General features: G+C 39.4%; 1 pseudogene; it reads left to right on the top strand.

The window, feature by feature from the left end:
- The first annotated feature begins 32,310 nt into the window (after positions 1-32,310).
- LOC122043916 lies at positions 32,311-69,555 on the top strand (annotated as a pseudogene).
- The last annotated feature ends 2,534 nt before the right edge of the window (positions 69,556-72,089 follow it).

Below are 72,089 nucleotides of genomic sequence, written 5' to 3'. Positions count from 1 at the left end.
ATTCTAACCATATTTCTTATATTTATTATTTTCAAGATATGATTTCAAAATTATAATATTACTTTATTTCTTGTCATGCATAAATGGACTTAGCCTAGGTTCTATTGTAGATAACATATTCCTATAGATCTAGGCAGTCAGCATCTCACACAACACATAAAGGGATAACTTCCTTGAATTTGTGAAACATAGAATGGTGTGAGATGCATAGGGTACCAACCTCAAAATTTTAAATACTTATATCAATGTATCAATATAAATTGGGGATAAAAGCTTCTAAATTGATCAAGTTAGAAAATTTCTACATGTTAACTGCTTTATTTGCATAAAATTGAGTTGGATTCTCTTATCTAGCTTGACCAACTGATTGATAGCTCCTATCCTATAGATAGTCAAGCTGAAAATCAAGTTGAACATTTTGAAAGGTCAACCACTAATATCTAGGTTGATGTATGAGAGATACTGGGCATGTTGCATGTCTAGTTTATGAGCCAGCCTCCTCCTCTTCCCTCTTCTTCTAATTAAGGTTATATTAGCATATCTTCTTGGTGGACTAATTTGAACTTATTTTGCTATGTTTGACTCATGCTTGTTTTGTACTTGTTATATCTAACTTCTGTAGTATTTTGGATATTGACTTATTTGCTCTATTATGCTTAACTTGTGCTTGACTTTTATTACTTAGCATATCTTCCTTAAGACATTTAGTTTGACTTGATTATTGGTTTGCATCTTATAAGATTATTGACCATTTTGTTTATACTATGATTAACGACCATTTTGTTTCATCGGTAAATCCAAATTTTCCCTTAGTGTTACTTTTTGTTTATGACTTAACTTTCCTTGATTTTTTTTTCTGATCTAATATGTCATTCTATGTTATTATTGCTTATTTGAATTTTTAACTCATTTTGATATATGAAAAAGGGGGAGAAAAAATAAAAGATAAAAACTAAGTGTTTATTTTTAACTTCCAATTTAATCCCTTATTTGATTAGGGGTAATAATTAAGGGGAGTTATTTATTCAATTATTTTATTCATATATTATTGCACTAACTCTATCTTCTTTCATACATTGAATATTCAAAATTATTGTTATTATTTATTACTAACTTTAACTTAGTTTTTATATTATTAAAAAGTGAGAGATTGTTGGTACTAGGTGCATAACATGTAACTTAGGGTTTTGATATATGACTAAGAATAAAGTTAAGTTAGTTTTGATCTAACCAGTAGTGTCGAATTTGCAGGTGCAAGATACTTGATAAGAGTTAAAGTCTTGATGTGAACCAGGTAATGACTAAGTCCTTGTAAATCTAGCATCTAAAGTCCTGTTTGTGAATCAAGCATGAGATAAGTCTTGGTTGGGGCCAAACAACAAATTCCTAGCTAGAAGTTAGGTGAATTAAGTCCAAAAGATTAAGGCTTGGCAGATAAATTCCTAGCTGGATAATAGGTGCATCAAGTCCAAGTGATTAAGGCTTGACAGATAAATTTCTAACTGGGTGCTAGGTGACTCAAATCCAAGTGTGTGGAATCAGTTGGAGGTTGATTGTTTGGCACAAGTCCAAGTGTGTGGAATCAGTTGGAGGTTGATTGCTTGGTACAAGTCTAAGTGTGTGGGATCAGTTGGAGGTTGATTGCTTGGTAAAAGCAAACTAGATAGATCAAATCTAGTCAAGTACAAGTAACTTTACACTTTATATCATACTCATTATGTGTAACAATTGTAGGGAAGCATGTTTAACGATTCTAGGCAACAGGGTGGAGTCCAAGGGCGATTGGTTGGTGTTAACTTTTGATAAAGGAATTTCAGAGGGTCTAGGCGACCATACAAGGTCCAGGCAATCAGAGCATGCAGGTAACTAGAGCAGCTTTCAAGCGACCGTGAGACAACGTTATCAACAATCGAGCAAGGCAGTCAAGATGAAGTGTGACCTCTATCTAGGCAACCGGAGGGTGTACGAGTGACTGGAGAACTTTGTTAATATTATGTTATGAATAGAAGTTATAGCCACATCAACACCTACATAGGCGACTAGAAATGCCCTAGGCGGCCAGTGGAGTTCTATATAAGGAGTTTTGAAGCAAAGCTTGAAAGTGTCTTATCTATAAACAATTCACTCTATTCTTGTGCTCTTAGTGCTCTTTCGACTTTTGTGTTGTGACACATTGTGACTAATGCTTCATTTCCTTTCAGTAATACCTAGAGTAACATCTACATTTATTTTAATGTTATCTTATTTATTTTATTGCGCTTAAACTTTTTAAATTCTTTTTCTATAAGGTTTCTTTACCTAAGAGAAATTAAAAATATGAATCATATTTTATCACTGCTACATCTATTTTTGGTTTGATTGATCAACTTGCATGCTTAAACTATTAGTTAAATATGTTGTATGCTATTATTGTCTTTATCTTACTTTATTGAATTAGTCTAAGTTTATTTCTTTTCCGTCGTGCTTACTCTAATTAATTCAACTGCTTTTAATTGTTATCTGCTCATTTTTAAATTCATAATGTTATTCACCCCCTCTAGCGTTGATTTAGATCCTATATTTAACTGTTACCCAAATCCTTTGTATGCTTATGTTGCCTTGTCTTACTTGATTGAATTAGTCTAATTAATTTTTATTTTCGTCGTGCTACTACTTGATTCAATTGTTTTATTATCAACTCATTTTAAAATTCATAATGATATTGACCCTACCCCCCTCTATCATTGAGTTCGATCCTACAATTTGGTATTAGAGCAGGTTGAACTGATAGTATGCTAGGAAAGTCTGGTTAGGTGCATGTCTAGGCTGGTAAAGAGTACTCTACCTGGTGCAACTAGTCAAGTGGAATTCAAAAAAGCTAACTCACCTCACTCTACACCAATTAAACCAAGGCATTGTATTAAAGTTAATTTAACTCCAGATTCTTAAGTTAACTTTATCTTAGGAAGTAGTCATTGTTCCAATACTCAAGAAGACTTTTGATTCTCTCCACGACCTGGAAACTAATTTTGAAAACTCTTGCTCAATTAGCCCAAAGCAAAACCTGAATCTAACATAGGGCAAACTTTGTGCTTTGATAAAGGAATAACAATTAAATTGATTAATAATTCAAGCCTAGCACGAACCCAAATCCAAACCCTAATTACAATAATACTAAACCCAAACCAAACTCATATCCTTTCCTAGACCTTAATACAACTTGAACAAATTCATTTGCTTTAGAAATATCTTTACAGGAAGGATTTAGTACAACCTACCCTCCTCTCTTCAATGATGACAATTTCACTTATTGGAAGGGGAGAATGGAATACTATCTCATGAACGACATTGAAAACTATTTTACAATCAAGATAGGCTTTGAGCTACCTATAAATCAAAATGGCACCATAGTTGGCTATTACAACTGGACAAATGAAAATAAAAGAAAGGCTCAATGCTAGAATCACAACTACATTACAATGCGTGCTAACTTTGGATCAACTTAGTAAAGTAGGTTCATTCAACAATGCTAAGAAGCTCTGAGAAAAATTAATTGAACTGCTCAAAGGTTCAACTGACTCATGAATTGCTAAGAAAGATTTACTGTTAAGTCAGCTCCAAAGCATTCAAATGAAAGAAAATGAATCAGTAAGTCGGCTACATAGCCTCTTTAAAGAAATATTGAATGGCATCCATTCAATCAAAGAACAAGTAAAAAATTATGACTTGATCAGGTATCACTTAATGCATTCCTAATGACCACCTTATGGGCATCAATAGTTGATGCTTATAAAATATCTAAGGATCTGTCTAATATTAAATTAGATGAATTATTTTTTAATTTTAAACTTCATAAATAGACTAATCTTGATAAAAAAAAAAGGATAGGTATAGCTTTAATTGAAGGAAAATCCAAGGCAAAATCCAAGCCTAAAGAAGAAATCGAGTCTGAATCAACATTTGAAAAAGACAATTTCTCTTCAAAAGTTGTACACCTAGTTAAAAGGATGACCCGATGAAAAAAGTTCACCTGGTGATTTATGAAAAAGGAAATTTCTAAACTGACTACCCTTTACTAGAAGAAAAGGAGAATGAACCTGAGAAGAAGAAGAAGAAGAAGAAGAATAAAAACTCTAAAGGTGACTTGGGACAAAGCATCATCAGAATCAGAATTAGCCTCAAACCAAGTCAACCTGTTAGTATTGATGGCAATTAAAGAAGATCAAGTTCAGAGTCTGAGTCAGAATATAACTTAACATCAAACTCAAGTCAGGTCAACAACTCAGAAAAGTCAACTGATGAGGTAATAGACCCTTTAACTAAAAAATTATATGCTACTATCTCTTATTTGACTAAGACTCTAGCTAAATACAAGTCTAAGGTTAAGACTTTACTTAAAGAGGTTAATGGCATTAAGGAAAGGACTAACTTCGACTCACTAACTCAGGTTAGTCAAGTTAGAATCTCAACTCGAGTTTCAAACCTTCAGGAAGAGAACTCTAACTTGAAAAACTAATTTAGTGAATTAAGATCTATGTCGAGCAAGTTCACATTTAAGTCTAGATATTTGAATATGATAATTGAGACTAGACGAACTACATACAACAGGACTGGACTTGGGTTCAACTCTAGTCAAAATCGTGTTTCTTATATTACCTTAGTCAAAAGACATGCTAAAGTTAAGTTGGCTTGGGTTCGTAAATCATGCTTAGTTATTCGAGTTAAAAAATAATTGTTATTGGGTACCCAAACAATATATTCATGTGATTAATGCTAATGTTTGTTGATCCGGCAGTAAGGATGGGGGACCCCCTTTGAGGGAAGTCAACGCCACGTGGAGGTCAAAGATTAAAAGGTCGACCGGAAAAGGGGGGGTTGACCGGCCGAACGGGGACTAAGCGGAAGCAAAGAACCCGACAGGGAGTCAGGTCTCCGACGCTCATGGTGAACAGGGTCGCCGGCCGAGCGGGTAGCCCGCTTGGCCGAGGCATAAAGCGGTAATGCTGTGAACAGTTTCATCCGAGCACACGACCTGGAATCTCCCGAGCGGATCAGTATCTACGTCCGGTCGGATGTGATGGGACTGCCGAGCGGCCGGACGCTCGGCGCGGGAACAGAAGGGACAAAAAGCCAAGGGAGACATCGGGAAACATCTTCTGACAACAGGCGTGTCTAACGACCAAGTCACAAGTCATACACTGACTTGAACCTTACGATAGAAGGTTCTGCAGTCCCATCAGAGAGGTGCTCGAACTGTAATAGTATGGTGTCAGACAAGCTCCTCTGACAAGCCCATACTGAGGTATGGTTAGAGGACACGTATTCACCTCGGTATGTGTGCATGAGCCTCTTCACAGCTCTATATAAGGGTCCTCACACTTCGCCGGAGGTACGCATTCTCTGATATTCGAAGCCTCTTCATAGTTTCCTCTTGCCTGACTTGAGCGTCGGAGGGTCGTCGTCGGGAACCCCTTCCCGGCCCGACTTCCTTGCAGGTTCGCCGGAGAACCCTACGACCGGCCGGAGATCCACGTCATCAGTTCGGAGAGCGCCACGTGCCCAGCGTCCGTTGATTCATTGTTCGGACAGGATCAAATTGGTGCCGTCTGTGGGAACGCACCTGCATCAGAGCGGAAGCAATGGACGAAGCTGGACGACCGCACACGGTGATGCTCTCCACGAAGGAGCTCGATGCTCTGATCGAGGCAAGAGCAGCTAAGCTTGTGGAACAACAAAAACAGAAGGCGCAAGCCGAGCGGATCGAGCAACAAGTGACGTCCACGTCGGGAGGCCGAGCGGAAGCACCACAAGCCACGGTTCCATTTCATCGGGCCCTATTTCGTACGCCTCCTGAAGCTGCAACAGTTAATCATGACCGAGGATCTTCATCCGATGAGGCGCCTATGCGAGACAACAGAAAAGGCAAGGCCCCCCGAACGGACGCCTCTCCCGAGCGGATCAACCGGCAATTTTCAGAGGTCATCCTGCGGGACCCTCTACCAAAGCACTATGTGCCCTCGGCGATCGGTGAGTACAACGGAACCACCGACCCGGACGATCACCTGGGTAAGTTCGACAACACAGCTACCCTACATCAATACACAGATGGAGTAAAGTGCCAGGTGTTCCTTACCACCCTCTCGGGATCGGCGCAACGGTGGTTTCAGAGACTGTCGAACGGATCCATTACAAGTTTCAAGGAGTTCCAGACGGCCTTCCTCCACCATTTCGCAAGCAGTCGACGTTATCAGAAGACCAGTGTCAGTTTGTTTGCCATCAAGCAAGAGCCCAGGGAGTCGCTCAGAGCATACATCCAACGATTCAACCGAGTGGCCATGGATATTCCAACGGCCACCTCAGAAACGATGATGAATGCGTTCACGCAAGGCCTTGTGGACGGTGATTTCTTCCGGTCACTCATTCAGAAGCCACCCCGAGACTACGATCATATGTTACACCGGGCCAACGAGTACATTAATGTGGAGGAAGCCCAGGCGGCCCGAAGAAAAGAAGTTCCAACTGAGCGGCTAGCCCCTGCCGAGCGGAAGCCTGTCAATCGCCAGGAGCCGCCCAGAGGACAAAGGGCCGAAGCAGTCCGCCCTCACCACGCGAGGTCCCAAGCAGTCCAAGAGGTAGTTGCCGAGCGGCCCAAACCAAAGAAGAAGGTATGAACCCCTATGTTTTGCTCGTTCCACCGGACTGACACGCATAACACAAGAGATTGCCAAAGCCTTCCCCTGATCGCCCACCCCGCTCCTCGGAGTAGCCGTTGTCGCTCACCATCATCCGACAGGCGACAGCAAGACCATGAAGCCGATCGGCATATATCCGACAGGCGACAGCGACAGTCTCCCGAGCGGCATCATCCTCAGAGGCACGAGGACTATCCCCGAGTGTCTAGGGAGCGGCCTAGGCCGTCCGCTCGGGAAGAAGAAAATAGAAGCAACACGTCCCGCGGTGAAATCAGCATCATCGCTAACGGGCCGACCGGAGGTGACTCCAACAGAGCACGGAAGGCAAGTGTCAGGCAGCTCCAGATCCATGCGGTCGGCTGCAGCCAAGAACGGGCGAACGGGCCCGAAATCAGTTTCGGGCCCAGGGACTTGGAGGGAGTCGAAGTGCCACATGACGACGCTCTCCTCATCAAAGCGGTAATATCTAACTATACTATTCGCCGTGTTTTCATCGATATAGGAAGCTCGGTCAATATTATATTCAAAAAGGCCTTCGACCAACTGTAAATTGATCGAGCCGAGCTGCTGCCCATGACAACCCCCCTCTACGGGTTTACGGGCAATGAAGTTTTGCCGGTCGGACAGGTCCGACTGGCTATTTCGCTGGGAGAGGAGCCGCTCAGAAGGACGCGGACTGCCAACTTCGTCGTGGTCGACTCTCCCTCTGCATACAATGTCATCTTGGGGCGACCGGCGCTCAGCGAGTTCCGAGCGGCCGTCTCCACCTTCCACTAGAAAATCAAGTTCCCGGTGGAAGATAAAGTGGGAGAAGTACGAGGAGACCAGCTGGCGGCTCGGCGATGCTACGTCGAGATGGTCCGAGCTGAAGCTAATTCCGCTCGAAAGACGCCACAGATCGAGGTGAACGCCATAATCGAAAAACCACCCTCCTTGATTTATGAAGAAAAAGAGGAAGTGCAGATTCACCCGACCCGATCGGAGGCCACCACATTCATTGCAGTCGATCTGGAGGCAAGCCAGAAAAAGGAAGTGATCAAATGTCTCCAGAGAAATTGTGATGTCTTTGTTTGGTCGACGCATGAGCTGCCCAGAATTTCGCCAAGTATAGCGCAGCACGAGCTCCACGTCCGACCGGATGCTCGGCCGGTGAAGAAAAGGAAGAGGGACTTCAGCGCCGAACAAAATGCCATAATCCGAGCGGAGGTCGAGAAGCTCCTGGAGGCCGGCTACATACGCGAGGTCCAGTTCCCGAGCTAGCTGGCAAACGTGGTACTAGTCTCCAAGCCGGGCAACAAGTGGAGGGTTTGCATCGATTTCTAGGATCTCAACAAAGCATGCCCGAAGGATTTTTATCCTCTGCCCCGGATCGATCAACTGGTGGACTCCACAGCCGGCTGCAAGTTGATATGCATGCTCGACGCCTATCAGGGCTACCATCAAGTGCCACTCGCCCGAGAAGATCAAGAGAAGGTCAGCTTCGTTACAGCTAACGTCACTTACTGCTACAATGTGATGCCATTCGGACTGAAGAATGCGGGAGCAACTTACCAGCGCTTGATGAACAAAGTATTCAAAGAGCAGATCGGACGCAATCTAGAAGTGTACGTGGATGATATTCTCATTAAGTCCGTCCGAGCGGCTGATCTTTTTAAAGACATGGAGGAGACCTTCCGAACGCTGAGAAAGTATGGAGTTAAGCTGAACCCTCAGAAGTGTTTGTTCGGAGCAAAAGGCGGGCGTTTCTTGGGCTATATAGTGACCGAGCGGGGCATCGAGGCAAATCCCAGCAAGGTGAAAGAGTTGCAAGATATGCCGTCCCCAAGAAATCTAAGGGAAGTACAGCGCCTGACCGGTCGGATAACTGCGTTGTCAAGATTCATCTCGAAGACAACTGATCGGAGTCTCCCTTTTTTCAAGATTCTACGCAAAGCTACTAAGTTCCATTGGGACGAGGAGTGCGATCGGGCGTTTGAAGAGCTGAAGACATACCTGAACTCTTTGCCCGTGCTAGCCAAGCCAGCTGTGGGTGAGCCGCTCTGTATTTACTTATCTTCAACCGAGCAGGCAGTAGGCTCGGCATTAGTGAGGACGAGCGGAGAAGAACAACCCGTGTACTTCTTGAGCCATATTTTAAAAGACGCTGAATCTCGCTACGCTGGGCTCGAGAAGCTTACATTTTGGGCTCCTTCTTATTATGAGTGTGTTAGTCTCCCTGTGTTTAAGATAACAAATGTCCACTAATTAAGTAAGTTACTGACAACTCACTTAATTAATATCTAGCTCCAAGAGTAGTACCACTCAACTTCATCGTCATGTCGGACTATGTCCACCTGCAGGGTTTAACATGACAATCCTTATGAGCTCCTCTTGGGGACATTCTCAACCTAGATCACTAGGACACAGTTTCCTTCTATAATCAACAACACACACTATAAGTGATATCATTTCCCAACTTATCGGGCTTATTGATTCATCGAACTAAATCTCACCCATTGATAAATTAAAGAAATAAATATCAAATATATGTGCTTGTTATTATATTAGGATTAAGAGCACACACTTCCATAATAACTGAGGTCTTTGTTTCTTTATAAAGTCAGTATAAAAGAAACGACCTCTAATGGTCTTACTCATTACACTCTAAGTGTACTAGTGTAATTATATAGTTAAGATAAACTAATACCTAATTACACTACGACCTTCCAATGGTTTGTTCCTTTCCATTATGGTCGTGAGCTACTGTTTATAATTTATAAGGTACTGATAACATGATCCTCTGTGTGTGACACCACACACCATGTTATCTACAATATAAATTAATTGAACAACTTCATTTATCATAAATGTAGACATTTGACCAATGTGATTCTTATTTCTAGATAAATGTTTATACCAAAAGCTAGGCTTTTAGTATACACTCTAACAATCTCCCACTTATACTAAAAGACTAAGCTGCTATATCTGCTGCCATACATCTGATTCCCATCCCTTCAACATGCCCATCAAAAGCTCTTGCCTTAAGGACCTTAGTGAAAGGATCTATAGGTCATCACCTGATGCAATCTAGGCGGCAACAACTTCTCCTTGTTTATACGATTCCTCGTATTGGGTGGTACTTGCGCTCTATTGTGTTTACTTGCCTTATAGACTTATGGTTTCTTCGAGTTTGCTACTGCACCAACATTATTACAATAAATTGTAATAATTTTTGGACAAACCAGAAATCATATCTAAGTCTATCTTGAGGTTATTGAGTCATTCAGCTTTTATGGCTACCTCAGAGGCTTGCCATATACTAAGCTTCTATGGTGGAGTCCAGAAAAACACCTATGCTTATCACTCTTCCATAGTTATGACTTTACCTCCTAAAGTAAACACAAAACCCCGTGGTGACTTATTATTGTCCCTATCCGATTGGAAGTCAAAATCCTTGCAACCCACAAGGACTAAATTAACTGCCTTGTAAGCTAGCATATAATCTCTAGTGCCTCTAAGGTACTACAATATATGCTTTACTGCAGTCCACTGTCCTTGTCCAGGGTTACTTTGATATCTGCTAACTATGCCCTTGGCAAAACAGATTTCTGATCTCGTGCATAGCATACATTAGGCTTCCAACAGCCGTAGCATAAAGAACTGCCTTTATCTCCTTTGATGTCTACAGAGCCATATCTTTAGATAAAGTTACTCCATCCTGAAAAGGTAAGAAACCTTTCTTGGAGTTTTGTATGCTTAAAACGAGCAAGGATTTTTCCGATGTATGAAGCTTGGGATAAGTAAAATATTCTTTTCTTGCAATCCCTTATTACTTTGATCTCAAGAATATATACATTCTCCCAAGTCCTTTATATCGAATTGTTTGGACAACCATACCCTTACTTCTGACAACATTTTGATATTGTTTCCAACTACCAAAAATGTTATCTGAGTATAGTACAAGAAATACCACCACGTTTCCATCACATCTTTTGTATACACAAGACTTATCCGGTTACTAAATCCATAGATCTGGATTACTTTGATAAACCGGATGTTCCAAGACCTTGAAGCTTTGCCTCAGTCCATAGACTGATTGAGCTTACACACAAGATGCTCTTAGCCCTTTGCAATGAACCCTTCTGGTTGCTTTATATGAATGTTTTCTTCAAGACTTCCATTAAGGAATGCTGTCTTGACATCCACTTGCCAAATAGATAAAAGAATGTGGATAGACTTAAGCATGGCTACCAGTGAAAAAGTTTCCTTTTTCATCTAGCCTTGCTTTGAAAGTTTCTACCTTCCTGTCTATCCCTCTTTTCCTACTATAGACCTTTTTACACCAAACGGCTTTTACACCATTTGGTGATTCTACAAGCTTCCAGATTTTATTAGAATACATATATTCTAATTCTATTATTCTTTACTTTTTGCCAAGATGCTGCATCTTTATCTTGGAGTGCTTCATCATATGACCGGAGATTAGGTTCATGTCCTCCAGGGATCGAGTCCAAAAACTCTCCCAAAACATGAATCTTTTTAGGTTGCCTGACAACCCTCCCACTACGACAAGACACTTACTGCAATTGTGTATCATTTGTGATACGTGTTGCAGTTTTCTTGTGGTATCTCATCTTGTACAGTTGGTACTCGGTTAGACATGTCCTTTACAAATTTAGTTATGAGCACGTGGTTCATTATATAGTCCTTTTCTAAAAAATCAGTCATTGATGCTAACAATGACCTTCTGATTTTTAAGACTATAAACCTACTTTTGTTTATCTAGGATAACTTACAAACAAGTGAACTCCTATCCAACTTATCATTGTCTCTCTTTAACATATGTGCTGGATTACCCGAATCCGAATATGCTTCAAAATAGGTTTTCACCTATTCAGCAATTCTATATGAGTAGAGAGTTCTAACTTGGAAGGTACTATGTTCACTTTCGTTTTCAGAGTTTATCCTTAAAACTAATTTGGTAATTTTCTGAATAACTCATCATCTATCTAATTATTCCATAAGAGTCTTTTACCTTCTTTCTACTACACCGTCCTGTTGGGGTGTACCAGATGCAGTTAGTTGGGATTGAAATCCAACTTCTGATAAGTGATTCCTAAAATCTCTCAAGAGGTACTTGCCACTACGATCTTCCATAGTGACTTTTTACTTTAACATTTCTCCGCATCAACCTTGTACTCTTTGAACTAATCAAAGTACTCAATCTTGCGGTACATTAAGTAAATTTATTTGTATCTTGAATAGTTGTCTATAAAATAGACAAAATATTCAATACTACCTCTTGTCTGGATAGTCATAGGATCACACAAATCAGAATGAACCGTTTTCAACATATCTTTGACTCCATACCCCTTGGACTTAAAAGCTTCTTGGTTATTTTCCTTCCAAGTAAGACTCGTAGGTTGGAAAGATTCCCACTACTAATGAACCCAAAAGTTCATCAGCTACCAATGAATCCTACTCAAGTATAACCTAGCTTTAGATGCCAAAGATATAATTAGTTCATTTCCGAAGGTTGCTTTCTCTTAAAATTAGAAGATGTGTTACTAATTTTCATTTGTTGCATCGTGAGAGTTATTGGATTATAAATTGTCAACCATCATACCAGAATAGATAATTTCCCTATTTTTCTTGATAACAACCTTGTTATCAAAATAGACACAATATCTATAATAGTTTAGAAACTGAAATCAGGTTCTTTCTAAACTTGGTACGTAAAGACAATTACATAAAATCCATATTTTATTCTTATCAAAAGATAAACATCTCCCACTGCAACAGCTACCACTTTTACAGTAGTGCCCATGTTGACGGTGATTTACCTTTCATTTAGTTGTCGGGTTTCCTGGAACCCTGCAATGTATTGCAGACATGATTAATGGCATCTTGTATCTACACTCCAGGTTCTGGTAGATAACACCACTAGACATGTTTCAACTAATGAATTAAATACACCTAAATTGTTCTTAGTTCTTAGAAGACAGTCTACCTTAATGTCCAAGTCCTATTTCCAATCATTACAATTGGGACTACTAAGTCTTTTCTATAGTATGACTACTAGGGAATTGATAAATATTTAAATCCTAAGAATCACAAAAAAAATATTTGGTCAAGATCAACTCCTTAAAAATCCCATGAATTTTGTATGCCACGTTAGTGTGGACGTATACAAAATCAAAGAGGAGATTTTATCCATTAATTTTATTATCTTGTCAACTTTACTTTATGACGAATAAAATTAATAGTTGATCTGTCTTTGATCAAATATTTGGTCAAAAACTTTTGAATTTTAAAAAATATTGATTCCTCAAACAATATTATTTAAATTCACCAACACCTCAAACACCGTGAATTTTGCATGCCACGTTAGTGTGGACGTATACAAATTCAACATTTGTAAAAGGAGGGTTTTAACCCATTAATTTTATTATCCTGTCAACCTAATTTTTTGACAAATAAAATTAATAGTTGGTATCATTTGGTCACACAAATAATAGCAGTGACTCCGATGGGGAGGATACTATTAAATGTGTTTAAGTGTATACCATTACTTGACACTAAGTCCATTAATAAGATTATGCCCCTTCCGTTGGGGAAGATCACACGCTCTTAATTAACTTCCTATAGTCATCCAAAAATGGAAGTCTGTTCTAGTGATCCACAAACAAGCTCATCCGTTATGGAGGAAGGCACTCAGAGCCAACGCGCAAGCTTGTTTGCATCACTTACAAACCAGTAATGGAGACCATGGGATTTACTTAAAAATCCCTCTCCCACTTAGTTATTTATAAATGAGGAATTTTAACTATACTAGCCTACTAAATATGTAAACTAACATGCACACACAGCATAATATAAAAGCAATAAATAGAAAATCTAATTTTCAACTATTATGGCTTTTATCTCTAGTTGTCCTCCGTGTGTTGTCATCCCAAGCTGCTGCCATATTTGGCCACCGCCACCGGGTCTAGCTGTCGCATCCATCTTGCTCCTAGTTCCGCTGCGCCTCTGGTCCTCAGAAGGTTCCACGCTTTGCAAGATTCGATCCGCGACATAAATAGAATTTTACATTTTGATCCTATATTCCATAAAAGGAATGTACATGTATCTAGATCAAAAATAAAATCCTAATAAAACTAAATACAGCTCCTGCTGTATTTTATAATACAATCATGCACATACAATAAAATGCCCTTGACATGTCCAAGGGTCCAATCACACACATAATAACTATAAGCCATAATAGTTGGATCCTGCATCCATAAAGTTAGCACATGCATCCTACTATTATCCTGCCTAAATTATGTATGACATGTGCATGATTAAACTAATACCAAATACACAGAGGCAAAACCCTAGCTCTGATACCAATTGTTGGTTGCTACTCGGAAAGCCTAGAGGTTCCACTGTACAAAAATTTTGTACAAAGGTCTGAACCTTTTCCTAGCTACCATGTGTTCTTTTAAATTAAATTTTGGATCGCCTGCGGAACTTAACACGTTTGATCCAAAACTTAATCTATTTGTTCTTTTAGGTTTTGACTTGGGTCTTCTGCGGAACTTAACACGTTCGACCCAAATCACCTTAAGTTATTAATTCCATTAAATATTAATTTCCATAATCGGTTCCCAGTACTGACATGGCGAGGCACATGGCCTTCTTGGATATGGGAGCAACCACCACCGACTAGACAAAACCTTTTATAGAAAGCTAATATTTAATTTCCTAAAATAACTTTAGGTTAACCGAAAAGAACAATCAAATCACAAGGAAAAGAAAAACAAAATAACACAACATCGAAAAAATATATTCGAAATTCTAGAATCGTAAGCCTCTTGTATTTGGTATTATTTCCATAAATAACTAGTATGATGCGGAAAGAAAAATTACTAGTTATACCTTGTAGAAAAACCTCTTGATCGTCTACCGTATTCCTCTTCTAATCTCGGACGTTGTGTGGGCAACGATCTTCCAAGATGAGAAACCACCAACCACCTTCTTCTCCTCCTAGCTAGGTTCGGCCACAAAAAATAAAGCTTCACCAAGGAAGAAGAAAAAACACCAACCAAGCTCCAAGAGATGCAAGCTTTCTCTCCTTCTTCTTCTTCTTCTCCAAGTAGTATCCGGCCTCCACAAGAGCTCCAAGCAATAGAGAATTTCGGCCACCACAAAGAGGAAGAAAGGGAGAAGATGTTGGCCGGCCACACCAAAGAATAGGAGAGGGAGAATAATAGAGATTGTTCACCATGAAGCCTTCTCTACCCCCTCTTTTATAATCTTTGGTCTTGGCAAATAAGGAAATTTAATTAAAAACTTCCTTAATTCTTTTGTCATGAAAAGGAAAATTTTATTTAATTAAAACAATTTTCCTTTTCTCAATTTACATGGCCGACCACCCCAAAGCTACAAACAAGGAGAGTTTTAATTAATTAAAACTTCCTAATTTGTCTCCAGAAATTTATAAAATTTCTTCAATAATTTAATCCCTTTATGATTGGTTTATAAAAAGGAAATTTAATAAATTAAAATCTTTCTTTTAAACATGTGGATAAAAAGAAAGTTATCTCTAAAAATTAAAATCTCTTTTAATCTACAAATAAGGAAAGATATCAAATCTTTTCTCAATCTTTTGTAGAAACTAATAAAAGAGAATTATTAATTTTTAAACTTTCTTTTAAATCATGAACATGGTTAAAAAGGAAAGTTTTCTTAAAATTTAAAATCCTCCTTTAATCAACAAATAAGGAAAGATTTCAAATTTTAAACTCTCTTTTAAACATGTAGATGATTTACAAATAAGGAAAGTTTTTACCAAAAATTAAAATCATACTTTTAATCTACAAATAAGGAAAGAGATTAATCTCTTCTCTTAATCTTTTGTAGAAAGTTATCAAAGGAAATTTTTAATTTTTAAACTCTCTTTTAAAATCATGATATCCACATAAGAAATAATTTTAATAAAAATCGTTTTAATATTCTAGTGGCCGGCCACCTTCTTGACTCATCCACTTGGTCTTGGCCGGCCCTAACTTGGGTTCCAAGCTAGCTTGGCCGGCCCCATTGGATGGGTAAGAAGGTGGGTAAGCGGTGGGTATAAATCTCTATATACTAGAGGCTACGATAGGGACCGAGAGGAGGAATTGGTTTTGGTCTCCCGATGAAATTAAGCATCCCGTGTTCGCCCCGAACACACAACTTAATTTCATCAATAATAATTCATTCCACTAAAGAACTATTATTGAACTACCGCACCAATCCCAAATTACATTTTGGGCTCCTTCTTATTATGAGTGTGTTAGTCTCCCTGTGTTTAAGATAACAAATCTCCACTAATTAAGTAAGTTACTGACAACTCACTTAATTAATATCTAGCTCCAAGAGTAGTACCACTCAACTTCATCGTCATGTCGGACTATGTCCACCTGCAAGGTTTAACATGACAATCCTTATGAGCTCCTCTTGGGGACATTCTCAACCTAGATCACTAGGACACAGTTTCCTTCTATAATCAACAACACACACTATAAGTGATATCATTTCCCAACTTATCGGGCTTATTGATTCATCGAACTAAATCTCACCCATTGATAAATTAAAGAAATAAATATCAAATATATGTGCTTGTTATTATATTAGGATTAAGAGCACACACTTCCATAATAACTGAGGTCTTTGTTTCTTTATAAAGTCAGTATAAAAGAAACGACCTCTAATGGTCTTACTCAATACACTCTAAGTGTACTAGTGTAATTATATAGTTAAGATAAACTAATACTTAATTACACTACGACCTTCCAATGGTTTGTTCCTTTCCATTATGGTCGTGAGCTACTGTTTATAATTTATAAGGTACTGATAACATGATCCTCTGTGTGTGACACCACACACCATGTTATCTACAATATAAATTAATTGAACAACTTCATTTATCATAAATGTAGACATTTGACCAATGTGATTCTTATTTCTAGATAAATGTTTATACCAAAAGCTAGGCTTTTAGTATACACTCTAACAATCTCCCACTTATACTAAAAGACTAAGCTGTCATATCTGCTGCCATACATCTGATTCCCATCCCTTCAACATGCCCATCAAAAGCTTTTGCCTTAAGGACCTTAGTGAAAGGATCTATAGGTCATCACCTGATGCAATCTAGGCGGCAACAACTTCTCCTTGTTTATACGATTCCTCGTATTGGGTGGTACTTGCGCTCTATTGTGTTTACTTGCCTTATAGACTTATGGTTTTTTCGAGTTTGCTACTGCACCAACATTATTACAATAAATTGTAATAATTTTTGGACAAACCAGAAATCATATCTAAGTCTATCTTGAGGTTATTGAGTCATTCAGCTTTTATGGCTACCTCAGAGGCTTGCCATATACTAAGCTTCTATGGTGGAGTCCAGAAAAACACCTATGCTTATCACTCTTCCATAGTTATGACTTTACCTCCTAAAGTAAACACAAAACCCCGAGGTTGACTTATTATTGTCCCTATCCGATTGGAAGTCAAAATCCATGCAACCCACAAGGACTAAATTAACTGCCTTGTAAGCTAGCATATAATCTCTAGTGCATCTAAGGTACTACAATATATGCTTTACTGCAGTCCACTGTCCTTGTCCAGGGTTACTTTGATATCTGCTAACTATGCCCTTGGCAAAACAGATTTCTGATCTCATGCATAGCATACATTAGGCTTCCAACAGCCGTAGCATAAAGAACTGCCTTTATTTCCTTTATCTCCTTTGATGTCTACAGAGACATATCTTTAGATAAAGTTACTCCATCCTGAAAAGGTAAGAAACCTTTCTTGGAGTTTTGTATGCTTAAAACGAGCAAGGATTTTTCCGATGTATGAAGCTTAGGATAAGTAAAATATTCTTTTCTTGCAATCCCATATTACTTTGATCTCAAGAATATATACATTCTCCCAAGTCCTTTATATCGAATTGTTTGGACAACCATACCCTTACTTCTGACAACATTTTGATATTGTTTCCAACTACCAAAAATGTTATCTGAGTATAGTACAAGAAATACCACTATGTTTCCATCACATCTTTTGTATACACAAGACTTATCCGGTTACTAAATCCATAGATCTGGATTACTTTGATAAACCGGATGTTCCAAGACCTTGAAGCTTTGCCTCAGTCCATAGACTGATTGAGCTTACACACAAGATGCTCTTAGCCCTTTGCAATGAACCCTTCTGGTTGCTTTATATGAATGTTTTCTTCAAGACTTCCATTAAGGAATGCTGTCTTGACATCCACTTGCCAAATAGATAAAAGAATGCGGATAGACTTAAGCATGGCTACCAGTGAAAAAGTTTCCTTTTTCATCTAGCCTTGCTTTGAAAGTTTCTACCTTCCTGTCTATCCCTCTTTTCCTAATATAGACCTTTTTACACCAAACGGCTTTTACACCATTTGGTGATTCTACAAGCTTCCAGATTTTATTAGAATACATATATTCTAATTCTATTATTCTTTACTTTTTGCCAAGATGCTGCATCTTTATCTTGGAGTGCTTCATCATATGACCGGAGATTAGGTTCATGTCCTCCAGGGATCGAGTCCAAAAACTCTCCCAAAACATGAATCTTTTTAGGTTTCCTGATAACCCTCCCACTACGACAAGACACTTACTGCAATTGTGTATCATTTGTGATACGTGTTGCAGTTTTCTTGTGGTATCTCATCTTGTACAGTTGGTACTAGGTTAGACATGTCCTTTACAAATTTAGTTATGAGCACGTGGTTCATTATATAGTCCTTTTCTAAAAAATCAGTCATTGATGCTAACAATGACCTTCTGATTTTTAAGACCATAATCTTATCATTGTCCTGCCAGAAGTACCACAACTTCTCCCACCGACCGACAGAGGAGATGAAAGCGTTTGTGGTATCCTGTCCGTTCGATCAGTGGGGAATGAATATCGTGGGTCCATTCCCTATGGCGACCGGTCAGCGGAAGTTTCTACTGGTGGCGGTCGACTACTTTTTCAAATGGGTGGAGGCCGAGCCACTGGCCAAGATCACCGAGCAGATGGTCAAAAAGTTTATCTGGCAACATATAATCTGTCGGTTCAGTGTTCCTCGCCGACTCATATCTGATAACGGGCGACAGTTCGTCGGGAAGCAGCTCGAAGAATGGTGCAAAAGTTATGGCATTGAACAGCACTTTACTTTCGTGGCGTATCCCCAAAGCAACGGCCAAGCAGAAGTAACCAACAAAGAAATACTCAGAATTCTTCGGGCTCAACTTGACCACATAGGAGGAAGTTGGGTGGACGAGCTGCCAGGCGTCTTATGGGCTATCCGCACGACTCCAAAGGAAGGAACGGGCGTCACGCCGTTCCATTTAGTGTACGGCGGTGAAGTGGCTATCCCGATTGAAGTTGGCGTAGAGTCCGTCCGGATCCAGAACTATGATGACGACAATGCCGAGCGGAGGAACATGGAGCTGGACTTAATCGACGAAGAACGAGCCAAGGAGTCCGTCCGGCTAATGGCGTACCGGCAGAGGATGAAGCAGAATTACAACCGGCGCGTGATCCCTAGAGCGTTCCAGGTCGGCGATCTAGTGTGGAAGAAAGTAAAGCCGGTCAGGGACGTTGGCAAGCTGGAGGCTCCTTGGGCAGGTCCCTTCAAGGTCATCGAAAAGCTCCGCTCGGGTGCTTATTATTTGGAGGATGAAGACGGACGGCGGCTGGAACGATCATGGAGCGCAAATCATCTCCAGCCGTACCGAGCTGGGTGAGAGGTGCGCTGATGTAATTCATTTTGTGTATCTCTTGGTCGCCTGTGTTCTTTTAATGCAGGAAGCAAAATGATAAAAAACGCATTTGGCAATCTTCGCCGAATGGTAGTGTTGAAATTAACCTTAAAAAGACCGTCGAGCTCCGATGTTAAATATCGAGAGTCGCGCAGGCGACTATAAACCCTCCGGCCGGATGACCGTCGAGCTCCGACGTTAAATATCGAGAGTCACACCGGTGACTATAAACCCTCCGGCCGGAAGACCGTCGAGCTCCGACGTTAAATATCGAGAGTCGAACCCGCAACTATAAACCTTCCGGCCGGAAGACCGTCGAGCTTCGACATTAAACCCGAGAGTCGAACTGGCGACTATAAACCCCCCGGCCGGAAGACCGTCGAGCTCCGACGTTAAACCCGAGAGTCGGACCGGCGACTATAAACCCTCCATTTGGATGACCGTCGAGCTCCGACGTTAAATATCGAGAGTCACACCGGTGACTATAAACCCTCCGGCCGGAAGACCGTCGAGCTCCGACGTTAAATATCGAGAGTCGAACCGGCGACTATAAACCCTCCGGCCTGAAGACCGTCGAACTCCGACGTTAAATATCGAGAGTCGCGCCGGCGACTATAAACCCTCCGGCCGGAAGACCGTCGAGCTCCGACGTTAAATATCACGAGTCGCGCCGACGATTATAAACCCTCCGGCCGGAAGAAGACAATAAAGAGGTCGACTCTTAAGTCGTTTGGCCGATCGTCCAAGTAACCAAAAGTACTTCGTGAACATCTGGAAAAAATCCCATTTACGAAACAGGATATATTCCGCCGAGCGGACCAGCTACGCAAAATACTTCGTAAAAACCCCTTTCGAACACAAGAAAGGTGGGATGAGAGGCGAATAACGAGGAGAAGCAGAGGAACATGAACAACGGTAGTTGGCGAGCCGAGCAGACAACACTCATATTGATTAGCAAAAGAAAAAGAAAAAGCAAATAAAATGATAGCATTAAAGAAAGTAAGGCCGAGCGGCCGAATTACAAAAATAGATAAGTGTTTGGCCGAGCGGCCGAGTTACATAAAAATTTCTACTCAAGAAAATCATAAATGTCCTGGGGGATGGTGCCGAGAAGCGCCGCTTGGTCTTGGGCCGGGATGAGGACAGAGTCGGCAAGATGACCCTTGGACTTCAAATAAGTTGTGGTGACAGTCATAGCGAGCTCGAAGGCAGTGTACATCCGTTTGCAGACTTTCTCTGAGAACACTTCCGAACGGATGTAATTCAGCCTCAGGGCTGCGACTCGGCCAGGCTCAGCTTCTTGATACTCCTTGAAGGTTGCTTGGGAGGCTGCGAGGGACTCCTGCAGAGTTTTCAGCTCCTCTTTATGCTTATTTGCCTCCGCCGAGCGGGCCACCTTCTCGCCGGCCAGCTGGTCCATCAGCTCTTTAACTTTTTGCTCCAGACCCCGAGCTTCGACATTCTTCTTCTCCAGATCGGAGATAGTCGTCTTCTTCCGCTCGGTCGCCAGGCTTATTTTGCGATCCAGTGATTTGTTCTGACGATCAAGTTCGGCCAGAGTGTGAGCCTGGTCGGTCGTCTTCTTCCGTTCGGCCTCCAACAGATTTTGGGTCTTTTTGAGCTCCTTTTGCAGCTCAGCATATGATGGGCCTTGGGAAGGAGCGTCGCCCGAACTCCGTAACCTCTTGAGCTCCTCGTCCACCATCGCCAGACGATTGGAGACAACAATCTCCTCCACCCATATCTGACAAAAGAAAGATTCTTAATAGCCGATCGGAAAGAATGCGTAAAGGACTTGAGAAAATAAACTTACCCCCGTGGCCTGCTGCATGTGGTTGTTGGCCAGATTGCTGAGGGGGATCATTGCGACACGCGCCCGAGCGTCGGCCCACATCTCGGCTAAGGGCCCCTTCATTGTGATCATGTGCTCGGGCGCGGTTGGCCGATCGGCCTCGGGCATTAATTCCTCGGTGGGGAGATGCAAAGAGACCCGGATGGTACGGTGCCGACCGGGGGTCATCTGGGCAGAAGCCGGGGAAGGATCGGAGGCCGGCGCAGACATCTGGGACAAAATTGTTGAACGTTGAACTCGGCGGGCAGCGGGCGGAAGGACGCTGACTGGAACGACCTAGAGGGGGTCCGCGGGCACATCCAATTGTGGCGGGGTCCGATCGGACGAGATGACCTCCACCGCTGGGGCTTTGCCGCGGGAATCAGCGGTGGTCTGCTCGGAAGGCTGGACCGCGGAAGTCGCCGATCGAAGGGGTGTCTCCACTCGGCACCTCTTTTGTCGAAGAGGGCGCTCTTCCTCCTGAGCCGAGCCTTCCTCCCGGACGGAAGGCTCTCGACTAGCAGTTGCGCCAGCCGCCTGTTCCGGGAGAGAAGCCTGAGCGGCCGACTCCCCCGCGTTCGTGTCGCTCTCCCCTTCATTAGAGCCGACCGGCTGAATGCCAAGCGTCTCCATCTCTTTGGCCGCCGTGGCCTCGAGCGCCGCCGCCTTCCTCTTCAAAATTCCAGCCATCACCGACTCCATGACAATGTTCGCTGCAAAGGAAAAAGGAGAAAATCAGTTAGCAATCAAGGCAAATGCACAAGTAAAATTCTTACCGAAGCCGCTCGGAAGGGGGGGTCCTGATCGGACTCAAGCCAAATATGTACATGACCCCTTCAGGCAGGAACTTGTTGATATCAAACTTCAGATCGACTAACATGTTGGCGGCATGCAGATAATCCGGTCGGATCTTGAATCTTCTTAGTTCAGGGGAGGTTGGTGGCCCGATCTGCCACTGCGTTCGGAAGGGGGCCCGCTCGGGCATCCGAAGGTAGAAGTAGAATTCTTTCCAATGCTTATTGGAAGAGGGCAGTTTATTGAAGAAAACTAAACCGGGCCGAGCCTGGGATATATATGTGCCCAGCTCGGACTGTTTAGGGTAATAAAAAAAAGTAGAAAACCTCCGGTCGGAGGGGGATATTGTGGATTTTAAACAGGACAACAACGTCGCATAAAAGGCGGAAAGTGTTGGGGACTAGGCTTCCGAGCGGAATTCAGAAAAAGTTGCAAACTTCAACGATGAAGGGATGAATGGGAAATCACAGACTGGCTATGAACTGGTCGCGGAAAACAGAAAAAGCCCCGCGCGGCGGTTTGTGTGGCCGAGCGGAGGGAGAGGGTAAGATAATTTCGAAGTCGGATGGGATGCCAAAATTATCCATCAAAATATCGGCGTCGCGCCGATCGAAGCGCGACTCCATGGTGGTATACCATGGGCCGAGAGTTTGGTCTTGAGGCTGAGAGGAACTAGCCATTGTCCAAGCGGACGAAACCAAAAAAGGGCGAAGAAAGGCAGAGGATAGAAGAAAGAAGATGGCAAACAAAATAGTGTCCCGAGGACCAAAACTCGGGAAAAGAAAGGCAAAGAAAACACAAGAACCAAAGATAGAACAGAAAAAGAACCTTACAAAGAAGAAGGAGGATCGACGAAGAACGAGGGATCGCCGGAAAAAGAGAACCGAAGCTGCCGGAGCAATGAAACGCCGAAGGAAACTTCTGGGCACGCGAGAGCAGAAATGCGGCGAAGGCAGAGAAGGCGAAGGATTTATAGGGTTGAGCCCGAGCGGCCTCCACCGTCGGATTCAGGTCGCGAGAACCGGAGCACGCATCGCGCCGTCCATTTCAAACTAAGTTGGTCCCATCGAAGGTAATGCCGCCGTCGTACACTGACAACATCAGGGGTGCCACATGGCATTCCATCACGGGAGAGCATTTAATAAGCGCCTTATCGAGGCACAGAGCGTGTGTTTGGCCTTAATGTAGAAGATTGGCGCAAATGCCGAAGAGATCCGAGGAATGTTGCTGTTGACTGAACGCTGTAGCTACCCACGTGGGGGTCGAGCGGAAGATAGTTTCACGGAGACGCCGCTCGGTGCAACTAACAGTCCAATCAGTCGGACTAATCGCCTCCTTCGACTAGACTTGAAGGGGAGGCAAGTGATCCGGCAGTAAGGATGGGGGACCCCCTTTGAGGGAAGTCAACGCCACGTGGAGGTCAAAGATTAAAAGGTCGACCGAAAAAGGGGGGGATGACCGGCCGAACGGGGACTAAGCGGAAGCAAAGAACCCGACAGGGAGTCGGGTCTCCGACGCTCATGGTGAACAGGGTCGACGGGCCGAGCGGGTAGCCCGCTCGGCCGAGGCATAAAGCAGTAATGCTGTAACAGTTTCATCCGAGCCCACGACCTGGAATCTCCCGAGCGGATCAGTATCTACGTCCGGTCGGACGTGATGGGACTGCCGAGCGGCCGGACACTCGGCGCGGGAACAGAAGGGACAAAAAGCCAAGGGAAACATCGGAAAACATCTTCTGACAACAGGCGTGTCTAACGACCAAGTCACAAGTCATACGCTGACTTGAACCTTACGACAGAAGGTTCTACCGTCCCATCAGAGAGGTGCTCGGACTGTAACAGTATGGTGTCAGGCAAGCTCCTCTGACAAGCTCATACTGAGGTATGGTTAGAGCACACGTATTCGCCTCGGTATGTGTGCATGAGCCTCTTCACAGCTCTATATAAGGGTCCTCACACTTCGCCGGAGGTACGCATTCTCTAATATTCGAAGCTAAGCCACTTCATAGTTTCCTCTTGCCTGACTTGAGCGTCGGAGGGTCGTCGTCGGGAACCCCTTCCCGGCCCGACTTCCTTGCAGGTTCGCCGAAGACCCCTACGACCGGCCGGAGATCCACGTCATCAGTTCGGAGAACGCCACGTGCTCAATGTCCGTTGATTTAGCGTTCGGACAGGATCATTTGCCATGTTAACCTAATTGCCAATTTGAAATCTATTAGAGCTCCAACTTAAGGGGAGCTATCTCTTAGAACTATTAGACTTATTTATTATTTTCAAATATGATTTCAAAATTATAATATTTTATCTTCATAAATATTTTATTTTATTAAATCCATGCATAAATGGACTTCGCATAGGCCTTACGGTAGACATGTACCTATAAATTTAAGCAGTTAGTATCTCATAAACACACTAAACGATAACTTAACTTGTTTTTAAGTTTTGACTTGGACTTGACTCAGCTATTTATATTACTTATTTTAATTTTTCTTGCATTTGACTTTACTATTACTCAAAGTTTGACTATATTTGACTTGCAGTTTACGTTTGACTATGATTGAGTATTGCTGATTTATTTGACTATAGTCTGACTTGAACTCTATTTAAAGTTGACTTGTCTTACTTGCAGTGGACTCTTGATAAACTTTAATATGGGATATGGGCTTACAGTTGACCCATGCTTGACTTTATTTTTTTTACAATTAACTTTGCTTGATTTTGATTAAATCTTACAGTTCACTTATATGTTTTTGGCCTAATTTGACTATCTAACTGTGATTTAACTTAAATTTCATTCAATAGTTGATTTAACTATTTATAATAATCTATTCATCTGCTTGATTTAGTTAACTTGAAATATCAATATATGTCTTGATTCAATATTTGCTAGTCATTATTCTAAAGGTTAGTAGTCGCCCATGATTTACCTTCTCCGTGTTGACCTTGGGACGGGTTGACGGGGACGCTGGGGACGAGTATATTCTCTTTTTGCCACAATGATTCAATATTTGCACTATTTTTACAATTTAACCATTTTGATATATCAAAAGGGGAGAAAGGTAAATGATTAATAAAAAAATTTTAAATTGTTTCTTTTAATTAACTTCCCAATTTTTGAAAAATACTTATCTAATTAAGGGAAGCAATAATTAAGGGGAGTTATTTCTTCAATTATTATTATATTTATATATGACTTACTAACTCTATTTGTTTCTTTCATGCTGAATATAAAGTCCAACTTATTTTTAATTTACTAACTTTAACTTAATTTTCATACTATCAAAAAGAGATAGATTATTGATGATAGACGTAGAATATTTAATCCAGAGTTTTTATGTATGTCTAAGGTTAAAGTTATGTTAGTTATGATCTAACCAGTTGTGTCAAGTGTGTAAATGCATGTTACTTGACTGTGATGAAGTTTTGGTTGTGAACCATGGAGTGACTATGTCCTAGTGGAACTAGGCATTTGAAGTCCTGATTGGGAGTTAGACATGATCTAAGTCTTGGTTGGGGACCAAGCTGTTGGAATGTATACTAAAAGTCTAGCTTTTTGTATAAACATTTACTTAGAAATAAGAATCATATTGTTCAAATATCTACATTTATAAGCTAAGTGTAGTTGTTCAATTAATTTATATTGTAGATAACATGTTGTGTAGTGTCACACACAGAAGATCATGTTATCAGTTCCTTATAAATTATAAACAGTAGCTCACGACTAAAATGGATAGGAACAAACCATTGGAATAGTCGTAGTGTAATTTGGTATTAGTTTATCTTGACTATAAAATTACACTAGTACACTCCGTGTGTATTGAGAAGAACCATTTGAGGTAGTTTCTTTTTATACTGACTAAATAAAAGAACAATACCTCTGTTATTATGGAAGTGTGTGCTCTTAATCCTAATATAATAACAAGCACATATACTTAATATTTATTTCTTTGATTTATCAAAGGGTGTGATTTAGTTTGATAAATCAATAGACCCGATAAGTTGGGAAATGATATTATTTATAGTGTGTGTTGTTGATTATAGAAGAAAACTGTATCATAGAAATCTAGGTTGATAATGTCCCCAAGAGGAGCTCATAAGGATTGTCATGTTAAAACTGCAGGTGGACTTAGTCCGATACGATAATAAGGATGAGTGGTACTACTATTCGACTAAGAAATTAATTAAAATGAGTTGTCAATAACTCATTTAATTAATGGACATTCGACATCTTAAACACAAGGAGATTAACACACTCATGATAAGAATGAGCTCATATAGTAATATGGAATTGGTGTGGTAGTTCAATAATAACTATTTAGTGGAATGAGATATTATTGATGAACTCGAGTTGGGTGTTCGGGGCGAACACGGGAAGCTCAAGTTCATCGGGAGACCAAAATCAATTCCTCCTCTCGGTCCCTGTCGTAGCCTCTTATTTATAAAGTTTTATATCCACCTATACCCACCTTAAGGTAGCCGGCCAAGCCTAGCTTGGAGCCCAAGCTAGGGCCGGCCAAACCAAGGTGAGTTGGTTCCAAGGTGTGGCCGACCCTAGCTTGAACCCAAGCTTAGGTGGTTGCCGGCCACAATTAAAATTAAAAGGATTTAATTTTTAAAATCTTTCTTATGTGGAAGCCATGATTTTAAAAAAGAGTTTAAAATTTAAATCTTTCCTTTTATAGCTTTCTACAAAAGATTAAGAGAAAGGTTTGATATCTTTCCTTATTTATAATTAAAAGGAAGTTTTTAATTTTTTAGAAAACTTTCCTTTTTTGTAACAATCCCCATGGTTTTAAAAGAGAGTTTAAATTATAAATCTTTCCTTTTATAGCTTTCTACAAAGAATTAAGAGAAAGGTTGAATATCTTTCCTTATTTATAGTTAAAAGGAAGATTTTAATTTTTGATAAAAACTTTCTTTTTTTGTAATCATGCTCATGATTTAAAAAAGAGTTTTAAAAATTATAAATCTTTCCTTTTATAGCTTTCTACAAAAGATTAAAAGAAAGATTTGATATCTTTTCTTATTTGTAGATTTAGAAGGAAGATTTTAATTTTGAAGAAAACTTTCCTTTTTGGATATCATCCACATGTTTTAATAGAGAGATTTTAATTTATAAAAGTTTCCTTTTATAACCAACCATGAAGGAAATTTTTTAAAAAGAAATTTTTATTTTAAAATTTCCGGAAACAAATTAGGAAGTTTTAATTTTGAGGAATTGAGGTGGTCGGCCACATTAATAGAAGAAAAGGAATTTTTTTATCAATTAAATTTTCATTTCTATGGCAAAGAAGATAAGGAAGTTTTTTATTAAAAATTTCCTTATTTACCAAGACCAAGGAATATAAAAGAGAGGGTAGATGTATCTCACCTCAGAATAAGATATCATCTAGTGTTCCTCTCTTTTCTTCGTTGTGGTGGTCAGCCCTCTCTTCCTTCTCTTCTCCTATTCTTTTTCCTTTGTGGCCGACGACATCTTCATCTCAAGGAGCTTGGTGGTGGCCGAATTTTGCTAGAGGAAGAAGAAGAGATAGGAGGCTTTGTTTCTTGTATCCCTTGGAGTTTTGTTGGTGGTCGAAGTTCTTCATCTCTAGGAGTTGATTGATTGTGGTCGAAACCTGCTTGGAGAAGAAGGAAGCTTGGGTGGATTCTCGTCTCGGTAGATCGTCACCCACACGACGTCCTAAATAAGAAGAGGAATACGACAAAAGATCGTGATATAAGCAACAAAAGGTATAACTAGTTATTAGTTTCCGCATCATAACTAGTTCATATTTTTTATTTAGATCTTGAAATACCAAACACAAGAGGCTAGTGATTCTAGTTTTCGGATTTGTAATTCGAATTTGTGTTTCTTTTATTTTTTTGATCTTATAATTCGATTGTTCTTTTTAGTTAAACATAGGGTTACTATAAGGAGATTAAATATTGAATTTCTTTGAAAGGCTTTGTCGAAACAGTGGTGGATGTTCTTATACCCAAGAAAGCCAAGTGCCTCGCCATGTTTGACCTGGGAGACGATCTCTGAAATAAATATTTAATCGAATTTGTAACATAGGTGGATTTGGATTAATAATGTTAAGTATCGTTTGCGATCCAAGTCTAAACCTCTAAGAACATATAAGTTAAATTTAGAATCAATAATGTTAAGTTCCGTTTGCGATTCCATATTTAATTTCTAAAGAACACAATAGGTTGTTAGGAAAGGTTCAGGATTCGTACAAAATTTTTATACAGGGAAACCGGTACGATATTCCGAGTAGCAACCAACACAAGCAAGAAATTTTTAGCCTGAGCCTAGGTGAATCAAGTCTAAATGGTGAAGGCTTGGTAACCAAACTCTTAACTGGATGTTAGGTGAATCAAGTCCAAGTGATGAAAGCTTGGCAGACAAATTCCTAACTAGAGGCTAGGTGTATCAAGTCCCAGTGGTGAAGGCTTGACAAATAAAAGTCCTAGTTGGGTGCTAGATGAATCAAGTCTAGGTGGAGTTGGTTGGAAGCTAAAAGCTTGGCAAACAAATCCAAGTGGAAGTAACTGAAAGTTGTGGCTAGGCAACTCAGTCTAGATGAGTGAATTGGATCCAGCTGGCTTGGCAACTCAACTTCTGGAAGTTGAGCATCTAGACCCAACGTAAGTACTAGTAACTTTAAATTTTGTATCCTACTCATTATATGTAACCACTGGAAGGAAGCATGTTCAGCTGTTTCAGGCTACCGGAGGGAGTCTAGTGCGACTGACTAGTGATAACTCTCGATAAAGGAATTTTGGAGGGTTTAGGTATTGGGTCCAAGCGACCTGAGGATATGGGTGACCGAAGCAGCTTTCAAGCGACTGGGTGATGACATTATCAGCAATCTAAGATAGTCGGGTCAAGATAAGATTTGACCCTTGTCCAATCGACTGAAGGGATTCCAGTCATCTAGAAAGAATCATTAACGTTACCTAGTGAATAAACATTACCACTTGAAAATCACTCAATCATTCATTCACACATTCTCTTATGCACATGCTCTTGTATTCTCTCGTCTTTTGTGCTGCGACACACTGTGACTTATGCTTCATTTTTTATCAACAATACTTAGAGTAACATCTTTCATTTGTTTTAGTATTACACTGTAATGCTAGATTTTGAAAACAAAAAATATAGTGCTGGAATTTATATTCCAACACCACAATGACTTTTTTGTATTTTATAATAGAATATTCAACACTACAGTGGTGCTCTAATATAATGTTTGGCACCAATATATTATGAGTTGGAAGTATCGTACATCTTCTTACTTTGAAACTTTAACACCAATTAGTAAGTGTACAAAAACACTACTAATACGTTGGAGAAATATATATATATATATATATAACTTTAACACCAATTAGTAAGTGTACAAAAACACTACTAATACGTTGGAGAAATATATATATATATATATATATATATATATATATATATATATATATATATATATATATATATATAAAAGTGTACAAAAAACACTACTAATACGTTGGAGAATATATATATATATATATATATATATATATATATATATATATACTAATACGTAATACGTTGGAGAAATCTATATATATATATATTTCCGTTTGCTCAGCACATAATATCTCATATCATTAAGCTAATCATTTACATTTGGATGATTGTATTCACATCGTCAATTGATCTTTCCAAAAACAAGAACTACATTGCAATGGACGCCAAAAAAAATCTCTAAAACAATAATTTCTAAATAAATATATATTATAATATAGACTATATATATTTTTGCATATACCATTCGTGTAGACGATATTTTTACATAGTATATAATGATATCACAAATAAAAAAATATTATAGCTAATATAATATATACATGAGATAAACTGGAAGGGAATCAATGAGAAATTGCTGAATGAGATGCTAAGCCGAAACCTTGTTCAATATTCTTTGGAGAACAATCAATGTTTATTTTTTTCTCCAACTTCTTACTCTGTTGAAATCCCACTAAAATGTGTGTTTTGTGAGGGAACAATTACATGTAAAATATGAAGAGGTAAGCACGATGTTTGGATGACTCAGATATTACGTGGCTGGGATGTTTTGGAAAAAAGGAATGAGAGTCAGTTGTTGGTAGACTTTGTTGGGTTCGGAGTGCATCAGAAGAGATATAATGAATCATGGATCTTTTGTGGTACATATAGTTTTACATAAAATAATATAAAAACATATCTCGAGTCCTCGATAGGTGTGAATAATATCACAGACAGATAAGAGTCACACGTGTGACTCCTCTAGCAGTATTCACGCGCACTAGATCATGAACTTGACACGATCCGTTAGGTGCTAGCCTCTTGGATCGACAAAGCCTTCGAAGCACTACGATCTCTTCCGAACGAAGAAGAAGTTGACGAGGGACAAATGGAGAGAACAAAATCTTTACTTGAATCTTTCCGAGGATAGCTACTTATAGCCTCCAAGGAATATGAAGTGTTAAGTTCTCAATAAATTCATCATTTATGATCTTCATTAATTAGGAAAATGATGAGTTATAGGCTCCATAAATTCTTCATTTATAACCTTCATTATGATAACTGTTCAAATTCTTCATTAATTATCATTATGATGACTCTTCGAATTCTCCATTAATTATCATAATTATGACTATTCAAATTCTCTCTTCTTTGTATCAAATAAATCCATATTTGATTTTGATCTCAACTAGCTTCTGATACTATTGTTCATGTTTACGTGCTATGCGTGCGACCCTCTAGGTTTTATACACGAAGGCAGTGTAAATTCATACACAGACTAAGGTAACCGTCTAGCAACAATTTTTAGCCACCCAACGTGATAAAATTAATATCAGTCATAACCTGTAAACCACCATGAACCGATTACTGTATAATTCAATCTCTTCATCTAAGTCTAAATCCCAATTAATTCGATGCATTATGCATCATTACCAAATTAATTGTTTTACTTGATTTCCAAGATATAATAGACTCTTCTTGAATGATAAATCGTTCCTCCCATGACCATAGATTTTGAGTCACTAATATCTCTAGCAAGCCGTCAGGATGTTAACTCCTAATCCAAGAGAGCGATGAATCCTCTATTGACTCAACACTATTCTCTCTACACTTTGTCATACACCCAACTACCGTATTAATCACAATCCGATTAAAGACTGCTTTTAACAGCGTCAAAGCACATAACTCCACACATAGAATAAATGAAGGTCTCAAGTCAAAAGATCAGTTGTACTCGTTCATAAGAGGAATAACCAATGATGCTTAATATGTAGTGTCCTCTTGAACGGGTCGTGTCCAGTGTACCTCTAAACTCAAGGCACCCCCAAGTACAACTTGGATATCCATCCCTCGGTCTATCTCGACCTAGTCATACTCAGCGTTGATCTAAATATCTGATCATGTCCGGAATCTGAGTCAGATGGACTACCGGGTGAGGTCGATGGAATGTTGACCAAGTCATGACGTCCCGAAGGGGGGTATGCTGAGATGACTTCTATGTTGACCAAGTCGTCAGAAGTCTTCTGGTCAATACTATCTGCAGCCAGCGACCGGGTCGCCCCGGTCTCTGGTATCCCGAGGCAGATCCGACGAATATATAAGTAATAGACTAATGCTAAAATAAACAAATGAAGGGAGAGTGAGTACGGTAACGTACCCTGGCCCAGGGGGGCGCCCTCGGATGGGGCGCTGCTCGAGTTGTCGCGACCCGGAAGAGTGGATGACTCCGAGCGGGATAAATAACTGAATCTGACAATCTGGAGCTGATCGCAGCCTGGATCCGGAAGATGACATACAGACCGGGACCTAGCAGTAACATGTAGATCAGAATATGACATCGACGCACAGGCCGAGATAGAATATCGACACGCATACCGAGCTGTACTAGCGACACGCAGGCCGGGAAATGCTAGTGGCATGTAGGTCGGGAGGTACTAGCGGCACGCAGGCCTGGGATAACAACAGGTCGCGCGTCGAAATACAACAACACATAAAGCTGGAACAAGGCAATGACACAAAGGCCAGACTACAACAGGAACGAAATACAATCAAATCAGTGACAGTGATAATAGTGGCTGGCATTGTGCTAGGGGACCCGCCGAATCAATATTGAGGAGGCTACGCTTGGCCACCGAAGACCAAGGGAGAGGAAGGTAGCACGGAGGCGGCGCTTGGGCTACCAGTGTGCGGAGGGAGGATGTGCGGCCGGCAGATGGCTGCCCCTGGAGGTGGCGACGTCGCAAGGGCTAGCGATGGCGGCAGTCTCTTCAAAGGACGAGGAGGAATAGAACGTCGGAGGGTTGCCAACATGAGAGGAGCAAGCACGTATGCTGCAGGTGAGAAGGGAGGCAGCGAAGGTGGCCTCTTCCACAAGGTCTTCGTGGTGGCGGCTGGAGGAAGAAAAGGAGGAGTTGTCGTCGGCATCACAAGGAGGAGGAAGAAGAGAGGGAGGTCGTCACTATGGCCGGCGTTCGAGGGTGGCGGCGAGAGAGAGGGAGAAGAACCCTTCTTCCCTGTTGGTGGCGGCGAGAAACCCACGAAGAAGCCAGCCAAACCTCCCCCCGCCCCCGCCCCCTTCCACAGGTGAACAATGCCCTAAAAGGGGCGTTACAGTGCCCGGACCAAAATGCCCTCCCCTTTTCTCATAATTCGACTTTGGTCCCCAGCATATATCCGTATCGCAAGCCTCCTCTTCAAGTCTAGTCGAAGGAGGCACAAGTCCGACTAACTAGACCAAGCCCAAAACAGAATCGCTACCGAGTGTGAAATCAGATCGCTGGGCTCGTCTTATCGCGTCGAATGAGTAGCTGTGGCAATGCCGGGCAAGTGACTCAAATAGTATCGAGCGAGCGATGAGATATAGTGTGAAGCGCATGCCGAGCAAGTGATCGATCGAAATGCCGAGGGAAACCAAGTGATATCGAGAAGACGATCGGGCGATGCTGAGCAGAGCAGTCAGGCGATTATGTAAATGCCAAGTAAGAAGTAAAAAATAAGTGTCGATAGGGTGACGAATGCGGGGCAAATCGACGAGTGAGACACGAGTAGCGGGTGCATGACAGAGCAACGAACGAGACGTAGATGACGAGTGCAAGGCGAAGTGACGAGTGAGTCACGAACTATAAATGTCAACTAGGCTATGAGTGTCGAATAGAATGACAACCAACCCAGAATTAGATCAAACATCTAAATGGTACCCGTGCGATAGGACGACTGTCGTGTGGGTCCGAAGACGATGGGCGAGCGATGTCAAGTGCGCGACTGAGAAAATGTCAACCGAGCGTCAGTAATTGTGACCGGGAGATCGAAAATTACCGACCAGGAAATAGTGAGAATGTCGAGCGAGTCGAAAGATGATAAACTAGCGATGTCAAATGCGCGACCGAAAAAATGTCAACCGAGCATCAGTAATCGCGATCGGGCGATCGAAAATTACTGACCAGGAAATAGTGAGAATGTCGAGCGAGTCGAAAGATAATGGGCGAGTGGTGTCAAGCGCGCGACTGAAAAAATGTCAACCGAGCATCAGTAATCGCGACCGGGCGATCAAAAATTACCGACCAGGAAATAGTGAGAATGCCAAGCGGGTCGAAAGATGATGGGTGAGCGGTGTCAAGCGCGCGATCAAAAAAATACCGATCGAGCGACAATAAATCACGACCGAGCCATAGAAAGACTGATGGACTAGCAAACCTGTGAGCGCGACCGAGCAAGTGTCGACCGAGCGATAATAAATCGCGATCGGGCTATCGAATAAGGCCGACCTAGATCAAAAAATGTTGAGCGGATCGAAAGACGAGGGGCGAGTGATGTCGAGCGCGCGATTGAGCGACAATAAATCATGACCGGGCAACCGAAAAATATCGACCGAGTGATAATAAATCATGACCGGGAAATAGAGAGAATGATGGACGAGCAGAGCCGTGAGCGCGACCGAGAAAAACACTGACCGAGTGTCAATAAATCACGACCGAGCAATAAAGAGAATGATGAGCGAGCAGAGCCGTGAGCGCGACTGAGAAAATGTCGACCTAGCGCCAGATGTGGGGCAAAGCGATGAGGGAGATACGAGGGACGAGTTATGGGCAAAGAGACAAGTGAGGCAGGAGCGGTGAGTGACGGGCATAGCGGTGATTGAGACGCGAACGGTGGGTGTCGGGCAGAGCAGCAAGTAAGTCGCGAACGATGAGTGTTGGGCAGAGCGGCAAGTGGAGAGAATGTGATGAGTGCCGAGCAAAGCGACAAGTAAGCGGTGAGTGTCGGGCATAGCGGTGATTGAGACGTGAACGGTAGGTGCCGGGCAGAGCAGCAAGTAAGTCGCGAGCGATGAGTGCTGGGCAGAGCGCCAAGTGAGCGGTGAGTGTCGACCGAGCAACAGCGGTGAGCGAAAACGCGAACTGAGAGTATCGGGTAGGGCGGCAAGTGAATCAAGTGTGATGAGTGCTGGGCATAGCGGCGAGTGAGGAGTGAGTGCACATCAATCGGGAGGTCGTTGGGCATGAGAGCATACTCACTTATAACTCGCACTGGGGCGAGAGTCTGGAGGCGTAAGAGCATGCTCACTTATAACTCGCACTGGGATGAGAGTCTGGGACACCGACCGGGCAGGTCGTTGGGCGTGAGAGCATGCTCACTTATAACTCGCACTGGGGCAAGAGTCTGGGACACCGGCCGGGCAGATCATTGGGTGTGAGAGCATGCTCATTTATAACTCGCACTGAGGCGAGAGTCTAGAACCGTGAGAGCAGGCTCACTTATAACTCGCGCTGAGGTAAGATTCTGGAAGCGTGAGAGCATGCTCACTTATAACTCGTACTGAGGCGAGAGTCTGGAACCCGACCAAGAGGTCATTGGGCGTGAGAGCAAGCTCACTTATAACTCGCACTGGGGCGAGAGTCTAGAATCCCGACTGGGAGGTAATCCGGAGGCCTGATCAGTACTCGATCTAGAGACCTGACAAGATTGATCTGGAGGTATGACCAGGACTTGATCTGGAGACCTAACCAGGAAACAATCTGAAAGCTTGACCAAGAAGCATTCTAGAGGCATAATCAGGAATGGATCTGGAGGTTTGAGTAGGACTTGATCTGGAGACTTGACCCAAAAACAATCTGAAGGCCTGATAAAGAAGCAATATGGAGGCCTGACCAGGAATTGATCTGGAGGTCTGACCAAGAATTGATCTGGAGCTCCGACCAAGACTTGATCTGGAGACCTGACAAGGAATTGGTCTGGAAGCTCGACCGAGCATTAATCTGGAAGCCCGACCGAGAATTGATCTGGAAGCCCGACCGAGAATTGGTCTGGAAGCTCGACCGAGAGATCGTTAGCGATACTCCGATCCGAGACCGGTGGTGATACTCTGGTCCGAGACCAGTGGTGATAGCTCGACCCCGAACGGGGGAGGATAAGACTTGAAGCCCATAGAAGCAGAGCTCGTAGCAATATGAGGGGACAGAGCCTTTATCATACCTGATGGCAAAGTGATGTCAACCGGCTGGCTAGAATCCCAAATTCCCATACAGCCAGTGAGAGAAATAGTGTTGATCCCTTAACTCCCAAATGTCCGCGGAGTCAAGGAGAGAATAATTTGAACCTTGACCGTCCAAGAGAGTGAAGCCCATAGCCATATGAGGGAACAGAGTCAATAACCATAGAAGGAAGCAGAGCATTGCGGGTGTAGGTAGCAGAGCCTGTAGAAGTAAGAGGATGCAAAACAGGTGGAGGATGCAGAACATATAATAATAATAGAGTAAAGCGCCTATAGCAGTAAGAGGATGCTGAGCCCCATGGTGAAGGGTGAATAGCCTATAGTAGTAAGAGGATGCAGAGCCTCATGGTGAAGGGTGCAGAGCCTGTAGAACACCTGATCTGGGAGCTGGGCCCCTGGTCCCTGATTGGAGGGTAAGGTCCCTAGCCTATAATCAAAGAGCGAGTCCCCTAGATCCTGATCGAGAAGTTGTACTGCCAGTCAATGATTAGGGAGCTATGTCCCTAGTGTATGAGCGGGGAGCTGGGCCCCTAGTGTTCGATCAAGAATCGAAGGCCTAGTCTTAGATTAAGGAACTAAGATCTTACTCTCTTCTCAGGGAGCTATAGCAGCTCCTATAACAGTAAAAAGGGAGCAGATCTTGTAACGTACCTGATCGGGGAGCCGTGCCAACTGGCTAAGGGTTTGTCTTAGTCCCTTGACTCCCGAATACCTGTGGAGACAGGGAAAAAACATAATGAAAAAACTAACCTGTCAGCCAGCTGAAGCTCCACTCGATCCCTGAACTCCCGAATACCAGTGGAGTGAGGGTAGAAGATAATATGTTTGTCGGGATCTTCTGGAACTGTGATAATGGCAGAGAACCTCCCAACATTGTCTATCTTCACGTTCCAAAACAGGTGGAGAAGATTCCCACAGACGGCGCCAAATTGATCCTGTCCGGAATTTATGTCAGATGGACCGCCGGGTGAGGTGGATGGAATGTTGACCAAGTCGTGACGTCCCGGAGGGTGGTATGCTGAGATGGCTTCTATGTTGACCAAGTCGTCAGAAGTCTTCTGGTCAATACTATCTGCAGCCAGCGATCGGGTCACCCCGGTCTCTGGTACCCCAAGGCTCGAGGCAGATCCAACGAATATATAAGTAACAGACTAATGCTAGAATAAACAAATGAAGGGAGAGTGAGTACAGTAACGTACCTTGGCCCAAGGGGCGCCCTCGGATGGAACGCTGCTCGAGTTGTCGCGACCTGGAAGAGTGGATGACTCCGAGCGGGATGAAAAACTGAATCTGACGATCTAGAGCCGATCGCGACCTGGATCCGGAAGATGACATACAGACCGATGTTGGAACCCCAATGTTATTTTGGTGTTATCAACAAGTTAAGTTAGGTCCTGTGTGTTTCTAACCTTGTGTCTAAGTGTGCATGAGTTTAGGAGCACAGGTAGTCGAGTGGAAGACGCAACTAGCGATAAGGACGGCAGTCCGAGGGACGAGGTGCTGTGGAAGAGTACACCGACGGACGAGAAGGAAGCGAGCGGTGGTTCCGAGGGACGAAAGCCGGAGCGGAAGATTGCTCCAGGAGCAAGAGACGCAGCTAGCGAGAAGGACGGCACGCGGTGCGTCCGAGGGACGAAGCCTGCGGATGAGTACACCGACGGACGAGAAGGAAACACGCGGCGATTCCGAGGGACGAAAAGCCGGAGGGAAGCCCGCTCGAGAAGACAGAAAGTTGGGTTCGGGTGAGCCCTTTTCCGGATGTCAGAGATCACCTAAGCGAGCGGATCCGGAGGAGAAGAACCGTACCAAGGCGGGACTGAACCAGAGAAGAGGTCCCCGACGAAAAAGTCAACACCTGTTGACTTTGGGCTCCGGGGCGCCCGGAGCCTTCCGGGCGCCTGGACCTTGATTTTGACCAGGATTGCGATTTACACGATCTGAACGTTGAGGAATAAAGTTTTATCCCCCCCCCCCCCCAGGCGCCCAGAACCCTTCCAGGCGCCCCGACCAAGGCTATAAATATAGCTTTGGTCCAGAAGCTTTTCATCAATTCAGAAATTGTAAACAACACTTGTGCGCTTCCACTATTTAGATAAGCTTCTGTCTTTCTGTGCCTACACTGCTATAAAAAGGCTTCTCCGCCAGAAGGAGATAATAGTACAATATCTTCCTTGGATTAACCCCAGTTGTAACCAAGTCAACTCTTTGTGAGCCTTTACTTTCTGTTTTCTGTTTACTTTATTATTCTGCAAGTGTTCTGTTGAAAGTTCGAGAAGGGTCTTTGTTTATTTTGTTAGGGCTATTCAACCCCCCCTTCTAGCCAGCGCAACGGTCCTACAAGTGGTATAAGAGCCGAGGCGCTTCAGGAGGACTAACCGCCGAACGAAGCAACGAGATGGCCGGACCAAGCATCCACCCGCCGAAATACGAAGGGGACTTTGCTACCTGGAAGAAGCAGATGCAGGTATTTTTTACAATAGATTTTGAATTAACCTTAACAATGGAATCTGGCTATGTAGCTCCAGAAGATAAGGAAAAATGCCAATGGACAAAAAAGGAGCAGGCTGAATTCGTGGCGAACGGCAAAGCAGAATACCATCTGCTAAGCGTTCTTCCACCTCAAGAAGTCAATAGGATCGGGCGCTACGACTCGGAAAAGGAACTTTGGGAGAAGTTCCTCGAGCTGCACGAAGGGACGTCCGAAGGCAAGCTCGCCAGAAGAGATCTGCTTCGGAATCAGCTCACCAGCCTGCGACTTGGGGAAGACGAGTCAGTCGCACATCTGCACTCAAGAATAAAAGAAATAATTACTGGACTTTCGAATCTCGGAGAAAAGGTAAGTAACCGAGATTCGCTCAGGTACGCTTTAAATTCCATTCCTAGAAATACTAAATGGGCATCATTAGTAGATGCATTTTACATTTCTAAAGATTTAGAAAAGATTTCATTAGAAGAATTCTTTTCAACATTTGAAGTGCATGAGTGAAGATGTGCATGAATGAAGGAGCCCAAGAACAACGTCGCCCTCAAAGCCTCGAGAGACGAATAAGAATCGGAATCCTCTCTCAACGACAAGGAAATGGTAATGATGGTAAGAAGATTCAAGAAACTTTGTAAATCCAGATCTACTAACCATCTGCAGGGAAAGAAGAAAAGAACGATCCGCTGCAACCACTGCGACAAAGAAGGGCACGTCAAGGACAACTACCCCAAGCTGAAGAACAAGGACAAGGAGAAGGGTAAGAATCTCATCCAAAAGAGAAAGACCCTAAAGGCGACGTGGGATGATACGTCGTCCGACTCGGAAGTCGAGGCATTCTTCGGACTCGCACTGATGGCAAGTCATCAAGACAACGAATACGAGTCAAGCTCTTCCAAGATGAGCATCGAGAGCATCGATGAAGGGGGAGCTTCTTCAGAAGAAAGCAGCAGTTCAGGGGGAGACACGGACAACGAACTCGACAAGGTAAGTCAGGTACGTTCTCTTCCTCCCGATAAACTTTTTAAATTTGTTAAGTTATTAACTAGAGACTGCTATAAATTAGAAAAAGAAATAAAAAATTTAAAAACAATTTTAGCTAAATCCTGCCCTTTAGAAGAATTAGACAAATCAAAATTGGAAAATGAAAAATTGAAATTAGAAAATCAAAATTTGAAAATTCAAATAGATAACTTAAAAAGCTATGCATGTTCATCTAAAACCAATTTTAGAAGATTTAATAATTTAAATTGGTACTTTAAATATCACCCGGGACAAATTAGGAACATTTCAAGAAAATATGTCCCTAAAAACTTTTTAGTTAATCCAGTAGGTTGGAACCTATATTGGGTTCCTAAATCATGCTTAAACTAAATTTTAAAAATTAAAATTAGTGCTTTAAGCGAGAAAATTAAACAAAAAATTTCTTTATGAGGCTTTGTCAAGGAAGTGGTTGTTGCTCCAATAACCAAGAAGGCCTAGTGCCTCGTCACGACTTGGAAGCCAAAATATTGAAATAAATGTTTAATTAACTTACTAATGAAGCATTAATATAAGAATTAATTAGTGCTTTAAAAAGGTTATTCAAAACATTTTATTTCAATTCATAAATTTACTTACTTAGAATTTTTTTTTTAATTGCCTAAGTCATTTAAAAAAAATGTGCTTGAAAATTCTCAAAAATTTAAGTTATAATTTTTTTAATTTCAAAAATATTTTACTTAGAATTTTTTTATACTTAGAAAAATTCTCAAAAATCATTCTTTCCTAAGTTAAGAACTTTTTCTTGAAACTAGAAATCTCAGCTTCAATTACTTAGAAAATTTTTCTAAATTTCTTAAAAACTTAGAATTTTTTTTCTCTAAGTCTTTAACCCTTAGATTGTTTTTCTTGGAATCCCATTTTTTTGTGATCAAAGGGGGAGAAGGGAAAGTATAAGTCTAGGGGTAGGGGTGTTAATTCGGGTGGGTCGGGTCGGGTTGGGTTGGGTTGAGTTTTTTTTTTTTTTTTTAACCCAACCCAAACCCGACCCGAACCCGATCAACCCGATCAACCCGAACCCGACCCATATAACCCGAAAATCCGATTCAAAACGATTTTTTTTGGGCTATTTTCCCTATAATTCTTCACTTTTATCTCAATACTCCATCATTATCATACAAATATACATAAAAACATCTAAACTTTTAAAATAAAATTTGATTTAACTCCAAAAAAACCCACAAAACCCTATATTTAAGTCAACCCGGGTCAACCCGAACCCAACCCAACCCGAAAATTTTTTACCCTCCAACCCGAACCCGACCCGAACCCGAAAATGCCCAACCCGAACCTGATTTTTTCGGGTCAACTCGGGTTGGGTCGTCGGGTCGGGTTCATTTTTGACACCCCTATCTAGGGGGAGATAGATATATTTATTTTTTTCTATCTTTTTATACTTAAATTACAAATTAAGTTAATTTACTTAATTTTATTTAATGTCTATTTTTACCCTAGCTTAACTTGGGTTGATCACACCAAAAAGGGGGAGATTGTTGGAACCCAAGGTTATTTTGGTGTGATCAACAAGTTAAGTTAGGTCCTGTGTATTTCTAACCTTGTGTCTAAGTGTGCAGGAGCTTAGGAGCACAGGTAGTCGAGCGGAAGATGCAGCTAGCGAGAAGGACGGCAGTCCGAGGGATGAGGTGTTGCGGAAGAGTACACCGGCGGACGAGAAGGAAGTGAGCGGTGGTTCCGAGGGACGAAAGCCAGAGCGGAAGATTGCTCGGGGAGCAAGAGACGCAGCTAGTGAGAAGGACGGCATGCTGTGCGTCCGAGGGACGAAGACTGCGGATGAGTACGCCGGCGGACGAGAAGGAAACACACGGCGATTCCGAGGGACGAGAAGCCGGAGGGAAGCCCGCTCGAGAAGACTGGAAGTTGGGTTCGGGTGAGCCCTTTTCCGGATGTCAGAGATCACCCAAGCGAGCGGATCTGGAGGAGAAGAACCGGACCGAGGCGGGACTGAACCAGAGAAGAGGTCCCGGACGAAAAAGTCAACACCTGTTGACTTTGGGCTCCGGGGCCCCCGGACCTTGATTTTGACCAGGATCGCGATTTACGTGATCTGAACATTGGGGGATAAAGTTTTATCCCCCCAAGGCGTCCGGAACCCTTCCAGGCGCCCCGACCAAGACTATAAATATAGCCTTGGTCCAGAAGCTTTTCATCAATTCAGAAATTGTAAACAACACTTGTGCGCTTCCACTGTTTAGATAAGCTTCTGTCTTTCTGTGCCTACACTGCTGTAAAAAGGCTTCTCCGCCAGAAGGAGATAATAGTACGATATCTTCCTTGGATTAACCCCGGTTGTAACCAAGTCAACTCTTTGTGAGCCTTTACTTTCTGTTTTCTGTTTACTTTATTATTTTGCAAGTGTTCTGTTAAAAGTTTGAGAAAGGTCTTTGTTTATTTTGTTAGGGCTATTCAACCCCCCCTTCTAGCCGGCGCAACGGTCCTACAACCGAGACCTAGCAGCAACACATAAATCAGAATAAGACATCGGCGCACAGGCCGAGATAGAATATCAGCACGCAGACCGAGCGATACTAGCAGCACGTAGGCCGGGAAATACTAGTGGCACGCAGGTCGGGAGGTACTAGCGGCACGTAGGCCCGGGATAACAACAGGTCGCGTGCCGAAATACAACAACACATAAAGCTGGAACAAGGCAACGACACGAAGGTCAGACCACAACGGGAACGGAATACAATCAAATCAGTGACAGCGATAATAGTGGTTGGCTAAGTGCTAGGGGACCTGCTGAACCAATATTGAGGAGGTTGCGCTTGGCCACCGAAGACCAAGGGAGAGGGAGGTAGCACGGAGGCGGCGCTTAGGCTACTAGCGTGCAGAGGGAGGATGTGCGGCCGACCGACGGCTGCCGCTGGAGGTGGCGACATTGCAAGGGCTAGCGATGGCGGTAGTCTCTTCAAACGACGAGGAGGAATAGAACGTCGGAGGGTTGCCGGCATGAGAGGAGCAACCACGTGTGCTGCAGGCGAGAAGGGAGGTAGCGAAGGTGGCTTGTTCCACAAGGTCTTCGTGGCGGCGGATGGAGGAAGAATAGGAGGAGCTGTCGTCGACGTCACGAGGAGGAGGAAGAAGAGAGGGAGGTCGTCACTGTGGCCGGCATTCGAGGGTGGCGGCAAGAGAGAGGGAGAGAACCCTTCTTCTCTGTTGGTGGCGGCGAGAAACCCACGAAGAAGTTAGCCAAACCCCCCTTGTTGGTTGCTACTCGGAAAACCTAAAAGTTCCACTGTACAAAAATTTTGTACAAAGGTCTGAACCTTTTTCCTAGCTACCATGTGTTCTTTTAAATTAAATTTTGGATCGCCTGCGGAACTTAACACGTTTGATCCAAAACTTAATCTATTTGTTCTTTTAGGTTTTAACTTGGATCTCCTGCGGAACTTAACACGTTCGACCCAAGTCTCCTTAAGTTATTAATTCCATTAAATACTAATTTCCATAAAAGGTTCCCAGTACTGACGTGGCGAGGCACATGGCCTTCTTGGATATGGGAGCAACCACCACCGACTAGACAAAACCTTTAATAGAAAGCTAATATTTAATTTCCTAAAATAACTTTAGGTTAACCAAAGAGAACAATCAAATCACAAGGAAAGAAAGAAACAAAAGAACACAACATCGAAAAACATATTCGAAATACTAGATCATAAGCCTCTTGTATTTGGTATTATTTCCATAAATAACTAGCATGATGCGGAAATATAAATTACTAATTATACCTTGTAGAAAAACCTCTTGATCTTCTACCGTATTCCTCTTCTAACCTCGGACGTTGTGTGGGCAACGATCTACCAAGATGAGAAACCACCAACCACCTTCTTCTCCTCCAAGCAAGGTTCGGCCACAAAGGAAGAACTTTACCAAAGAAGAAAATCAAAATACTAACCAAGCTCCAAGAGATGCTAACTTTCTCTCCTTCTTCTTCTTCTTCTCCAAGTAGTATCTGGCCACCACAAGAACTCCAAGAGAGATGAAGTATTCGGCCACCACAAGAGGAAGAGAGGGAGAGGGTAATGGCCGGCCACAACACCAAGGAAAAAGGGAGAGAAAACAATAGAGGTTGTATCCTATGAAGGCACCCTCACCCCTTCTTTTATATTCCTTGGCCTAGGCAAATTAGGAAATTTAATTACAATAAATTTTCCTTAATTTCCTTGACTTGATTTAATTGAGAGAAATAAAATAAAATTTCCCAAATCAATTTCAAGTGGCCGGCCACATCATTGGAAAACAAAAGAGGACAAGTTTTAATCAACAATTAAAACTTCCTAATTTGTTTCCGGAAATTTTAAAAAATAAAATTTCTCTTTAAAATCTCTTCATGGTTAATAAAAGGAAATATCTATAATTTTAATTTTATTAACATGTGAATAATTTTAAAGAGAAAATAAAACATCTCTCCAATCTACAAATAAGGAAAGAGATCTAATCTCTTTCTTTAATCTTTGTAAATCTTTTACAAGAGAGATATTTTAATTCTAATTCTCTTTAAATTATATCTTCCACATTATAATAAAAATTAAAATTAAATTTCTTTTTTATTTTGGCCGGCCCTACTAGCTTGGGTTCAAGCTAGGGCCACCCAATAATATACCTAGGCCGGCCTTAGCTTGGTTCCCAAGCTAGCTTGGCCGGCCCCGTATTGGTGGGTAGAGAAGGGGGGTATAGGTGGGTATAGAACTCTATGAATAAGAGGCTGCGATAGGGACCGAGAGGAGGAATTGGTTTTGGTCTCCGATAAAATTAAGCATCCCGTGTTCCCCAACACACAACTTAATTTTATCAATGATAATTCATTCCACTAGAGAACTATCATTGAACTACCGCACCAATCCCAAATTACATTTTTGGGCTCCTTCTTATTATGAGTGTGTTAGTCTCCCTGTGTTTAAGATATCGAATGTCCACTAATTAAGTGAGTTACTGACAACTCATTTAATTAATATCTAAGTCCAAGTAGTACCACTCAACCTTATTGTCATGTCGAACTAAGTCCACCTGCAGGGTTTAACATGACAATCTTTATGAGCTCCTCTTGAGGACATTATCAACCTAGTATCTCTAGGACACAGTTTCCTTCTATAATCAACAACACACACTATAAGTAATATCATTTCCCAACTTATCGGGTTTATTGATTCAACGAACTAAATCTCACCCATTGATAAATTAAAGAAATAAATATCAAATATATGTGTTTGTTATTATATTAGGATTAAGAGCACACACTTCCATAATAACTGAGGTCTTTGTTCCTTTATAAAGTCAGTATAAAAGAAACGACCTCAAATGGTCCTACTCAATACACTCTGAGTGTACTAGTGTAATTATATAGTCAAGATAAACTAATACCTAATTACACTACGACCTTCTAATGGTTTATTCCTTTTCCATTTTGGTCGTGAGCTACTGTTTATAATTTATAAGGTACTGATAACATCATCTTCTGTATGTGACACCACATACTATGTTATCTACAATATAAATTAAATGAACAACTACAAACAAATGTAGACAATTAGACCAAATGTGATTCTTTATTCATAATAAATGTTTACAAAGCTTAGGCTTTCAGTATACATTCCAACAATCTCCCACTTATACTAATGACTAAGCTGCCATATCTTCTACCATACATCTGATTCCCATTCCCTCCACATGCCGATCGAAAGCTTTCGCCGGAAGGGCCTTAGTGAAAGGATCTGCCAGGTTATCCGCTGATGCAATCTTGGTGATGACAACTTCTCCTCGCTTCACAATATCTCGTATCAGGTGGTACTTGCGCTCTATATGTTTACTTGCCTTATGAGCTCGTGGTTCCTTCGAGTTTGCAACTGCACCACTATTATCACAATAAATTGTGATGATTTTGGGCAAACCAGGAATCACATCTAAGTCCATTAGAAAGCTCCTGAGCCATACTGCTTCTTTAGCTGCCTCAGAGGCTGCTACATACTCAGCTTCCATGGTTGAGTCCGAAACGCATTTCTTAACACTCCTCCATGAAATGGCTCCACCTCCTAAAGTAAACACATAGCCTGATGTAGACTTACTGTTATCCCTATCTGATTGGAAATCTGAATCCATGTAACCCACAGGGAGCAGATCGTTTGCTTGGTAAACTAGCATATAATCTCTAGTCCTTCTCAGGTACTTCAATATATGCTTTATCGCAGTCCAATGTCCTTGTCCAGGGTTACTCTGATATCTGCTGACCATGCCCACGGCAAAACAGATATCAGGTCTCGTACATAGCATTGCATACATTAGGCTTCCTACAGCCGAAGCATAAGGAACTGCTTTCATGTCCTCTATCTCTTTTGATGTCTTTGGAGACATCTCTTTAGATAGAGCTACTCTATGTCTAAAAGGTAAGAAACCTTTCTTGGAATCCTGCATGCTAAAACGAGCAAGGATTGTATCTATATATGAAGCTTGGGATAGACACAACATTCTTTTCTTACGATCCCTTATAACTTTGATCCCAAGAATGTGTGCACATTCTCCTAAGTCTTTCATATCAAATTGTTTGGACAACCATACCCTTACGTCTGATAATACCTTGACATTGTTGCCAATTAACAAAATATCATCTACGTATAGTACAAGAAATACCACCACGTTTCCGTTACACTTCTTATATACACAAGACTCATCCGGACTTTGAATAAATCCATATGATGGATTACTTCATTAAACCGGATGTTCCAAGACCTTGAAGCTTACTTCAGTCCATAAATGGACTGATTGAGCTTGTACACTAGATGCTCTTTGCCTTTTTCAATGAACCCTTCTGGTTGCTTCATATGGATGTTCTCTTCAAGACTTCCATTAAGGAAAGCTGTCTTGACATCCATTTGCCAAATCTCATAATCCATATGAGCAGCAATGGATAAGAGTATCCGGATAGACTTAAGCATGGCTACCGGTGAAAAGGTCTCCTCATAATCGATTCCCTCTTTTTGAGTGTACCCTTTTGCAACAAGCCTAGCTTTGAAGGTTTCTACCTTCCCGTCTGTCCCTCTTTTCCTTTTGTAGATCCACTTGCATCCAACGGCTTTTACACCATCAGGTGGTTCTACAAGCTCCCAAACCTTATTAGAGTACATGGACTCTATTTCAGAATTCATTGCCTTTTGCCAAGATGCTGCATCTATATCTTGGAGTGCTTCGTCATATGACCGGGGATCAGGTTCATGTCCGGGATCAAGTCCGCAGACTCTCCCAAAAACATGAATCTTTCAGGCTGCCTCACAACCCTCCCACTACGACGAGGCACTATCTGTGGTTGTGTATCATGTGTGACACGTGTTGCAGTCTCTTGTGGTACTTCATCTTGTACTGTTGGTACTGAAGTAGACATGTCCTCTCTAAGTTCTTCTAAAATAACTTTACTACTGGGCTTGTGATCCATTATATAGTCTTCTTCTAAAAACTGGGCATTGGTGCTAACAATGACCTTCCGGTCTTTAGGACTATAAAATAAACCACCTTCGTTCCTTTGGGATATCCTACAAACACGCGAACTTCTGACGAGATTCTAACTTATCGACATTTGGTTTCAGCACATGTGCTGGACTACCCCAATCCGAATATGTCTTAGACTGGGTTTCGCCCATTCCACAATTCTATGGGAGTAGAAGAAACTGATTTAGAAGGTACTAAGTTCAGAACGTATACTGCTGTTTCCAGAGCATATCCCAAAACGAATTTGGTAATCTGAATAACTCATCATCGATCTAACCATTTCCATAAGAGTCCTATTCCTTCGCTCTACACACCATTCTGTTGGGGTGTTCCAGGTGCGGACAATTGGGATTGAATCCCGACCTCTGATAAGTAATTCCTAAACTCTCCTAAGAGGTATTCGCCACCACGATCTGACCGTAGTGTCTTGATACTTTTACCTAGTCGTTTCGCCACATCAGCCTTGTATTCTTTGAACTTATCAAAGCACTCAGACTTGCGGCGCATTAGGTAAATATATCCATATCTTGAATAATCGTCTATGAAAGAGACAAAATATTCAAAACCTCCTCTTGCCTGGACAGACATAGGACCACACAAATCAGAGTGAACCAACTCTAACACTTCTTTGGCTCTATACCCCTTGGCCTTGAACGGCCTCTTGGTCATTTTACCTTCCAAGCAGGATTCACAAGTTGGAAAATTTTCCAACTCTAATGAACCCAAAAGTCCATCGGCTATAAGCCTCTGAATCCTACTTAAGTTAATATGACCAAGCCTTAGATGCCAAAGATATGCTTGGTTCATTTCCGAAGGTTCTTTCCTCTTATTAGAATTAGAAGATGAGTTATAAATTTCCATGTTTTGCTTTGTGGAAGAAATTGGATTTAAAGTATATAAATTGCCAACTAATGCACCAGAACAGATAATCACTTTATTTCTTTTAATAACTACATCGTTACTAAAAGAAACTGAATATCCATCTAAAAACAGTTTAGAAACTGAAATTAAATTCTTTCTAAAACTGGGTACATAAAGACAATTTCTTAAAACCAAATTCCTATTTCTACTAAAAGATAAGTAGACGTCTCCCACTGCAACAGCTGCCACCTTAGTAGCATTGCCCATGTAGACGGTAATTTCTCCTTCAGATAGTTGTCGGGTTTCCTGGAACCCCTGCAAGGAATTGCAGACATGATCAGTGGCTCCCGTATCTACACACCAGGTGCTGGTAGATAACACCGCTAAACATGTTTCAACAACTAGAGTATGAGATATACCTTTGTTTTGGTTCCTACGAGGACAGTCCGCCTTCCATGACTGCTTACGGATGAAGCACTTGCCCTTCTTCTTCTTCATTCCAAATCCCTTGAGATTTATTCACTTTCTTTGCTGAACCGACTTGTTTCTTCTTCTTCTTTCCTTCGGTTTAGAAGTAGAACCATTTTCGACATAGTAAATTTGAGCATTGTGACGAAATAATCCTTCTGCTTCTTGAAGTTCAAGAGTTCCGCTAATGAATAAACCCTCTTATTCATATTATAGTTCCGGCTCAAAACTTCTAGGTAGCGTTTGGAGGATCATATCGATCTGGGTTTCCCATCAATTTCTCCTCCAAGGATCCGTATCTCGTTCAGATAAGCCATCATCTTTAGGATATGATCCCTTACGGGAGTACCCTCTGCATGGTGGTGTCATTATCTTTCTCATGGCTTCTTGCCTAGAAGCCCTATCTTGATGACCAAAGAGTTCCTTGAGATTATTCATAAATCGTTGGTAAATCTTGATCTCGATGTTGCAATACATTTGACATTGAAGCCAAAATGTAACACCGCCATCTCATATGCTTTTACCCATTTCTATGATATTCAATCTCCTCTTGGGTAGATTCACCGATGGGTGCATCAGGACAATGCGCAGTACATATTTATAGCTTTCAGCAGAAGAACAATGTCCGAGTTTCTTTTCCAATCTATGTAGTTTGGTCCAATAATTTGTTGAAGTATGATGGACGATGGGTTGAAAGACATCCTAAGAATCACAAATAACTTTTGGTCGAACTCTAAATTTAGAATAATATTGATTCCTCAAACAATACTATTTTAAATTAACCAACACCTCATAACACCGTGAATTTTGTATGCCACGTTAGTGTGGACGTATACAAATTCAACATTTGTAAAAGGAGGTTTTAACCCATTAATTTTATTATCTTGTCAACCTAACTTTTGACAAATAAAATTAATAGTTGGTATCATTTGGTCACACAAATAATAGCAGTGACTCCGATGGGGAGGATACTATTAGATGTGTCTAAGTGTATACCATTACTTGACACTAAGTCCATTAATAAGATTATGCCCCTTCCGTTGGGGAAGATCACACGCTCTTAATTAACTTCCTATAGTCATCCAAAAATGGAAGTCTGTTCTAGTGATCCGCAAACAAGCTCATCCGTTATGGAGGAAGGCACTCAGAGCCAACGCACAAGCTTGTTTGCATCACTTACAAACCAGTAATGGAGACCATGGGATTTATTTAAAAAACTCTCTCCCACTTAGTTATTTATAAATGAGGAATTTTAACTATGCTAGCCTACTTAAACTTGTAAACTAACATGCACACACAGCACAATATAAAAGCAATAAATAGAAAATTTAATTTTCAACTATTATGGCTTTTATCTCTAATTGTCCTCCGTGTGTTGTCATCCCAAGCTGCTGCCATATTTGGCCACCGGGTCTAGCTGTCGCATCCATCTTGCTCCTAGTTCCGCTGCGCCTCTGGTCCTTAGAAGGTTCCACGCTTTGCAAGATTCGATCCGCGACATAAATAGAATTTTACATTTTTGATCCTATATTCCATAAAAGGAATGTACATGTATCTATATCAAAAATAAAATCCTAATAAAACTAAATACAGCTCCTGCTGTATTTTAATACAATCATGCACACACATATAAATTGCCCTTGACATGTCCAAGGGTCCAATCACACACATAATTAACTAAAAGCCATAATAGTTGGATCCTGCATCCACAAAGTTAGCACATCCTACTATTATCCTGCCTAAATTATGTATGACATGTGCATAATTAAACTAAATACCAAATACACAGAGGCAAAACCCTAGCTCTGATACCAATTGTTGGTTGCTACTTGGAAAACCTAAAAGTTCCACTGTACAAAAATTTTGTATAAAGGTCTGAACCTTTTTCCTAGCTACCATGTGTTCTTTTAAATTAAATTTTGGATCGCCTGCGGAACTTAACACGTTTGATCCAAAACTTAATCTATTTGTTCTTTTAGGTTTTAACTTGGATCTCCTGCGGAACTTAACACGTTCGACCCAAGTCTCCTTAAGTTATTAATTCCATTAAATACTAATTTCCATAAAAGGTTCCCAGTACTGACGTGGCGAGGCACATGACCTTCTTGGATATGGGAGCAACCACCACCGACTAGACAAAACCTTTAATAGAAAGCTAATATTTAATTTCCTAAAATAACTTTAGGTTAACCAAAGAGAACAATCAAATCACAAGGAAAAGAAAGAAAACAAAAGAACACAACATCGAAAAACATATTCGAAATACTAGATCATAAGCCTCATATATTTGGTATTATTTCCATAAATAACTAGCATGATGCGGAAATAAAAATTACTAATTATACCTTGTAGAAAAACCTCTTGATCTTCTACCGTATTCCTCTTCTAACCTCGGACGTTGTGTGGGCAACGATCTACCAAGATGAGAAACCACCAACCACCTTCTTCTCCTCCAAGCAAGGTTCGGCCACAAAGGAAGAACTTTACCAAAGAAGAAAATCAAAATACTAACCAAGCTCCAAGAGATGCTAACTTTCTCTCCTTCTTCTTCTTCTTCTCCTAGTATCCGGCCACCACAAGAACTCCAAGAGAGATGAAGTATTCGGCCACCACAAGAGGAAGAGAGGGAGAGGGTAATGGCCGGCCACAACACCAAGGAAAAAGGGAGAGAAAACAATAGAGGTTGTATCCCATGAAGGCACCCTCACCCCTTCTTTTATATTCCTTGGCCTAGGCAAATTAGGAAATTTAATTACAATAAATTTTCCTTAATTTCCTTGACTTGATTTAATTGAGAGAAATAAAATAAAATTTCCCAAATCAATTTCAAGTGGCCGGCCACATCATTGGAAAACAAAAGAGGACAAGTTTTAATCAACAATTAAAACTTCCTAATTTGTTTCCGGAAATTTTAAAAAATAAAATTTCTCTTTAAAATCTCTTCATGGTTAATAAAAGGAAATATCTATAATTTTAATTTTATTAACATGTGAATAATTTTAAAGAGAAAATAAAATATCTCTCCAATCTACAAATAAGGAAAGAGATCTAATCTCTTTCTTTAATCTTTGTAAATCTTTTACAAGAGAGATATTTTAATTCTAATTCTCTTTAAATTATATCTTCCACATTATAATAAAAATTAAAATTAAATTTCTTTTTTAATTTATTTTGGCCGGCCCTACTAGCTTGGGTTCAAGCTAGGGCCGGCCTGCCCTAGCTTGGTTCCCAAGCTAGCTTGGCCGACCCCTTATTGGTGGGTATAGAAGGTGGGTATAGGTGGGTATAGAACTCTATAAATAAGAGGCTACGATAGGGACCGAGAGGAGGAATTGGTTTTGGTCTCCGATAAAATTAAGCATCCGTGTTCGCCTAACACACAACTTAATTTTATCAATGATAATTCATTCCACTAGAGAACTATCATTGAACTACCGCACCAATCCCAAATTACATTTTGGGCTCCTTCTTATTATGAGTGTGTTAGTCTCCTGTGTTTAAGATATCGAATGTCCACTAATTAAGTGAGTTACTGACAACTCATTTAATTAATATCTAAGTCCAAGAGTAGTATCACTCAACCTTATTGTCATGTCGGACTAAGTCCACCTGCAGGGTTTAACATGACAATCTTTATGAGCTCCTCTTGAGGACATTATCAACCTAGTATCTCTAGGACACAGTTTCCTTCTATAATCAACAACACACACTATAAGTAATACCATTTCCCAACTTATCGGGTTTATTGATTCAACGAACTAAATCTCACCCATTGATAAATTAAAGAAATAAATATCAAATATATGTGCTTGTTATTATATTAGGATTAAGAGCACACACTTCCATAATAACTGAGGTCTTTGTTCCTTTATAAAGTCAGTATAAAAGAAACGACCTCAAATGGTCCTACTCAATACACTCTGAGTGTACTAGTGTAAATATATAGTCAAGATAAACTAATACCTAATTACACTACGACCTTCTAATGGTTTATTCCTTTTCCATTTTGGTCGTGAGCTACTGTTTATAATTTATAAGGTACTGATAACATCATCTTCTGTATGTGACACCACATACTATGTTATCTACAATATAAATTAAATGAACAACTACAAACAAATGTAGACAATTAGACCAAATGTGATTCTTTATTCATAATAAATGTTTACAAAGCTTAGGCTTTCAGTATACATTCCAACACCCCTCCCCTTATTTCATCATCCGTAATCAAAATGGCGCTATAGTTCGGATCATAATTCCACTTGGATCCCCAACATATATCCGTATCAATATCCATGTCCCTTCTAGATATTTGTCCGATCAAAGACTATTTTCGTATTAATATACCCATTAATCTGTGGGACTTTATCATTAATTATATGCGTATAGAAAAATAATAATTAATGATAAATATTTATCTTTATTAAATAATTATCTACAAAATACATAAGGAGTATCTTGACACATAAGTGCACACACAACAGATCTGACCGTAGGCTCAGTCTGAATCGATCCTAGCTCGGACTCCTTAATGAGGTCAATAGGTTGGATATTGGTTGATTCAATGGACTCAACTTATAACTGACTCATCTAGGGATGGGTTGGACCTTCAATTAACCAGCAAATTGTCGGTTTAATAGCATGTTTAAATTGACCGTTTAACTGACGGTTGACTGTCGATTCACATAATTTTTTTTAAAAAAAAAATATTTAGATTTATTAATTATTATTTTTTATTTAATATATTTTAGTAATATTAATAGTATGGTTCAATATTAATTAACATATTCTATCATTCTATTTAAATTATTTTTTTAACCTATTATCTTAAATTTTTTAGCCGACCCTTGGTCGTCTTAAATTTTTTAAAGTGAGACTATTCTATCTTTTTATTTAAATTAATTTTTTAACCTATTTATTTTGAATTTTTTTGACCGAGACTATTCGACCTTTCTACTAAAGTTAATTTTATGGTCCCGAGATTATGATATAATGATAGGATATTCAGGTTCATCCTCGGGTATGATGAATTTAAAAGAATTTTTCTTTTAAATGGGATGTGCAACTAAAGGATACTGAATTTTTTAGCCACTCGCCACGAACGCTTCCTAATTTATTCTAGTAGCCGATGGTAAAATTATGTAGAACTCAATCGATCATCCCAAATTAATCAATGAGAACAGGATTTTTTAGCAGCTCGCCACAAACGCTTCCAAATTTATTCTAGTAGTTGGTGGTAAAATTTTATAGAACTGATCATCTTAAATTAATCAATGAGACTAATTGAATTTATTATTATTTTTTATTAAAGTTAATTTTATAATCTATTTACTTTGAATTATTTGATGTGAGGCTATTTTACTCTTAATTTATTAAATTTATTCATTTTAATTTAACTCTCTTAATTACTCCATAGGCTTATTTTATTCATTTAATATTAAATTTATAAAGACTATCATGAACTAATATGGTACCAAATATATATATATATATATATATATATATATATATATATATATATATATCAAAACTATCATTGAAGATATAAAATTAATTAAAAGATATAATTTATTTGATATATATAGATCCAATCGCTCATAATCAGTAGCTAGTTCAAACGGTTGATTTTTTTATAAATTTATAATTTTTAAATATTTAAAAAACAATTATAATCTTGATTCATCGTGAATCGTAAAATAAATTGTGAATGGACGATTTCATCCTAATTATCTTGGAGGATTATATTTCAAGAGCTATCAAATTGATGATTTTAAATTATGGTCACATCTAGCTGTTGGCTGGAAGGACACAATAGAAAACAAATGCGCTCTTTTGGAAATTTGAAATTGTGATGCGCTCTTTAAGAATTATGTAATTTTAAGCGTGCTCTTTGGTAAATTATCTATTTTTTTATCCTATAAGCTAAATAAAATTTTTATTAGTTTCAATGTTATTTACCATCTTACACATACTAATCATCCGAAGTGAAAAGCTGTTGAACATGAAAGAGATGTAAAGTTTATTCGTATTCTGAATAAGGGAGAAAGATGACGACGATATGGAAAGATGTTGCTCTGGTCAATTCTTGGATGGAAGAACAGACCAAAAAGGACAATTTCTCATAGGCGCACCCTGAGTATGGAATTGCCCAAAAGATACATCAAGATTTGAGAATGCCTAAAAATACATCTCTTTCTCATTTTATCCCTCAGCTAAAGTTGATTTTTTCTTTTTTTTTCTCTTCTATGCTTCTCTCTTTTGCACGAAATAATTTTTCTATTTTCTCCCTTCTCTTTCTTCTTAAATTAAATTAAACTAAAATGATGTTAAACTTTCCTCTCTTTTTTCTCATGTGCATGCATGCCACAACCATTGTGGTACTAATTTTTAAAATCCAACATCATAATTTAATACACCAACATCATTGTGGTACAAATGTTTAAAAATCAGTATCACAACTTAAATACCAACATTGCTGTAGTGTTGATTTTTAAAAAATAATAAAGAAGAGCATATTTGGACTCTATAGTACTATAGAAATTCATAAGAGTTAGAATGGATCTAATCAGATCTCTCTAGGTCTATCAATAAATTTTAACTAAAACTTATTGATGGACTTAGGGAATTTAGATTTTTAAAAAATTGGCATATAAAGGAATCGGGTAGTGCAGTGAATGTATTTATGATGTTTATGCCTAATTTTGACATCCCTACGATAAGTTATGTGTATGTGTTAATTGTCTTAAAATCATAAACTTTAAAAATCTTCTGATCACTGTTGTTAATTGTTAGAGTGGAAGGAATTTAGACATCTTTACAATAGTATGATATTGTCCACTTTGAGTTAAATCCTCATAGTTTTTTTTGAGTTTTACCCAAAATATCTCCTACCAATGGAGATATCTTTCCCTTACAAGCTCATGATCTTTCCCATATATTTTCAATATGAGACTTTATTTGTAACCTTCTAATCCCAACAATCCTCCCCTGAAAAGAAGGACCATAGGGTCTCCCTCAAGCGGAATGTCTATGCATTTGACGTCTGATCCTTGACCCATCAGGTCTTCCTCAGTTTTGTTGGGACCTTAATTATCTACTAGAGGGGGGTGAATAGACTATCAACCACTTCGTTCTCTTTTCTACACTTATTAGCACAGTGAAAATACAAACAACAAGTATAAACAAAAGCTAAACCTAAAGACTAAGAAGACATGAAGGGAAAAAACCCTAACACTTTCGTTTTAACGTGGTTTGGAGATGATGTTCTACTTCACGGTCTGTCCGTAAAGTAGACGATCCCTCAGTCCATCGGTGGATCAATCCCTGGCTAACTTTGGTTAGTGAATGATTCCTTCTCGGTGGAGAAACCTTGCCACAATCTTGATCACGAATACTTGGATCAACGAGAGCCTGGAGACTCTAATTAGGGGTTAACCACCTCTATTTTTGTCACACAAGTCAGCTATCTCAAGCTCCATTATATAGAGTATGGAGGGGAGATCTAAGTTGTTTTCTCACTACCAATCATCTGGTAAAGTCACCAGTTGACTAGCGTCTGTGGAAAATCGACCGTTACATCTTAACGACTCGATACTAGTCGACTGGTGTCAAGACCAGTCGACTGATGAATAGACTAGTAGACTAGTCCACTTCGATTGAGAGAATAGAAATATTATATTCTCTCCCAATCGATTGACCAGTCCACATACCAGTCGACTGGTCCCCCTATGCTGAGCAAACAAATGCTCACACTTGCAGTTTCTCAACCAACAATCGATTGGTAAATCCTAACACTGGGGTTTTTACTCTGAGTGCAATCACTCAACACTCGTCATCTCCTACACAACTTGACCTTTCCTTTTAGCCTCCTCCATCAGCCTTGCGTCCCTCATATGCTTCCCCATCCTTCATGCTTTATCTTCAAGAGTTTCCTTTGGCCTTGGCCTTGTTGTCAGGTCTTCCATTGCCAAGAGGCTCCTCACCTCTTGGACTTTAACCTTGGTAAGAGCTCCTCGATCCAGGACTCCATCCTTGCAACGAGCTCCTTGCTCCATGACTTCATCCTTGCCAAGTCACATTTGGATTTAAATTGCCAAGATCACATTTGGATTTTCCTTTGCCAATATCATGCTTGAACTTTTCTTTCTCCAAGATAACAATTTGACTTCTCTTGTTGTACTTGTCACCTTCACACATAACAGCACATATCAAATACAACAAATAACTTAAACTTTTGCCCAAATATCAAAACCTAGGGTCACACTAATTGTTCGAACAATCTCTCTCTCTTTGATGTTTAGCAACTCATTTAAGTTAAGGAAACATATAATGCAATAACATGTAAATAAATATGTAATCTACTCATGCATATATCATAAAACCTAATCCTAGGCTCCCCCTTCACCTAAACTACTCCTTGAGATAGGATTTCTTACAAAGGTATTTAGGTTTTCCACTTAAATCTAAACTTCTCCCCCTTTATCATACATCAAAAAGAACTTCAATAATATCATAATTATTGAACTCTTTTAACTCTAATGACCATAATCATCATGTATTAATTCTCCATATGATTGCATACATATATGTCATCTTTTAGTCATTTTCTATTGTTGAAAACTAGTTTTAGACTGTATCAGTCGACTATGCTCAACGAAACAAACTCATAGAATCATTCTATGTTCGATGAATAATGTTACCCGTCGACTGCTAACTAATGCAGTCAACTGGTATCATATTTCAGCCTGAACTCAATTTTAGAAATGTACTAAAAATTCTGTAAACCTCCAAAAATTCTTAAATTTTATGGGGAGGTTTGTTTACCCTTGTCTACGTGGAAAAATATATATTTATCACGGATCCCAAGATTGACATAAAATCTAAAATTAACTAAAAGATTCAATTGAACCTTGACCTAAAATCTTAGTTTTAGCTCACTCTTGATATATCTACCCATAGTAAATCATAATACATCCCTAGCATTAGTTTATATGGTATCTATATATCTAAAACTAATTTTCATGTAATGTGAATCTCATTTCATATGTTCATGCATGAATCACATCTTAAATGTGCCAACCAACTAGAATAGAGACTCAAATCCATCTCTGACCCCTTTGACACATTCTATGGCCCATCTAGAATCCCAAGTAATGTCCACTTGAGATCCATTGACCATGGGTCCCAACTTGAGTCTTTGATCTCCCCTTAAAGCTCTTAACCTTAATCATCTCCTTACGTGACTCATCGAAAGATACAATGCCACAACGGTACACCTTGGGTGATGATTGGTCAATCCATTTGACCTTCTTCTTTTCTCAACCTTAGACTTGCCCTTGTCTTTGGTTGATCTCTCCTTGTCTTTAAATGACTTACTTTACCATTTCATAACTTCTCCTTGCTATAGTCATATGTCCCCCTAGTATTTGACTCTTCTTTAGCCTTGGAGGATTCCCCATTGTCATTTTCACTTGCAATCATTGTATGCAACATTCTTTTAGCCTCAGGGAACTCTACTATGGCATACCCTCAAAAGTGTTCCATGGGTAACTTCCCCTTACCCTTATTTGATGAAGACTGGTATTCCAAATTGAATCTATCATCATTGGATCTTTAACTATTACATCATACCTAATCGCTTAGATCCAACATTGAATCTCTCAAGGGATTTCTCTAACCTATCAAGATTTTCTCTTAAAGCATGATTCTCCACTTCTAGGTTCCTAATCCTAAAATTAACTTGTCCACATTGAATATTTTTAGACCTACCCTTCCTAGGTATGAGTCTCTCCTCCTTGGGATTAACACCTAAGTTTTCCATCACCTTCCTCTCCTTAGGGGGTTATTTTTGTTAGGTCTAACCTTAGAGTACAATTTGTTAGATCATTAAGAAGCTAGAGGGGGTAAATAACATTCTTTTGCTTTTTCAAAAATTGAGAATACATAGCAGAATAAAGAAAACAAAAATAATGTTAACAAGGCCAAGTCTTACTTGGTTCAAAGCTTGTGAAGACTTTTACTCCAAGGCCCTCGATCATCGATTACTTTCGTTGGGCAATCACTATTAATTGAAATATTTGAATTATAAAGTTTTAGTGCACGAATTGTAAGCTAAAAAGTTACTGACAAGAAGAAAGAATGAGTTGAGTTCCTTGATCATCAGATGTCGACGTAGCTTTTCAAGATCATTGGTGCCTTCTTGGATCAGCGTGCAAGAACAAAAGTTATAGCAGATGATGTACTGAAGCAGCTAGTCGAAGGCCTTTATATAAACTCATTCCGGCCACCTGGAACCCCTCTGAGCGCCTAGACCATTGTTGACCTAGTGATCTCTCATCAAAACTTAATCCGTCAAATTTATCCATTTCCGGGCGCCTAGACCGTTGATGTGGGTTCGGCTAGTCATGATGCACTTACTCAGCTTCTATAAAATCTCAGGTCCAGGTGCCTAGACCAGCTCCGGGCGCCCGAACCGCCTAGGTGTTTGGCCAGGCTGCCCGAGCGAGGCTGGTCCAAGTGCTCGAATCCCTTCTGGGTGCCCGGACTTCCTTTTCTCAACAGCTCCTTCCCTACAAAAAAAGAGTTAGTCTAGACAACAAAAAATAAGTTTATCCTACAAAATAAAGTTAGCACAATACAGTAAGATAGTAGTAGTAATTAAATTTTGTCTCCCTGAGACTAGGATCTAGTCAAAGTTTTAACTTAGGTTTCCCAAATGGACCTAAGCTTAACCGATGTCTATTGTTCCCTCAACTGAGAACCCATTCTCACCGGATCTCTCCTCCAGTTGCTTACCTCTTACATACCAACTGCAGTCACTTGACTTACCTTTGATCCACCAGATCTTCCCGCTAGTTGTTAGGTCCCGCGAACTCAATTGGACTTCGACTGGTTGTCAGGTTCTGCTAATCCAACTAGACTTCTTTCCAAATATCAGGCCCCACAGACCTATCTGGACTTCGCACTAGCTATCGAGTCCCACATACCTACTTGGATTTTAACCTGGTATTAGGTCCTTCATGTAGGATCAATGTGTGCTAGAGAGGAGGGGAGTGAATAGCACTCATGGCTTTTTCACTCGTTTGCAAAACATAGAATAACATAGAGAAAGATAGAAAGAAACAAGAGAACAATTGCTAACACTTTTGGTTACTTGGTTCAGAGCCTATGACGACTCCTACTATAAGACCCGCGATCGTTGATCACGGTGGGTAATCACTTATAGTTCAAACAAAGATGCAAACTTGAAGTACAATAACAATATACTAAAGTTACCAAAAGCAATAGAAATAAAAGTCGTTCGTCGATTGTCGGAGTAGCATAGGAGAGCAGCAGTTGTTCATTCTTGATCTTGGAATTATTTTGTATCGAAGTTGTTGGTCGACCCTCCTTTTATAGCCGAGGCAGACCTAATCCAGATCCACTAATCTTGGGATCAGTCTTTGACTTGATGTTGATCGATCGATCGATCGATCGATCGATCGATCGATCATAGTGTTCAGTCGACCGAACCCTCTGAACCTACCCAGCTTCTCATCCAAATGCTTCTGCTCGGATAAGAGTCTTCATTCAGTTGACCGATCTCGTCGTTCAATTGACCGATCTCCAGTTCATCTAGTCCGATCAACTTGGCTCGACCATGTCGATGCCTATCTATTGTTCGGTCGACTGAACCCCAGGTTCGATTAATCGATCCCTTGGTCGAACATTATTATCTCGCTGGAAATCCAATCTGTTTGCTTGGAGGTTCGGTCGATCGATCTCCGATCCGATTGACCAATCCTTGATTCGATTGACTGATCAAGGTCGAAACTTCAACCTGTAAAATGTTAGTTTCCCTACAAAATAGAGTTAGACAAATAGCAAGTAATATATGAAAATAACTTTTGACAGCCTTTGAATTGTCCGGTTCTGACTTTTAGATTTCTCTGAAATCCTAGGTCGAATTGACGCCTACTGTTCCCTCTTCGGAGAATGCGTCCTCACCTACTCCTCTCAGGAGAAGTTAACTGTTGCCAGATCAGTCCTCCAGACTGACTAGACTTTTGATCAGCGCCCAAGACTTCAGGACTTTCCCACTGGACATCCGATTTCGGACTCGTCTAGTCTTTCACCTAGTCTGCGACCACCAGGATTTTCACTTAAAGTCCCCGACTCTAGGATTTCTCCCAAAGATCTCGACCCGCCAAGACTTCACCCAATCACCCGGATCGGGACTTCGTTCTTAACCACAGGTAGGACTTTCCTTTACCTAGGGTTTCCCCCCCCCCCCCCCCCCCCCTCTTAGGATTTTTCACTTGCCTAGAATCCACTTGGACTTTTACCTAAGAACATTTAGGACTTTCCTACAAGTTCATTCACACTTGTTAGACAATAAGTAACCTTAACTTTGGACTCTTTGACATAATTAAAACTTAGGTTCGATTGTCTGGTGCTCCCTGCACCAATAATCTCCCCCTTCTAATTATGGTAGTCTGGTTCAAAGTTAAATAAAACACAACAATAATTAATGGACTATAAGCATGAGCATAAGTAGAAACAATTTGACATATTTAAAGAAAAGCTCTCCCTTATGCTCTCCTTTGTTACAAGAAATTATGTTTAACTTAACTTTAGCCTATCTCTTCCCCTTTGCCAGAAATAAAAAAGAATACTAGTAGAGAGAAAATAGATTAACTTATAAAGATAATACTTAAAAAGGGTAACTTTTAATCTGTTTAACTTTAAGCTCCTCCTAAAATCATCACTTTCTTAGGTTTATCCTTAAAAAACTTAGCTAACTTTATTAAGTATAAATTTGAAAAACTCTTTGTCAAGTGCTAAAAAAAATCTAAAAAATCTTAGTTAATTACTTAGTTTTTTGTAAAAAAAAATAAAAAACTTAATTAAGTAGTTAGTTTTTTACCAGATAACAAATATTGAAACTTACTTTCTTAAAAAATATTTAAGCTTGCTTTTTCAAAAAAAAAAAATTTAAGGTTGCTTTTCAAAAATAGTTAACCCAAAAACTTAACTTCTTTTTAAAGGTTTAAAAAAACTTTTAAAGGATACTTATAGATATTGGGAAATATCTTAGCTTTTTCCTTTAATAAAAAACTAGCCAAAAAGACTTTAACAAGTACTTAACTTAGAAATTTTAAATAAATCTAGTTAAATACTTAGCTTTTGGAAAAGATTTTAGATAAACTTAGTTAAAAATACTTTTTTAAAAAGTTATTTTTCTAGATAGAAATATTTGAACTTCTTTTTTCAAATAAAATATTTAAAGTTGCTTTTTAAAAATTAAAAAAAAACTTAAAATACTTTGACTTTTGAAAATCAATTAACTTAACTCCCTTTTTCTCCCCTTGATTAATGCCTCAAAATGATTTAAGTTTGGGTATCCTAGAGTCCAAGCATGAAAAAAAAGAGCATATTTAAAATTTTATTTTTCTAATTTTTCATCTCACCCTTTCAATGATATCAAGTATGTTAAACTTATGAGTTTGTGTGAGATGAAGTTTGGTTAATTTTGATGTTGATTTTAAGTTTGAGAATTGAAAATGTTTAAGTTTTAGATTTTGAAAGATATTTAAGTTTGAAAAAATATCTAATTTGATTTTTAAAATAATTTTGAATTTTGAAATTAATTAGAATGTGAAGATTAATTAGATTTGAACCTTTGAGGATAATTAATATTTTAAAAATTAATTATGATTTGAAAATAATTAAAATTTTAAAAATTAATTAATATTTGAAAATATTTAAGATTTTGAACATTAAATTATGATTTAAAAATTAATTAATATTAATTATATTTTTGAAATTAATTATACTTTTAAAATTAATTATGCTTTTAAGATTTTGAAAATAATTAGTATTTTAAAATTAATTATATTTTGAAATTAATTATACTTTTAAAATTAATTAATGTGACTTAGATTAATTAAATTGAATTAATTTTAATTGAATTGAACTTAATTAATTTGAATTTAGTTAACTACTTTTTATTTTAAAGCTAGATCCATCTCACTATTTTCTAGATTTTCAATCAGAGAACCTTAATAGTTTTATGAGATGGTTAATTTAATCTTCACTTTAGATTAAAATCTAAGGGTTGATTCATATTTGAGTAGAGCTGTCAATTTAGGTTAGGCCCTTCAGGTTGGCCCGCCCTGCTAAACAATTTAAGCGGGTTGGGTTAAAATTTTATCAACCCAAGCCCGCCCCGGGCCGACCCGCTTAGGCCCGCGACTCGTGCAGGTCGGCCCACGACGGGCTTGGGTTGACCCGCGGGTTGAGAAACACATGTAATCTAAGTTTTATGTCAATTTATAATATTTCTTTGTTATAATTTTAAAATAAAAATAGTACTTTTTCTCCAGCAAAAGTACTAGTTTGTGTCTATTTATATTAAAAATACATGTTTATAGATATATTTGATTGATGAACCTTTTCAAAGTAAAACGTTAAAGATATGAAATATTTTTTAAAAATTTTTAAAATTTTTTAAAAAAAATTAATGGGCCCGCGGGTTGGCCCGCCAAATCCGCAACTTGCCTTGGATTGGGTTGGGTTGGAAATTTTCCAACCTGCCAAGTTGGCGGGTCTACCTACCCCGCCCCGCAAAATGGTCGGCCTGCCACGGGCCGACCCACCTCACCACGGGTTGACCCGTCTGACAGCTCTACATTTGAGTTAGACTAATATTTGACGGTTAGTCAATTAAATATTCATTTAAATAATTGATTTATAAGTTGTGGCAAGACACTAGGCCTTCTTGGGTATTGGATCATCAACCACTTTTAGACAAAGCCTTTTAAAGAAATTAAATATTTAATTTTTTTTCTGAAAATCCTTGGTCTAACTAGTCAAATGTAAATCAAGCCTAAATCCTTATTTAGCCATCCTAGATTAAGCAATTAATAATCATGAATGACATTTATCAAGCATATGCATGGTCATGGTAATTATGCATGGATCAAACAAATCAAGTACTTATTAGTTAACTTTAAGTTACAAGTTTTAAGTTAACCTTTTAAGTTGAATTTTAAGTTTAAGTTATTAATTTATGGTTCATTGATTAGTTTCATAATTAAAAGGTACTTGATTATAGCTTGGTTCATAGAGTTTAAGTTTCACCTTAGATTTGTAACACAAATCTAGATTTTGTGAATTGGTTAAGTTATTAATAATCTTTTCTAATTTATTAATTTTATCTTTTAAAATATTATTTTATTTTTCTAATTTTTTAAGAGTTAATTTCTTATTTTTATTAAATAATTTTGAGTTATTCTTATTTAGATTTGAATCAACTTTATTCATTGCATTATTAACATGCATATCTAATTTTTGAGAGAAATCTAAACTAGTGCAATCATGATTAGTTAGGATACCGACATGTGTTGTAAAAATTAGATTTTCATGTAATGTAAATTTAGTAACCTTGATTTCTCCCCTAGATTCTTGGATCTTCATTTTAGACATTGACTTTTGTAGTGACCCATCCGTTTCCACTTGAAGCATACAATGTGCTCCTTCCCTTTCCGAACTCCTAGCATTTATTTCTCCTTCTTCTCCAGTTGTGCCATCGAAATCTTACGAGTAGAGCACTGGTTTCTATGGTGCCCTCTCTCCCTACACTTAAAACAAGTTATGTGAAATTTAAAATTTGAATTTATAATTTTACCTTTTAGATCCATGATAGGATTCTCCCCCTTGACTATTGTCATCTTGAATTCAGACTCAGATTCATCTATTTCTTCCTTGGCTATCAGTGCTATGAAATCGATCTGATCTGATTCCTTTGAGTCTGATTTAGAGGTTGACTCTGGGAATTTATATTCAAGTTCGAACACAGGTTCGACTTGGTCTTCTAGTTTTGACAGAATCTCATGAAGCTCAATCAATTTTTCCCAAAGCTCCTTAGCGTTGTTCAACTTTCCAACTTGATCAAGCTCTTTATTTGTCAGCCCGCATAGGAGAGTACATGTTGCTTTTGCATTAGCTTCGATTTTTTTCCTTGTTTGTGCATCCCACTTGTCACAGACGATGGGCACACCTTCTTTGGTGGGGAGTATGAATCTGGTTTGGATCATGGTCTATATCTCTGCCTGGGTCTTTAGTTGGTACTCCATCTAGTCTTTCCAGTACCCGAAATTCTCATTGGACAAGAGTGGTGGGCATGCGGTGCTGTACCCATCTTAGTATGCCATTTATTAAACAAATCTAGCACACAACAAAAACATATAGGTTTGTTCCAAGACTTGGCCTTGGATTAGCATTGGTGGAGAAAAATAAAATAGTATTTCACTAATTTTAAGAAAAAAATAAAATAATAATAATAAAAAATAATAATAATAAATATTATTATAAAATTTGTTAAATGTGATATTTCATTAGCACTGACTAATGGTGAAAAAATAAAAATGAATTTCTTAAAAAAATAGAGGAAAAAGTGAAAGGCGTAAGTATATTTTTTAAACAAAAACGATATATAATTTTTTTTTTTCAAAAATGATCCCCCTGCTCGATTGGTGGTTTCACTAATTCAGAGCGGCCTACCTCTGATATCAATTGTAAGATCGATGCATGCTAGAGAGGGGGGGTGAATAGCACTTGTGGTTTTTTCACTCGTTTCGTAAAACATAAAATAACACAGTGGAAGATAGAAAGAAACAAGAAAACAATCGCTAACACTTTTGGTTACTTGGTTCGGAGCCTATGACGACTCCTACTCCAACGCCTGCGATCGTTGATGACTTTCAGTGGCAATTACTAATAGTTTGAACAAAGATTGCAAACTTGAAGTACAACAGCAATATAATAAAGTTATCGACAACAATAGAAATAAAAGTCATTCATCGATTGTCGGAGTAGCGTAAGAGAGCAGCAGTTGCTCGTTCTTGATCTTGAAATTATTTTGTATTGAAGTTGTTGGTCGACCCTCCTTTTATAGCCGAGCTAGACCTAATCCAGATCCACTGATCTCAGGATCAGTCTCTGACTCGATGTTGATCGGTTGATCGATCTTAGTGTTCGGTCGATTGAACCCTCTAAACTTGCCTAGCTTCTCATACACATGCTTTTGCTCGGATAAGAGTTTTTGTTCAATCGATCGATCACGTCGTTCGATCAACTGATCTCCAGCTCATCTGGTCCGATCAACTCGACTCGACCACATTGACGCTTATCCATTGTTCGGTCGACTCACTACAACAAAAACTGCAAACGACAACACCCCTACGACAACGATTTTAAGAGAAAGCGTTGTGTATTTGCTCAAAGACAACGGTTTTTGCCAAAACCATTGTCTTTGAGCTCCCCATTAAATATAAAAGACAACGGTTTTGGCAAAACTGTTGTCATTGAGCGATTTTTTTTTTAAAACGACAACACTTTTTACAACGGTTTTATAAACCGTTGTCTTTATCCGCGTTTTTAGAGGCTATGACAACAGTTTTGAAAAAACCGTTGTAATTGAATTTGGTCATTTTCCCCCCTCGTTGTTTTCCTTTCCCTCGCTGTTTTCTTTTCGGCGCCGTGTTTTTCCTTCGCGCTCCCGAACCTAAGGCAATTTTCTTTCCCTCTCCTCATACAATCTCTTCAAGCCTCCGTTGGATCTTCCTCCACAACGGTGTGCTCCTCTCGTTTCTTGGTGAGCGGATTTCTGAGTTCGACGAGGCCCTCTGACCTTCCACTGCTACTTCTTTCACTCGTGGAACCTTTTGATCGGACGAGGTGTATTTCTTCGCCGAAGGTGGCACTCCTACTCCGTCGATTCATAACTTAGGTCTTGTCTTCTTTGGATTTGTGCTAGAGCCATAGTCAAGGTAGATTTATAACCTAGGTCTTGTCTTCGTTCATAAATTTTTTCTCAAAAAATGAAACCTACTTTTGATTCCACTATGCTTATATTTGCAAGCGCAACATTCTCTTTTCTTCTTCTTTTTAGCTTTTGATTTGTTTCATCATGCCCTTTACCTGCTCATATGTCAAAGTTTGTGGTGTTTGATCTCTGAAGGTGTCTGTTTTAAGCATCGTTTTCTGTTTATTATTCACTTTTATTGGTCGAAATAGTGTGTTCGGATAGGTTTTCTAGGTCTTGCACGGCTCGCCACTTTTATTGGAATAGTTGACACAGTCGTATCTGTGCTAACTGAGAGGTTGACTTATTGTTGTATTCTTGCAACTCCAGTGATGGCAAGCTAGAGATAGTGGTACCATCATTTGTCCATTACCTCGAAGTATTGGAGGGGTGATAAAATGTCAGGTATCTCTTTAATGTTATTTTTGTTATCTAGTCATTTATCTATAAATTTCAATATCTTGTTGGTAGCTCCTTTGCATGCTTTTTGTAGTTACTCAACACATAATAGCATATAGTTTCCATTGATGTGAAAATTCCAAATTCATCAGGATGGCCTGCTTTTCACCAATCTACAGTCCATTCCAGCCCTCTCTTATATGATATAGACAAGGATGGTACAAGAGAAATAGCGTTAGCTACCTATGATGGAGTTGTAAATTTTTTCAGGTAAGTAGCTTCAACAATTGTTTGGTGGATTGCTGCACATTGACATAAATCTGGTGGCTATATTAGGGTCTCTGTCTATCTAATGATGGATAAACTAGAAGTACCTCGTAGAAAGGTTCGTAAAAACTGGTATGTTGGCTTGGATCCAGATCCAGTGGATCGTTCACATCCAGATGTCCATGATGATTCAATTTCCAAGGAGGCTTCTGCTAAGAACTCAATATCTCGTATGTGATCACAACCCAACTGCAATCACCTTTGCTTTTATTTCTATTTCCTGAGGATGTTGGCCAATTAGCCATATTATAATTGTGCTGATTGTTGTTGTTCGTGAACTTTTTGCGTTTGCATTTTTATACATATTTAAATGTGAAACACTGTGTTTTGCAACTCCTGTAACATATTTAAGATGTCTTAAATAGCTTTTCTATGGTAAATATATTAGGATTAACATGTCAAATTTTGTAAGTATGTTATACGATGATTGAGAAATTAGCATATGGGTTTATAAACTAATATTCCAAGTATCACATATTCCTTTTTGAAATTCTGATTATGAATCAAATTAGGAAAATTCTGTTGCTTTTTATCCAGATATAAATGGGAGCATGAATGGGTCAAATAATTATGATTCTACAAACATTGTGAACAACCTCTCAATGAATACATCTAAGCTTGAGGACAGAGGAAAACTTGATTTTGCCCAAACTAGTCAATACAATGGAGTGTCAAGCAATCTTAATGACACAATCAAAAGGGACGCTTCATTGGAAAATGGTACAGAGGAAAATCAAACACAAACTCAAAGAAGGCTTCTTGAAGAAATTGATAATCAAGGGGCCCACGATGGGCATTCGAAAGACCATAACATTGGTGATGGAGTGCAAGGAGCAACTGTGGAAAATGACCAAGAACTGGAAGAAGAAGCTGATTCATCTTTTGATTTGTTTAGAGATACAGATGAGTTAGCTGATGAGTATAATTATGACTATGATGATTATATTGATGAATCAATGTGGGGGGATGAAAATTGGACAGAAGAGAGCCATGAGACAACAGAAGATTATGTTAGCATAGATTCACACATACTTTGCACTCCAGTAAGTTCCATTGGAGTTGATCATACAGAAAAAGGAAAAAATCAGGGAATTTAATTCCTAAAAGCTTGACCCACATTTTTAATATTCTATGAAGGTAATTGCTGACATAGATAATGATGGTACTAAAGAAATGGTTGTGACTGTTTCATACTTCTTTGACCGCGAGTAAGAATTTTTACTTTATACATTTGTGGTATTTTTACATGAAAAATTGCCCATAATGATACAAAAACTATTTCTGGTACTTTCTTTTGGATGTAATTATTCTGTGGAAAAGTTTGTGGTAAGCAACTTCTCTGCTTTTTGTTTAAAAAGTTTTCTTGTACGATGATATCATCTTCCTAGACATTCTGTTTCTTGAAATGAAAATTGGTGCCAAAGTCATAGACTAATTTGATACTTTCTACATCTGACATATGATATATTAATCTTATGTAGGTTACAATGTTACAATAACAACTCAATATTGATGGAAGTTTATTACAGGAAGAATCAGCATACTTTTTTACACTGCTTTTCATGCAATTTTCAGAAATTTAATGGTTGTATGTGAACCGTGTGTAATTATTCTTACTGGTCTTAGTCTTAGGTCATGATTCTCACAATGTTGGCTTGTCTAATTGATTCTTCATCTGCCCAAACTATGGTTGTATTCAACTGAGATACTACTATCATTTTGTTCTTGTATATTTAATGCATTTGTACTGGTTTTTTTGGTGAATGTCATATATATTTCAGGTTGTTTGTGCATTCAATTCTTTCTTATTACAGTTGATAAGTTGGCAGGTATTATGATAATCCAGAGCATTCAGCTGAGTTAGGGGGTATCAACATTGAAAAATATGTAGCAAGTGGGATTGTAGTTTTCAACCTTGATACAAAGCAAGTCAAATGGATTCAAGATCTTGATTTAAGTGTCGATTCAGGGAATTTCCGTGCATATGTTTATTCTTCTCCTACTGTGGTTGACTTGGATGGTGATGGAAAATTGGACATTCTTGTTGGCACTTCTTATGGCTTGTTTTATATTATGGATCATCATGGTAATTTTTTTTTGTTTCATTTTATAGTTGTAATTATTATCTTTGGTAAGTCAATGTGTTCTTTGTAATGTTATTAACTGCAACATCTTCATGTTTATATACTGCAATTTACCCAATATATATTGGAGGAATTGCATCTTTACTATTGTGGTAAATTTTGCAGTTTGAGTAGGATTTTCTGTTAGAACTTGTAGAAATTTAGAATACAAACTGAAACCTCTTTGAATAGAAGCTAGTGAATTATTTAGCAGAAATAGGAATTTGACATGAGATCAAATTTTGTGGTTGTGTATCCTGAGGGTGGATTTAGTTTAGTTGCTGACATTAGAGTTTGTGGTATATGTTTGAGAATTAGGGTCCTCACCAAGTTTCACTAATCTTGAATTGAAATGGACTAGGTCTAATGGCAAACTCGTGCCATTATTTGCTTAAGACTTTCCTATATGTGACACTTATGTGGCATTAATATCTCTTGTATTTCATTTTCAAAAAGAGAAGACAATGTAAATTTAAAGGATATTATTAACATGTCTCTTGCTCTTTCTCTATCTCAACTATGCAATTATGTAATCTTAAATTATCAGAACCGAGCACAAATCTTCGATTTCTTGATTTTATTTTTGAAAGCAATTTCGTGTAGGCCAAGTGAGAAACAAATTTTCTCTTGAGATGGCTGAGATTCAAGCACCAGCTGTGGCAGCTGATATTAATGATGATGGCAAAATTGGAATAGTGACAGTTGACACTCATGGAAATGTTGCAGCATGCACTGCACAAGGAGAAGAAATTTGGGAAGTGCATCTTAAGAGTCTAATACCACAGGTAAGTTTATTTCATTTTTATCTGGATGCCATTTAAACTTGATTCATTCTTCTTAAGGTGATCTTACCTGTACTTGTGCATATTTATGCTGGATTTGATTGTATATACTCCATGTAGGATAAATAGTATTTTTAAAAAAAAAATATTTTGATTTGAACAAAGAATTTCAAATCCGATGGAACTTATATAGAGAATCATAGTGTTATAATACTAAATGCCATTTTGTTCATGTGGCATGAATATGACTTGGATTGCCATTTTTCTCTCTCCACTAATACTGAGATCTGCATTTCACAGTGTTATGTATGATAATATTAAAATATTATCGTTCATAGAGATTTATGATGGATGTGTGGACATACGAAGATGGACAAAATAAGGAATGAGAGCATTAGAGAGAAAGTCGGAGTTGCATCTATTGAGGACAAACTTCGAGAGACACGTTTAAGATGGTACGAACATGTACTTAGACGACCAATAAATGCTCCAGTTAGGCGATGTGAAACTATGATAAACATGCATATCAAACGAGAAAGAGGAAGACCAAAAAAGACTTGATTAGCAACAATAAAACAAGATAAAATTTATTTAAATATAGATGATGATATAATAGGAGATAGAGCTCAATGTCGTAAAAGGATTCATACAGCCGACCCCACCTAGTGGGAAAAGGCTTGGTTGTTGTTGTTGTTGTTGTATCGTTCATAGAGATTTATAGCAAGCATGTTTTACCAAATGAAATACCTTTCACTAAACAAGCATATTCTGAGGCAGATGTGAAACCTTGATTTACCCTATGAGCTTGCCCTATGCATGTTAGTGATTGCTTAAGAATGAAATGAAGAGCATGTAAAGGCATTTTGTGTATGATCCATAGTATATTGATATAGAAAATATCTATATACTGCAGTTTGATTTCTTAATAGTTCGCTCTATATACTGCATGTTAGTTTCGTTAAACGAGTGACAAGGAGGTATAATTCTCAAGGAAGAAAAGATCATTCCTTCTTTTGTGTTGAGTATAATGGAATTTTGTCCTGCGTGAATGGATGTTGCCGATTGTTTCTTGTACACACTGATTTGTATCGTTTTGTTTGACTTGTGTAGCATGAAACAACACCTAATATCTGTTCTATCTTGTATTGCTTGTTTTCCAGAAATTCGTGTTGTCATGTAGACTATAATATAGAATTCTGAAATTTGATAAGTTTTGTTAAATTTTTCTCTTGCAGGTCAGGCAATTCGTGAGGCTTGAGTTTTTTTTATGCAAGAAGTGAGCTTTGTTAGGATGTAGCTTGCCTTGCTAATTTGTAAATTAAAAGCCATATGGAGAACAGCAAATGGAAAACATGTGATTTAATGTATATGGAGAACAGTAATGGAAAACATGTGTGTTTTGATGAGTAACAACTCATTTTTGTATATTTTTGTATATGTGTGGCTACAAAATGAATTATATATGGATGTTTATTTTGGATTTAATGTAGTAAATATTTAGTTTTGTATTGGTGGTTTGCTTATATTAAAAAAAGCAAAACGAGTAAATATTATCTACCACAACGGTTTATATCAGTTGTAAAAAAAAGTCTACCACAACGGTTTTAAAACGTTGTCGTATCCTTCGTAAACACATTTTGAGCATATAAACAACAACGGATAAAGACCGTTGTCAAATGTCTACAAATACAACGGATTCAAAACCGTTGTTGTAGGGCAATACATTCTACAACACCCTCAGTTACAACGGTTTTTTGACCCTACGACAACGGATAATATCCGTTGTCGTTTGCAGTTTTTGTTGTAGTGACTGAACCTCAGGTTTGGTCAATCGATCGCTTGGTGGAACCTGATCAGATTGTTGGAAATCCAATCTATTTTCTTGGAGGTTCGGTCGACCAATCAAGGCCGAAACTTCAACATGTAAAATGTTAGTTTCCCTACAAAATAGAGTTAGACAAATATCAAGCAATATATGAACATAACTTTTGACGGCCTTTGGACTGTCCAGTTCTGACTTTCAGATTTTTCTGAAACTCTAGGTCGAACCGACGCCTACTATTCACTCTTCAGAAAATGCGTTCTCACCTACTCCTCTCAGGAGAAGTTACCTGTTGTCAGACTAGTCCTCCAGACCGACTAGACTTTTACTCAGCGCCCGAGACTTCAGGACTTTCCCGCTAGACGTCCAATTCCCGACCCGTCCAGTCTTTCACCCGGTCCGCGACCACCAGGATTTTCACCTAGAGTCCCCAACTCTAGAATTTCACCCAAAGAGCTCGACCCGCCAGACTTCGCCCAATCCCTTGAAGCAGGATTTCGTGCCTAAATGCAACTAGGACTTTCCTTTACATAGGGTTACCTCACCCTAGGACCTAGGGTTACCTCCCCCTAGGATTTTTCACCTTCCTATAATCCACTATGACTTTTGTCTAAAAATACTTAGGACTTTTCTATAAGCTCATTCACACTTGTTAGACAACAAGTAATCTTAACTTTGGACTCTTTGCCATAGTCAAAACTTAAGTTTGATTGTCTGGTGCTCCTTGCACCAACACTTCAGACCCATCAACTCCTGCACACTTGGTAAAGCAATTAGACCACAAACACTCTAACTTTAATCCACTTGTCATTCATCAAAACATGAATTAGATCATTGATAC

This window comes from Zingiber officinale, chromosome 2A (genome assembly GCF_018446385.1).
Source record: "Zingiber officinale cultivar Zhangliang chromosome 2A, Zo_v1.1, whole genome shotgun sequence".
In the NCBI taxonomy this organism is placed as follows: domain Eukaryota; kingdom Viridiplantae; phylum Streptophyta; class Magnoliopsida; order Zingiberales; family Zingiberaceae; genus Zingiber; species Zingiber officinale.
The sequence above is the reverse complement of the archived record's forward strand: the minus strand, read 5'-3'. Positions and strand labels throughout refer to the sequence as shown.